The sequence below is a fragment of the Panthera onca genome, chromosome F2, assembly GCF_046562875.1.
Source record: "Panthera onca isolate mPanOnc1 chromosome F2, mPanOnc1 haplotype 2, whole genome shotgun sequence".
NCBI lineage: Eukaryota > Metazoa > Chordata > Mammalia > Carnivora > Felidae > Panthera > Panthera onca.
In genome coordinates, this window is record NC_138356.1 from 5,695,565 (window position 1) to 5,767,653 (window position 72,089).

The window sequence follows — 72,089 nt, forward strand, 5'->3', positions numbered from 1 at the left end:
TCAACAAACCTGTTAGGTCTACTGCCTCACTCATTTACTCCAACTACCCAATTATCAATAAACTTAGGAATAGCTATTCCCCTATGAGCCGGTACCGTAATCACCGGGTTTCGCCACAAAACTAAAGCGTCCCTGGCCCACTTTTCTACCACAAGGAACACCAATCCCCCTGATCCCTATGCTTGTAATTATTGAAACCATTAGCCTTTTTATCCAGCCCGTGGCTCTGGCCGTACGACTTACAGCTAACATTACTGCAGGCCACCTATTCATACACTTAATTGGAGGAGCTGCTCTGGCCCTAACAAACATTAGTACCTCTGTTGCTTTAATGACCTTTATTATCCTCATCCTACTGACAATCCTTGAATTTGCTGTGGCTCTAATCCAAGCCTACGTCTTTACCCTACTTGTAAGCCTGTGTCTACATGACAATACTTAATGACCCATCAAACCCACGCATACCATATGGTTAACCCCAGTCCATGGCCACTTACGGGAGCCCTTTCAGCCCTACTGATAACTTCAGGTCTGGCCATATGATTTCACTACAACTCAATACTATTATTGACCCTAGGTATAACCACTAACCTACTGACTATATATCAATGGTGACGAGACATTATTCGGGAAAGCACATTCCAAGGTCACCACACACCCATCGTTCAAAAAGGTCTCCGTTATGGAATAATTCTCTTTATCACCTCAGAAGCATTCTTCTTCGCAGGCCTTTTCTGGGCCTTCTACCACTCAAGTCTAGCCCCAACTCCTGAATTGGGAGGATGCTGACCACCAACAGGTATTATTCCCCTAAACCCCCTAGAAGTCCCACTACTCAATACCTCCGTACTTCTAGCTTCCGGAGTGTCAGTCACCTGAGCTCACCATAGTTTAATAGAAGGGAATCGAAAACACATACTCCAAGCACTATTTATTACAATCTCCCTAGGAGTCTACTTCACCCTCCTCCAAGCCTCCGAATACTATGAAACATCATTCACAATCTCAGACGGAGTCTACGGATCCACCTTCTTCATGGCTACAGGATTCCACGGACTACACGTAATTATCGGCTCTACCTTCCTAATTGTATGCTTCTTGCGCCAACTAGAATATCACTTCACATCGAGCCACCACTTTGGATTTGAAGCCGCTGCTTGATATTGACATTTCGTAGACGTGGTTTGACTATTCCTATACGTTTCTATTTATTGATGAGGATCCTATTCCTTTAGTATTAACAAGTACAGCTGACTTCCAATCAACCAGTTTCGGTATAATCCGAAAGGGAATAATAAACGTAATACTCGCCCTGCTCACCAATACACTTCTATCCACACTACTTGCACTCATCGCATTCTGACTACCCCAACTAAATATCTATGCAGAAAAAGCAAGTCCTTATGAATGTGGATTTGACCCCACAGGATCCGCCCGCCTGCCTTTCTCTATAAAATTTTTCTTAGTAGCGATTACATTCTTGCTATTTGACCTAGAAATTGCACTACTACTCCCTCTTCCTTGGGCCTCACAAACAAACAAATTATCAACCATACTTACCATAGCTCTTCTACTAATCTCTCTATTAGCCGCAAGCCTAGCCTACGAATGAACCCAAAAAGGACTAGAGTGAACTGAATATGATAATTAGTTTAAACTAAAACAAATGATTTCGACTCATTAGATTGTAGCTTACCCTATAATTATCAGATGTCCATAGTCTATATTAATATCTTCCTGGCTTTCATCATGTCACTTATAGGACTACTGATGTACCGATCCCACCTAATATCTTCCCTCCTATGTCTAGAAGGCATAATACTATCCCTATTTATCATGATAACCGTGGCAATTGTAAATAATCACTTCACACTAGCTAGCATGACTCCTATCATCCTGCTAGAATTTGCAGCCTGCGAGGCGGCACTGGGCTTATCCCTACTCGTAATGGTATCAAACACATATGGCACCGACTATGTACAAAACTTAAACCTCCTACAATGCTAAAAATTATTGTCCCTACTGCCATACTCATACCGATAACATGACTATCAAAACCCAACATAATCTGAATTAACTCAACTACCTATAGCCTTCTGATCAGCCTTATTAGCCTCTCCTATTTAAATCAACTAGGCGACAACAGCCTAAATCTCTCATTACTATTTTTCTCAGATTCACTCTCTGCACCTCTACTAGTATTAACCACATGACTCCTACCACTGACGCTCATGGCTAGTCAATCACACCTGTCAAAAGAGACCTTAGCCCGAAAAAAACTATACATCACAATACTTATTATCTTACAACTTCTCTTAATTATAACATTCACCGCCACAGAACTAATTATATTCTACATTCTATTTGAAGCCACATTAATCCCCACCCTCATTATTATCACTCGATGGGGTAATCAAACGGAGCGACTAAACGCTGGCCTATACTTTCTATTCTACACCTTGGTAGGCTCACTACCCCTCCTAGTCGCACTACTATACATCCAAAACACAACAGGGACTTTAAATTTCCTAATCATTCAATCATTCAACCACCTTCCTATGAATCCGAGCATCTTACCCACGATTCCGATATGACCAATTAATACACCTCTTACGAAAAAGCTTTCTACCCCTTACCCTAGCCCTATGTATATGACACGTCTCCCTACCCATCATTACAGCAAGCATTCCACCTCAAACATAAGAAACATGTCTGACAAAAGAGTTACTTTGATAGAGTAAAACTTAGAGGTTTAAACCCTCTTATTTCTAGAATTATAGGAATCGAACCTAATCCTAAGAATCCAAAAATCTTCGTGCTACCAATATTACACCACATTCTAAAGTAAGGTCAGCTAAATAAGCTATCGGGCCCATACCCCGAAAATGTTGGTTTATACCCTTCCCATACTAATCAAACCCCCTATTTTTATTATCATTATTATATCAACCGTTATTTCAGGAACTATAATCGTAATAACAGCCTCCCATTGACTTATAGTCTGAATCGGCCTCGAAATAAACCTATTAGCCATTATTCCCATCCTCATAAAAAAATATAATCCACGAGCCATAGAAGCAGCCACAAAATATTTCCTGACACAAGCAACTGCTTCAATACTCCTAATAATAGGAATCATCATCAACCTACTGCATTCAGGACAATGAACTGTATCAAAAGATCTCAACCCCATAGCATCTATCATAATAACAACCGCCTTAGCAATAAAACTAGGACTAGCCCCATTCCACTTCTGAGTGCCCGAAGTTACACAAGGAATCTCCATATCCTCAGGCCTAATCCTACTCACATGACAAAAAATTGCTCCACTATCAATCCTATACCAAATCTCACCCACCATCAATCCCAACCTACTCCTAACAATAGCCATCATATCAGTTATAGTCGGGGGCTGAGGAGGACTTAACCAAACCCAACTACGAAAAATTATAGCATATTCCTCAATTGCCCACATAGGCTGAATAGCAGCCATCATAATATATAGCCCCACAATAATAATTTTAAACCTGACCATCTACATCATCATAACACTAACCACCTTCATATTATTCATACACAACTCCACCACAACAACATCATCCCTATCACAAACATGAAACAAAACACCCCTAATCACCTCATTTATCCTAGTACTAATAATGTCTCTAGGCGGCCTTCCTCCACTCTCCGGCTTCATCCCAAAATGAATAATCATTCAGGAACTAACTAAAAACGAAATAATTATAATACCCACACTACTAGCTATAACAGCACTACTTAACCTGTACTTCTACATACGACTAACGTATACCACTGCACTGACTATATTCCCCTCAAACAACTGTATAAAAATAAAATGACGATTCGGGTGCACAGAAAAAACAATCCTTTTACCCCCCCCCCCCCCCTTAATTGTAATATCCACCATGCTACTACCACTCGCACCAATACTATCCACCCTAGATTAGAAGTTTAGGTTAAATTAGACCAAGAGCCTTCAAAGCTCTAAGTAAGCCCTAACAGACTTAACTTCTGCATACCAATTAATCCTAAGGACTGCAAGAATCTATCTTACATCAATTGATTGCAAATCAAACACTTTAATTAAGCTAAGCCCTTACTAGATTGGTGGGCCCCAACCCCACGAAATTTTAGTTAACAGCTAAATACCCTCCTAGTCCACTGGCTTCAATCTACTTCTCCCGCCGTCTAGAAAAAAAAGGCGGGAGAAGCCCCGGCAGCGTCAAGCTGCTTCTTTGAATTTGCAATTCAATATGACATTCACTGCAGGACTTGGTAAAAAGAGGACTGAACCTCTGTCTTTAGATTTACAGTCTAATGCTTACTCAGCCATTTTACCTATGTTCATAAACCGCTGACTATTTTCAACCAATCACAAAGATATTGGAACTCTTTACCTTCTATTTGGCGCCTGGGCCGGTATGGTAGGGACCGCTCTCAGTCTCTCAATCCGAGCCGAACTGGGTCAACCTGGCACGCTACTAGGGGACGACCAAATTTATAATGTAGAGTCGTCACCGCCCATGCCTTTGTAATAATCTTCTTTATAGTAATGCCTATTATGATTGGAGGATTCGGAAACTGATTGGTTCCATTAATAATTGGAGCCCCCGATATAGCATTCCCTCGAATGAATAATATGAGCTTCTGACTCCTTCCCCCGTCTTTCCTACTTTTGCTCGCATCATCTATGGTAGAGGCTGGAGCAGGGACTGGATGGACAGTATACCCACCTCTAGCCGGCAACCTAGCTCATGCAGGAGCATCCGTAGATCTAACTATTTTTTCACTACACCTAGCAGGTGTCTCCTCAATCTTAGGTGCTATTAATTTTATTACTACTATTATTAATATAAAACCCCCTGCTATATCCCAATATCAAACACCCCTATCTGTCTGATCGGTTTTAATCACTGCTGTATTGCTACTTCTATCACTACCAGTTTTAGCAGCAGGCATCACTATACTACTGACAGATCGAAATCCGAACACCACATTTTTTGACCCCGCCGGAGGAGGGGATCCTATCTTATATCAACACCTATTCTGATTTTTCGGTCACCCAGAAGTCTACATTTTAATTTTACCCGAGTTTGGAATAATTTCACGTATTGTTACCTACTACTCAGGTAAAAAAGAACCTTTTGGCTACATGGGAATAGTCTGAGCTATAATATCAATTGGCTTTCTGGGCTTTATCGTATGAGCCCATCACATGTTTACTGTGGGGATAGATGTGGACACACGAGCATACTTTACATCAGCTACTATAATATATTGCTATTCCCACTGGGGTAAAAGTATTTAGCTGACTGGCCACTCTTCATGGAGGTAATATCAAATGGTCCCCTGCTATGCTATGAGCTCTGGGATTCATTTTCCTATTCACCGTAGGAGGCTCAACAGGAATTGTACTAGCAAATTCCTCATTAGATATTGTTCTTCACGACACATACTACGTAGTAGCCCACTTCCACTATGTCTTGTCAATAGGAGCAGTATTTGCTATCATCGGAGGCTTCGTCCATTGATTCCCCCTATTCTCAGGGTATACTCTCGATAATACTTGGGCAAAAATTCATTTTACGATTATGTTCGTAGGTGTCAATATAACGTTTTTCCCTCAGCATTTTCTAGGCCTGTCCGGAATGCCTCGACGTTATTCTGACTACCCAGACGCATATACAACTTGAAACACAATCTCCTCAATAGGCTCTTTTATTTCACTAACAGCAGTAATATTAATAGTTTTTATAGTGTGAGAAGCTTTTGCATCAAAGCGAGAAGTGGCCATAGTGGAACTAACCACAACTAATCTTGAATGGCTGCATGGATGTCCCCCTCCATATCACACATTTGAAGAGCCAACGTATGTGCTGTTAAAATAAGAAAGGAAGGAATCGAACCTCCTTAGACTGGTTTCAAGCCAATACCATAACCATTATGTCTTTCTCAATCAAGAAGTATTAGTAAAACAATTACATAACTTTGTCAAGGTTAAATTATAGGTTTAAGCCCTATGTACTTCCATGGCATACCCCTTCCAACTAGGTTTTCAAGATGCTACATCCCCCATCATAGAAGAGCTCCTACACTTCCATGATCACACACTAATAATTGTATTCCTAATTAGCTCCCTAGTCCTTTATATCATCTCACTAATACTAACAACCAAACTCACGCACACAAGCACAATGGATGCCCAAGAAGTAGAAACCATCTGAACCATTTTACCAGCTATCATCTTAATTCTCATTGCCCTACCCTCCTTACGAATTCTCTATATAATAGACGAGATTAATAGCCCCTCTCTTACTGTAAAGACCATGGGACATCAATGGTATTGAAGCTCTGAATACACTGACTATGAAGACCTAAGCTTTGACTCCTATATAATTCCCACTCAAGAGCTAAAGCCCGGAGAACTCCGACTATTAGCAGTTGATAACCGAGTAGTACTACCAATAGAAGTGACCATTCGCGTGTTAATCTCATCAGAAGACGTACTACACTCATGAGCCGTCCCATCCCTGGGCCTAAAAACTGATGCTCTTCCAGGCCGACTAAACCAAACAACCCTAATGGGTACACGACCTGGACTCTATTATGGTCAGTGCTCAGAGATCTGCGGCTCAAACCACAGTTTTATGCCCATTGTTCTTGAACTAGTCCCATTATCATATTTTGAAAAATGATCTGCGTCTATACTGTAAATTCATTAAGAAGCTAAACTAGCGTTAACCTTTTAAGTGAAAAACTGGGAGTTTAAACCTCCCCTTAATGGCATGCCACAGTTAGATACATCCACCTGATTCATCACTATTATTTCAATAATTATAACACTATTTATTATATTTCAACTAAAAATCTCAAAACACCTGTATCCTTCAAGCCCGGAACCCAAATCTACAGCTGCACTAAAACAGCCTAACCCTTGAGAAAAAAAAAAAAATGAACGAAAATCTACTCACCTCTTTCACTACCCCAACAATAATAGGATTGCCTGTTGTCGTATTAATTATTATGTTCCCCAGCATTCTATTCCCCTCACCTAACCGACTAATTAATAACCGTTTAGTCTCACTTCAACAGTGATTAGTACAACTAACATCAAAACAAATACTAGCCATTCACAATCACAAAGGACAAACTTGGGCCCTAATACTCATATCTCTCATTTTATTTATTGGATCAACAAACCTGTTAGGTCTACTGCCTCACTCATTTACTCCAACTACCCAATTATCAATAAACTTAGGAATAGCTATTCCCCTATGAGCCGGTACCGTAATCACCGGGTTTCGCCACAAAACTAAAGCGTCCCTGGCCCACTTTTCTACCACAAGGAACACCAATCCCCCTGATCCCTATGCTTGTAATTATTGAAACCATTAGCCTTTTTATCCAGCCCGTGGCTCTGGCCATACGACTTACAGCTAACATTACTGCAGGCCACCTATTCATACACTTAATTGGAGGAGCTGCTCTGGCCCTAACAAACATTAGTACCTCTGTTGCTTTAATGACCTTTATTATCCTCATCCTACTGACAATCCTTGAATTTGCTGTGGCTCTAATCCAAGCCTACGTCTTTACCCTACTTGTAAGCCTGTGTCTACATGACAATACTTAATGACCCATCAAACCCACGCATACCATATGGTTAACCCCAGTCCATGGCCACTTACGGGAGCCCTTTCAGCCCTACTGATAACTTCAGGTCTGGCCATATGATTTCACTACAACTCAATACTATTATTGACCCTAGGTATAACCACTAACCTACTGACTATATATCAATGGTGACGAGACATTATTCGGGAAAGCACATTCCAAGGTCACCACACACCCATCGTTCAAAAAGGTCTCCGTTATGGAATAATTCTCTTTATCACCTCAGAAGTATTCTTCTTCGCAGGCCTTTTCTGGGCCTTCTACCACTCAAGTCTAGCCCCAACTCCTGAATTGGGAGGATGCTGACCACCAACAGGTATTATTCCCCTAAACCCCCTAGAAGTCCCACTACTCAATACCTCCGTACTTCTAGCTTCCGGAGTGTCAGTCACCTGAGCTCACCATAGTTTAATAGAAGGGAATCGAAAACACATACTCCAAGCACTATTTATTACAATCTCCCTAGGAGTCTACTTCACCCTCCTCCAAGCCTCCGAATACTATGAAACATCATTCACAATCTCAGACGGAGTCTACGGATCCACCTTCTTCATGGCTACAGGATTCCACGGACTACACGTAATTATCGGCTCTACCTTCCTAATTGTATGCTTCTTGCGCCAACTAGAATATCACTTCACATCGAGCCACCACTTTGGATTTGAAGCCGCTGCTTGATATTGACATTTCGTAGACGTGGTTTGACTATTCCTATACGTTTCTATTTATTGATGAGGATCCTATTCCTTTAGTATTAACAAGTACAGCTGACTTCCAATCAACCAGTTTCGGTATAATCCGAAAGGGAATAATAAACGTAATACTCGCCCTGCTCACCAATACACTTCTATCCACACTACTTGCACTCATCGCATTCTGACTACCCCAACTAAATATCTATGCAGAAAAAGCAAGTCCTTATGAATGTGGATTTGACCCCACAGGATCCGCCCGCCTGCCTTTCTCTATAAAATTTTTCTTAGTAGCGATTACATTCTTGCTATTTGACCTAGAAATTGCACTACTACTCCCTCTTCCTTGGGCCTCACAAACAAACAAATTATCAACCATACTTACCATAGCTCTTCTACTAATCTCTCTATTAGCCGCAAGCCTAGCCTACGAATGAACCCAAAAAGGACTAGAGTGAACTGAATATGATAATTAGTTTAAACTAAAACAAATGATTTCGACTCATTAGATTGTAGCTTACCCTATAATTATCAGATGTCCATAGTCTATATTAATATCTTCCTGGCTTTCATCATGTCACTTATAGGACTACTGATGTACCGATCCCACCTAATATCTTCCCTCCTATGTCTAGAAGGCATAATACTATCCCTATTTATCATGATAACCGTGGCAATTGTAAATAATCACTTCACACTAGCTAGCATGACTCCTATCATCCTGCTAGAATTTGCAGCCTGCGAGGCGGCACTGGGCTTATCCCTACTCGTAATGGTATCAAACACATATGGCACCGACTATGTACAAAACTTAAACCTCCTACAATGCTAAAAATTATTGTCCCTACTGCCATACTCATACCGATAACATGACTATCAAAACCCAACATAATCTGAATTAACTCAACTACCTATAGCCTTCTGATCAGCCTTATTAGCCTCTCCTATTTAAATCAACTAGGCGACAACAGCCTAAATCTCTCATTACTATTTTTCTCAGACTCACTCTCTGCACCTCTACTAGTATTAACCACATGACTCCTACCACTGATGCTCATGGCTAGTCAATCACACCTGTCAAAAGAGACCTTAGCCCGAAAAAAACTATACATCACAATACTTATTATCTTACAACTTCTCTTAATTATAACATTCACCGCCACAGAACTAATTATATTCTACATTCTATTTGAAGCCACATTAATCCCCACCCTCATTATTATCACTCGATGGGGTAATCAAACGGAGCGACTAAACGCTGGCCTATACTTTCTATTCTACACCTTGGTAGGCTCACTACCCCTCCTAGTCGCACTACTATACATCCAAAACACAACAGGGACTTTAAATTTCCTAATCATTCAATCATTCAACCACCTTCCTATGAATCCGAGCATCTTACCCACGATTCCGATATGACCAATTAATACACCTCTTACGAAAAAGCTTTCTACCCCTTACCCTAGCCCTATGTATATGACACGTCTCCCTACCCATCATTACAGCAAGCATTCCACCTCAAACATAAGAAACATGTCTGACAAAAGAGTTACTTTGATAGAGTAAAACTTAGAGGTTTAAACCCTCTTATTTCTAGAATTATAGGAATCGAACCTAATCCTAAGAATCCAAAAATCTTCGTGCTACCAATATTACACCACATTCTAAAGTAAGGTCAGCTAAATAAGCTATCGGGCCCATACCCCGAAAATGTTGGTTTATACCCTTCCCATACTAATCAAACCCCCTATTTTTATTATCATTATTATATCAACCGTTATTTCAGGAACTATAATCGTAATAACAGCCTCCCATTGACTTATAGTCTGAATCGGCCTCGAAATAAACCTATTAGCCATTATTCCCATCCTCATAAAAAAATATAATCCACGAGCCATAGAAGCAGCCACAAAATATTTCCTGACACAAGCAACTGCTTCAATACTCCTAATAATAGGAATCATCATCAACCTACTGCATTCAGGACAATGAACTGTATCAAAAGATCTCAACCCCATAGCATCTATCATAATAACAACCGCCTTAGCAATAAAACTAGGACTAGCCCCATTCCACTTCTGAGTGCCCGAAGTTACACAAGGAATCTCCATATCCTCAGGCCTAATCCTACTCACATGACAAAAAATTGCTCCACTATCAATCCTATACCAAATCTCACCCACCATCAATCCCAACCTACTCCTAACAATAGCCATCATATCAGTTATAGTCGGAGGCTGAGGAGGACTTAACCAAACCCAACTACGAAAAATTATAGCATATTCCTCAATTGCCCACATAGGCTGAATAGCAGCCATCATAATATATAGCCCCACAATAATAATTTTAAACCTGACCATCTACATCATCATAACACTAACCACCTTCATATTATTCATACACAACTCCACCACAACAACATCATCCCTATCACAAACATGAAACAAAACACCCCTAATCACCTCATTTATCCTAGTACTAATAATGTCTCTAGGCGGCCTTCCTCCACTCTCCGGCTTCATCCCAAAATGAATAATCATTCAGGAACTAACTAAAAACGAAATAATTATAATACCCACACTACTAGCTATAACAGCACTACTTAACCTGTACTTCTACATACGACTAACGTATACCACTGCACTGACTATATTCCCCTCAAACAACTGTATAAAAATAAAATGACGATTCGGGTGCACAGAAAAAACAATCCTTTTACCCCCCCCCCTTAATTGTAATATCCACCATGCTACTACCACTCGCACCAATACTATCCATCCTAGATTAGAAGTTTAGGTTAAATTAGACCAAGAGCCTTCAAAGCTCTAAGTAAGCCCTAACAGACTTAACTTCTGCATACCAATTAATCCTAAGGACTGCAAGAATCTATCTTACATCAATTGATTGCAAATCAAACACTTTAATTAAGCTAAGCCCTTACTAGATTGGTGGGCCCCAACCCCACGAAATTTTAGTTAACAGCTAAATACCCTCCTAGTCCACTGGCTTCAATCTACTTCTCCCGCCGTCTAGAAAAAAAAGGCGGGAGAAGCCCCGGCAGCGTCAAGCTGCTTCTTTGAATTTGCAATTCAATATGACATTCACTGCAGGACTTGGTAAAAAGAGGACTGAACCTCTGTCTTTAGATTTACAGTCTAATGCTTACTCAGCCATTTTACCTATGTTCATAAACCGCTGACTATTTTCAACCAATCACAAAGATATTGGAACTCTTTACCTTCTATTTGGCGCCTGGGCCGGTATGGTAGGGACCGCTCTCAGTCTCTCAATCCGAGCCGAACTGGGTCAACCTGGCACGCTACTAGGGGACGACCAAATTTATAATGTAGAGTCGTCACCGCCCATGCCTTTGTAATAATCTTCTTTATAGTAATGCCTATTATGATTGGAGGATTCGGAAACTGATTGGTTCCATTAATAATTGGAGCCCCCGATATAGCATTCCCTCGAATGAATAATATGAGCTTCTGACTCCTTCCCCCGTCTTTCCTACTTTTGCTCGCATCATCTATGGTAGAGGCTGGAGCAGGGACTGGATGGACAGTATACCCACCTCTAGCCGGCAACCTAGCTCATGCAGGAGCATCCGTAGATCTAACTATTTTTTCACTACACCTAGCAGGTGTCTCCTCAATCTTAGGTGCTATTAATTTTATTACTACTATTATTAATATAAAACCCCCTGCTATATCCCAATATCAAACACCCCTATCTGTCTGATCGGTTTTAATCACTGCTGTATTGCTACTTCTATCACTACCAGTTTTAGCAGCAGGCATCACTATACTACTGACAGATCGAAATCCGAACACCACATTTTTTGACCCCGCCGGAGGAGGGGATCCTATCTTATATCAACACCTATTCTGATTTTTCGGTCACCCAGAAGTCTACATTTTAATTTTACCCGGGTTTGGAATAATTTCACGTATTGTTACCTACTACTCAGGTAAAAAAGAACCTTTTGGCTACATGGGAATAGTCTGAGCTATAATATCAATTGGCTTTCTGGGCTTTATCGTATGAGCCCATCACATGTTTACTGTGGGGATAGATGTGGACACACGAGCATACTTTACATCAGCTACTATAATATATTGCTATTCCCACTGGGGTAAAAGTATTTAGCTGACTGGCCACTCTTCATGGAGGTAATATCAAATGGTCCCCTGCTATGCTATGAGCTCTGGGATTCATTTTCCTATTCACCGTAGGAGGCTCAACAGGAATTGTACTAGCAAATTCCTCATTAGATATTGTTCTTCACGACACATACTACGTAGTAGCCCACTTCCACTATGTCTTGTCAATAGGAGCAGTATTTGCTATCATAGGAGGCTTCGTCCATTGATTCCCCCTATTCTCAGGGTATACTCTCGATAATACTTGGGCAAAAATTCATTTTACGATTATGTTCGTAGGTGTCAATATAACGTTTTTCCCTCAGCATTTTCTAGGCCTGTCCGGAATGCCTCGACGTTATTCTGACTACCCAGACGCATATACAACTTGAAACACAATCTCCTCAATAGGCTCTTTTATTTCACTAACAGCAGTAATATTAATAGTTTTTATAGTGTGAGAAGCTTTTGCATCAAAGCGAGAAGTGGCCATAGTGGAACTAACCACAACTAATCTTGAATGGCTGCATGGATGTCCCCCTCCATATCACACATTTGAAGAGCCAACCTATGTGCTGTTAAAATAAGAAAGGAAGGAATCGAACCTCCTTAGACTGGTTTCAAGCCAATACCATAACCATTATGTCTTTCTCAATCAAGAAGTATTAGTAAAACAATTACATAACTTTGTCAAGGTTAAATTATAGGTTTAAGCCCTATGTACTTCCATGGCATACCCCTTCCAACTAGGTTTTCAAGATGCTACATCCCCCATCATAGAAGAGCTCCTACACTTCCATGATCACACACTAATAATTGTATTCCTAATTAGCTCCCTAGTCCTTTATATCATCTCACTAATACTAACAACCAAACTCACGCACACAAGCACAATGGATGCCCAAGAAGTAGAAACCATCTGAGCCATTTTACCAGCTATCATCTTAATTCTCATTGCCCTACCCTCCTTACGAATTCTCTATATAATAGACGAGATTAATAGCCCCTCTCTTACTGTAAAGACCATGGGACATCAATGGTATTGAAGCTCTGAATACACTGACTATGAAGACCTAAGCTTTGACTCCTATATAATTCCCACTCAAGAGCTAAAGCCCGGAGAACTCCGACTATTAGCAGTTGATAACCGAGTAGTACTACCAATAGAAGTGACCATTCGCGTGTTAATCTCATCAGAAGACGTACTACACTCATGAGCCGTCCCATCCCTGGGCCTAAAAACTGATGCTCTTCCAGGCCGACTAAACCAAACAACCCTAATGGGTACACGACCTGGACTCTATTATGGTCAGTGCTCAGAGATCTGCGGCTCAAACCACAGTTTTATGCCCATTGTTCTTGAACTAGTCCCATTATCATATTTTGAAAAATGATCTGCGTCTATACTGTAAATTCATTAAGAAGCTAAACTAGCGTTAACCTTTTAAGTGAAAAACTGGGAGTTTAAACCTCCCCTTAATGGCATGCCACAGTTAGATACATCCACCTGATTCATCACTATTATTTCAATAATTATAACACTATTTATTATATTTCAACTAAAAATCTCAAAACACCTGTATCCTTCAAGCCCGGAACCCAAATCTACAGCTGCACTAAAACAGCCTAACCCTTGAGAAAAAAAAAAAAATGAACGAAAATCTACTCACCTCTTTCACTACCCCAACAATAATAGGATTGCCTGTTGTCGTATTAATTATTATGTTCCCCAGCATTCTATTCCCCTCACCTAACCGACTAATTAATAACCGTTTAGTCTCACTTCAACAGTGATTAGTACAACTAACATCAAAACAAATACTAGCCATTCACAATCACAAAGGACAAACTTGGGCCCTAATACTCATATCTCTCATTTTATTTATTGGATCAACAAACCTGTTAGGTCTACTGCCTCACTCATTTACTCCAACTACCCAATTATCAATAAACTTAGGAATAGCTATTCCCCTATGAGCCGGTACCGTAATCACCGGGTTTCGCCACAAAACTAAAGCGTCCCTGGCCCACTTTTCTACCACAAGGAACACCAATCCCCCTGATCCCTATGCTTGTAATTATTGAAACCATTAGCCTTTTTATCCAGCCCGTGGCTCTGGCCATACGACTTACAGCTAACATTACTGCAGGCCACCTATTCATACACTTAATTGGAGGAGCTGCTCTGGCCCTAACAAACATTAGTACCTCTGTTGCTTTAATGACCTTTATTATCCTCATCCTACTGACAATCCTTGAATTTGCTGTGGCTCTAATCCAAGCCTACGTCTTTACCCTACTTGTAAGCCTGTGTCTACATGACAATACTTAATGACCCATCAAACCCACGCATACCATATGGTTAACCCCAGTCCATGGCCACTTACGGGAGCCCTTTCAGCCCTACTGATAACTTCAGGTCTGGCCATATGATTTCACTACAACTCAATACTATTATTGACCCTAGGTATAACCACTAACCTACTGACTATATATCAATGGTGACGAGACATTATTCGGGAAAGCACATTCCAAGGTCACCACACACCCATCGTTCAAAAAGGTCTCCGTTATGGAATAATTCTCTTTATCACCTCAGAAGTATTCTTCTTCGCAGGCCTTTTCTGGGCCTTCTACCACTCAAGTCTAGCCCCAACTCCTGAATTGGGAGGATGCTGACCACCAACAGGTATTATTCCCCTAAACCCCCTAGAAGTCCCACTACTCAATACCTCCGTACTTCTAGCTTCCGGAGTGTCAGTCACCTGAGCTCACCATAGTTTAATAGAAGGGAATCGAAAACACATACTCCAAGCACTATTTATTACAATCTCCCTAGGAGTCTACTTCACCCTCCTCCAAGCCTCCGAATACTATGAAACATCATTCACAATCTCAGACGGAGTCTACGGATCCACCTTCTTCATGGCTACAGGATTCCACGGACTACACGTAATTATCGGCTCTACCTTCCTAATTGTATGCTTCTTGCGCCAACTAGAATATCACTTCACATCGAGCCACCACTTTGGATTTGAAGCCGCTGCTTGATATTGACATTTCGTAGACGTGGTTTGACTATTCCTATACGTTTCTATTTATTGATGAGGATCCTATTCCTTTAGTATTAACAAGTACAGCTGACTTCCAATCAACCAGTTTCGGTATAATCCGAAAGGGAATAATAAACGTAATACTCGCCCTGCTCACCAATACACTTCTATCCACACTACTTGCACTCATCGCATTCTGACTACCCCAACTAAATATCTATGCAGAAAAAGCAAGTCCTTATGAATGTGGATTTGACCCCACAGGATCCGCCCGCCTGCCTTTCTCTATAAAATTTTTCTTAGTAGCGATTACATTCTTGCTATTTGACCTAGAAATTGCACTACTACTCCCTCTTCCTTGGGCCTCACAAACAAACAAATTATCAACCATACTTACCATAGCTCTTCTACTAATCTCTCTATTAGCCGCAAGCCTAGCCTACGAATGAACCCAAAAAGGACTAGAGTGAACTGAATATGATAATTAGTTTAAACTAAAACAAATGATTTCGACTCATTAGATTGTAGCTTACCCTATAATTATCAGATGTCCATAGTCTATATTAATATCTTCCTGGCTTTCATCATGTCACTTATAGGACTACTGATGTACCGATCCCACCTAATATCTTCCCTCCTATGTCTAGAAGGCATAATACTATCCCTATTTATCATGATAACCGTGGCAATTGTAAATAATCACTTCACACTAGCTAGCATGACTCCTATCATCCTGCTAGAATTTGCAGCCTGCGAGGCGGCACTGGGCTTATCCCTACTCGTAATGGTATCAAACACATATGGCACCGACTATGTACAAAACTTAAACCTCCTACAATGCTAAAAATTATTGTCCCTACTGCCATACTCATACCGATAACATGACTATCAAAACCCAACATAATCTGAATTAACTCAACTACCTATAGCCTTCTGATCAGCCTTATTAGCCTCTCCTATTTAAATCAACTAGGCGACAACAGCCTAAATCTCTCATTACTATTTTTCTCAGACTCACTCTCTGCACCTCTACTAGTATTAACCACATGACTCCTACCACTGATGCTCATGGCTAGTCAATCACACCTGTCAAAAGAGACCTTAGCCCGAAAAAAACTATACATCACAATACTTATTATCTTACAACTTCTCTTAATTATAACATTCACCGCCACAGAACTAATTATATTCTACATTCTATTTGAAGCCACATTAATCCCCACCCTCATTATTATCACTCGATGGGGTAATCAAACGGAGCGACTAAACGCTGGCCTATACTTTCTATTCTACACCTTGGTAGGCTCACTACCCCTCCTAGTCGCACTACTATACATCCAAAACACAACAGGGACTTTAAATTTCCTAATCATTCAATCATTCAACCACCTTCCTATGAATCCGAGCATCTTACCCACGATTCCGATATGACCAATTAATACACCTCTTACGAAAAAGCTTTCTACCCCTTACCCTAGCCCTATGTATATGACACGTCTCCCTACCCATCATTACAGCAAGCATTCCACCTCAAACATAAGAAACATGTCTGACAAAAGAGTTACTTTGATAGAGTAAAACTTAGAGGTTTAAACCCTCTTATTTCTAGAATTATAGGAATCGAACCTAATCCTAAGAATCCAAAAATCTTCGTGCTACCAATATTACACCACATTCTAAAGTAAGGTCAGCTAAATAAGCTATCGGGCCCATACCCCGAAAATGTTGGTTTATACCCTTCCCATACTAATCAAACCCCCTATTTTTATTATCATTATTATATCAACCGTTATTTCAGGAACTATAATCGTAATAACAGCCTCCCATTGACTTATAGTCTGAATCGGCCTCGAAATAAACCTATTAGCCATTATTCCCATCCTCATAAAAAAATATAATCCACGAGCCATAGAAGCAGCCACAAAATATTTCCTGACACAAGCAACTGCTTCAATACTCCTAATAATAGGAATCATCATCAACCTACTGCATTCAGGACAATGAACTGTATCAAAAGATCTCAACCCCATAGCATCTATCATAATAACAACCGCCTTAGCAATAAAACTAGGACTAGCCCCATTCCACTTCTGAGTGCCCGAAGTTACACAAGGAATCTCCATATCCTCAGGCCTAATCCTACTCACATGACAAAAAATTGCTCCACTATCAATCCTATACCAAATCTCACCCACCATCAATCCCAACCTACTCCTAACAATAGCCATCATATCAGTTATAGTCGGAGGCTGAGGAGGACTTAACCAAACCCAACTACGAAAAATTATAGCATATTCCTCAATTGCCCACATAGGCTGAATAGCAGCCATCATAATATATAGCCCCACAATAATAATTTTAAACCTGACCATCTACATCATCATAACACTAACCACCTTCATATTATTCATACACAACTCCACCACAACAACATCATCCCTATCACAAACATGAAACAAAACACCCCTAATCACCTCATTTATCCTAGTACTAATAATGTCTCTAGGCGGCCTTCCTCCACTCTCCGGCTTCATCCCAAAATGAATAATCATTCAGGAACTAACTAAAAACGAAATAATTATAATACCCACACTACTAGCTATAACAGCACTACTTAACCTGTACTTCTACATACGACTAACGTATACCACTGCACTGACTATATTCCCCTCAAACAACTGTATAAAAATAAAATGACGATTCGGGTGCACAGAAAAAACAATCCTTTTACCCCCCCCCCCTTAATTGTAATATCCACCATGCTACTACCACTCGCACCAATACTATCCATCCTAGATTAGAAGTTTAGGTTAAATTAGACCAAGAGCCTTCAAAGCTCTAAGTAAGCCCTAACAGACTTAACTTCTGCATACCAATTAATCCTAAGGACTGCAAGAATCTATCTTACATCAATTGATTGCAAATCAAACACTTTAATTAAGCTAAGCCCTTACTAGATTGGTGGGCCCCAACCCCACGAAATTTTAGTTAACAGCTAAATACCCTCCTAGTCCACTGGCTTCAATCTACTTCTCCCGCCGTCTAGAAAAAAAAGGCGGGAGAAGCCCCGGCAGCGTCAAGCTGCTTCTTTGAATTTGCAATTCAATATGACATTCACTGCAGGACTTGGTAAAAAGAGGACTGAACCTCTGTCTTTAGATTTACAGTCTAATGCTTACTCAGCCATTTTACCTATGTTCATAAACCGCTGACTATTTTCAACCAATCACAAAGATATTGGAACTCTTTACCTTCTATTTGGCGCCTGGGCCGGTATGGTAGGGACCGCTCTCAGTCTCTCAATCCGAGCCGAACTGGGTCAACCTGGCACGCTACTAGGGGACGACCAAATTTATAATGTAGAGTCGTCACCGCCCATGCCTTTGTAATAATCTTCTTTATAGTAATGCCTATTATGATTGGAGGATTCGGAAACTGATTGGTTCCATTAATAATTGGAGCCCCCGATATAGCATTCCCTCGAATGAATAATATGAGCTTCTGACTCCTTCCCCCGTCTTTCCTACTTTTGCTCGCATCATCTATGGTAGAGGCTGGAGCAGGGACTGGATGGACAGTATACCCACCTCTAGCCGGCAACCTAGCTCATGCAGGAGCATCCGTAGATCTAACTATTTTTTCACTACACCTAGCAGGTGTCTCCTCAATCTTAGGTGCTATTAATTTTATTACTACTATTATTAATATAAAACCCCCTGCTATATCCCAATATCAAACACCCCTATCTGTCTGATCGGTTTTAATCACTGCTGTATTGCTACTTCTATCACTACCAGTTTTAGCAGCAGGCATCACTATACTACTGACAGATCGAAATCCGAACACCACATTTTTTGACCCCGCCGGAGGAGGGGATCCTATCTTATATCAACACCTATTCTGATTTTTCGGTCACCCAGAAGTCTACATTTTAATTTTACCCGGGTTTGGAATAATTTCACGTATTGTTACCTACTACTCAGGTAAAAAAGAACCTTTTGGCTACATGGGAATAGTCTGAGCTATAATATCAATTGGCTTTCTGGGCTTTATCGTATGAGCCCATCACATGTTTACTGTGGGGATAGATGTGGACACACGAGCATACTTTACATCAGCTACTATAATATATTGCTATTCCCACTGGGGTAAAAGTATTTAGCTGACTGGCCACTCTTCATGGAGGTAATATCAAATGGTCCCCTGCTATGCTATGAGCTCTGGGATTCATTTTCCTATTCACCGTAGGAGGCTCAACAGGAATTGTACTAGCAAATTCCTCATTAGATATTGTTCTTCACGACACATACTACGTAGTAGCCCACTTCCACTATGTCTTGTCAATAGGAGCAGTATTTGCTATCATAGGAGGCTTCGTCCATTGATTCCCCCTATTCTCAGGGTATACTCTCGATAATACTTGGGCAAAAATTCATTTTACGATTATGTTCGTAGGTGTCAATATAACGTTTTTCCCTCAGCATTTTCTAGGCCTGTCCGGAATGCCTCGACGTTATTCTGACTACCCAGACGCATATACAACTTGAAACACAATCTCCTCAATAGGCTCTTTTATTTCACTAACAGCAGTAATATTAATAGTTTTTATAGTGTGAGAAGCTTTTGCATCAAAGCGAGAAGTGGCCATAGTGGAACTAACCACAACTAATCTTGAATGGCTGCATGGATGTCCCCCTCCATATCACACATTTGAAGAGCCAACGTATGTGCTGTTAAAATAAGAAAGGAAGGAATCGAACCTCCTTAGACTGGTTTCAAGCCAATACCATAACCATTATGTCTTTCTCAATCAAGAAGTATTAGTAAAACAATTACATAACTTTGTCAAGGTTAAATTATAGGTTTAAGCCCTATGTACTTCCATGGCATACCCCTTCCAACTAGGTTTTCAAGATGCTACATCCCCCATCATAGAAGAGCTCCTACACTTCCATGATCACACACTAATAATTGTATTCCTAATTAGCTCCCTAGTCCTTTATATCATCTCACTAATACTAACAACCAAACTCACGCACACAAGCACAATGGATGCCCAAGAAGTAGAAACCATCTGAGCCATTTTACCAGCTATCATCTTAATTCTCATTGCCCTACCCTCCTTACGAATTCTCTATATAATAGACGAGATTAATAGCCCCTCTCTTACTGTAAAGACCATGGGACATCAATGGTATTGAAGCTCTGAATACACTGACTATGAAGACCTAAGCTTTGACTCCTATATAATTCCCACTCAAGAGCTAAAGCCCGGAGAACTCCGACTATTAGCAGTTGATAACCGAGTAGTACTACCAATAGAAGTGACCATTCGCGTGTTAATCTCATCAGAAGACGTACTACACTCATGAGCCGTCCCATCCCTGGGCCTAAAAACTGATGCTCTTCCAGGCCGACTAAACCAAACAACCCTAATGGGTACACGACCTGGACTCTATTATGGTCAGTGCTCAGAGATCTGCGGCTCAAACCACAGTTTTATGCCCATTGTTCTTGAACTAGTCCCATTATCATATTTTGAAAAATGATCTGCGTCTATACTGTAAATCCATTAAGAAGCTAAACTAGCGTTAACCTTTTAAGTGAAAAACTGGGAGTTTAAACCTCCCCTTAATGGCATGCCACAGTTAGATACATCCACCTGATTCATCACTATTATTTCAATAATTATAACACTATTTATTATATTTCAACTAAAAATCTCAAAACACCTGTATCCTTCAAGCCCGGAACCCAAATCTACAGCTGCACTAAAACAGCCTAACCCTTGAGAAAAAAAAAAAAATGAACGAAAATCTACTCACCTCTTTCACTACCCCAACAATAATAGGATTGCCTGTTGTCGTATTAATTATTATGTTCCCCAGCATTCTATTCCCCTCACCTAACCGACTAATTAATAACCGTTTAGTCTCACTTCAACAGTGATTAGTACAACTAACATCAAAACAAATACTAGCCATTCACAATCACAAAGGACAAACTTGGGCCCTAATACTCATATCTCTCATTTTATTTATTGGATCAACAAACCTGTTAGGTCTACTGCCTCACTCATTTACTCCAACTACCCAATTATCAATAAACTTAGGAATAGCTATTCCCCTATGAGCCGGTACCGTAATCACCGGGTTTCGCCACAAAACTAAAGCGTCCCTGGCCCACTTTTCTACCACAAGGAACACCAATCCCCCTGATCCCTATGCTTGTAATTATTGAAACCATTAGCCTTTTTATCCAGCCCGTGGCTCTGGCCGTACGACTTACAGCTAACATTACTGCAGGCCACCTATTCATACACTTAATTGGAGGAGCTGCTCTGGCCCTAACAAACATTAGTACCTCTGTTGCTTTAATGACCTTTATTATCCTCATCCTACTGACAATCCTTGAATTTGCTGTGGCTCTAATCCAAGCCTACGTCTTTACCCTACTTGTAAGCCTGTGTCTACATGACAATACTTAATGACCCATCAAACCCACGCATACCATATGGTTAACCCCAGTCCATGGCCACTTACGGGAGCCCTTTCAGCCCTACTGATAACTTCAGGTCTGGCCATATGATTTCACTACAACTCAATACTATTATTGACCCTAGGTATAACCACTAACCTACTGACTATATATCAATGGTGACGAGACATTATTCGGGAAAGCACATTCCAAGGTCACCACACACCCATCGTTCAAAAAGGTCTCCGTTATGGAATAATTCTCTTTATCACCTCAGAAGCATTCTTCTTCGCAGGCCTTTTCTGGGCCTTCTACCACTCAAGTCTAGCCCCAACTCCTGAATTGGGAGGATGCTGACCACCAACAGGTATTATTCCCCTAAACCCCCCAGAAGTCCCACTACTCAATACCTCCGTACTTCTAGCTTCCGGAGTGTCAGTCACCTGAGCTCACCATAGTTTAATAGAAGGGAATCGAAAACACATACTCCAAGCACTATTTATTACAATCTCCCTAGGAGTCTACTTCACCCTCCTCCAAGCCTCCGAATACTATGAAACATCATTCACAATCTCAGACGGAGTCTACGGATCCACCTTCTTCATGGCTACAGGATTCCACGGACTACACGTAATTATCGGCTCTACCTTCCTAATTGTATGCTTCTTGCGCCAACTAGAATATCACTTCACATCGAGCCACCACTTTGGATTTGAAGCCGCTGCTTGATATTGACATTTCGTAGACGTGGTTTGACTATTCCTATACGTTTCTATTTATTGATGAGGATCCTATTCCTTTAGTATTAACAAGTACAGCTGACTTCCAATCAACCAGTTTCGGTATAATCCGAAAGGGAATAATAAACGTAATACTCGCCCTGCTCACCAATACACTTCTATCCACACTACTTGCACTCATCGCATTCTGACTACCCCAACTAAATATCTATGCAGAAAAAGCAAGTCCTTATGAATGTGGATTTGACCCCACAGGATCCGCCCGCCTGCCTTTCTCTATAAAATTTTTCTTAGTAGCGATTACATTCTTGCTATTTGACCTAGAAATTGCACTACTACTCCCTCTTCCTTGGGCCTCACAAACAAACAAATTATCAACCATACTTACCATAGCTCTTCTACTAATCTCTCTATTAGCCGCAAGCCTAGCCTACGAATGAACCCAAAAAGGACTAGAGTGAACTGAATATGATAATTAGTTTAAACTAAAACAAATGATTTCGACTCATTAGATTGTAGCTTACCCTATAATTATCAGATGTCCATAGTCTATATTAATATCTTCCTGGCTTTCATCATGTCACTTATAGGACTACTGATGTACCGATCCCACCTAATATCTTCCCTCCTATGTCTAGAAGGCATAATACTATCCCTATTTATCATGATAACCGTGGCAATTGTAAATAATCACTTCACACTAGCTAGCATGACTCCTATCATCCTGCTAGAATTTGCAGCCTGCGAGGCGGCACTGGGCTTATCCCTACTCGTAATGGTATCAAACACATATGGCACCGACTATGTACAAAACTTAAACCTCCTACAATGCTAAAAATTATTGTCCCTACTGCCATACTCATACCGATAACATGACTATCAAAACCCAACATAATCTGAATTAACTCAACTACCTATAGCCTTCTGATCAGCCTTATTAGCCTCTCCTATTTAAATCAACTAGGCGACAACAGCCTAAATCTCTCATTACTATTTTTCTCAGACTCACTCTCTGCACCTCTACTAGTATTAACCACATGACTCCTACCACTGACGCTCATGGCTAGTCAATCACACCTGTCAAAAGAGACCTTAGCCCGAAAAAAACTATACATCACAATACTTATTATCTTACAACTTCTCTTAATTATAACATTCACCGCCACAGAACTAATTATATTCTACATTCTATTTGAAGCCACATTAATCCCCACCCTCATTATTATCACTCGATGGGGTAATCAAACGGAGCGACTAAACGCTGGCCTATACTTTCTATTCTACACCTTGGTAGGCTCACTACCCCTCCTAGTCGCACTACTATACATCCAAAACACAACAGGGACTTTAAATTTCCTAATCATTCAATCATTCAACCACCTTCCTATGAATCCGAGCATCTTACCCACGATTCCGATAGGACCAATTAATACACCTCTTACGAAAAAGCTTTCTACCCCTTACCCTAGCCCTATGTATATGACACGTCTCCCTACCCATCATTACAGCAAGCATTCCACCTCAAACATAAGAAACATGTCTGACAAAAGAGTTACTTTGATAGAGTAAAACTTAGAGGTTTAAACCCTCTTATTTCTAGAATTATAGGAATCGAACCTAATCCTAAGAATCCAAAAATCTTCGTGCTACCAATATTACACCACATTCTAAAGTAAGGTCAGCTAAATAAGCTATCGGGCCCATACCCCGAAAATGTTGGTTTATACCCTTCCCATACTAATCAAACCCCCTATTTTTATTATCATTATTATATCAACCGTTATTTCAGGAACTATAATCGTAATAACAGCCTCCCATTGACTTATAGTCTGAATCGGCCTCGAAATAAACCTATTAGCCATTATTCCCATCCTCATAAAAAAATATAATCCACGAGCCATAGAAGCAGCCACAAAATATTTCCTGACACAAGCAACTGCTTCAATACTCCTAATAATAGGAATCATCATCAACCTACTGCATTCAGGACAATGAACTGTATCAAAAGATCTCAACCCCATAGCATCTATCATAATAACAACCGCCTTAGCAATAAAACTAGGACTAGCCCCATTCCACTTCTGAGTGCCCGAAGTTACACAAGGAATCTCCATATCCTCAGGCCTAATCCTACTCACATGACAAAAAATTGCTCCACTATCAATCCTATACCAAATCTCACCCACCATCAATCCCAACCTACTCCTAACAATAGCCATCATATCAGTTATAGTCGGGGGCTGAGGAGGACTTAACCAAACCCAACTACGAAAAATTATAGCATATTCCTCAATTGCCCACATAGGCTGAATAGCAGCCATCATAATATATAGCCCCACAATAATAATTTTAAACCTGACCATCTACATCATCATAACACTAACCACCTTCATATTATTCATACACAACTCCACCACAACAACATCATCCCTATCACAAACATGAAACAAAACACCCCTAATCACCTCATTTATCCTAGTACTAATAATGTCTCTAGGCGGCCTTCCTCCACTCTCCGGCTTCATCCCAAAATGAATAATCATTCAGGAACTAACTAAAAACGAAATAATTATAATACCCACACTACTAGCTATAACAGCACTACTTAACCTGTACTTCTACATACGACTAACGTATACCACTGCACTGACTATATTCCCCTCAAACAACTGTATAAAAATAAAATGACGATTCGGGTGCACAGAAAAAACAATCCTTTTACCCCCCCCCCCCCTTAATTGTAATATCCACCATGCTACTACCACTCGCACCAATACTATCCATCCTAGATTAGAAGTTTAGGTTAAATTAGACCAAGAGCCTTCAAAGCTCTAAGTAAGCCCTAACAGACTTAACTTCTGCATACCAATTAATCCTAAGGACTGCAAGAATCTATCTTACATCAATTGATTGCAAATCAAACACTTTAATTAAGCTAAGCCCTTACTAGATTGGTGGGCCCCAACCCCACGAAATTTTAGTTAACAGCTAAATACCCTCCTAGTCCACTGGCTTCAATCTACTTCTCCCGCCGTCTAGAAAAAAAAGGCGGGAGAAGCCCCGGCAGCGTCAAGCTGCTTCTTTGAATTTGCAATTCAATATGACATTCACTGCAGGACTTGGTAAAAAGAGGACTGAACCTCTGTCTTTAGATTTACAGTCTAATGCTTACTCAGCCATTTTACCTATGTTCATAAACCGCTGACTATTTTCAACCAATCACAAAGATATTGGAACTCTTTACCTTCTATTTGGCGCCTGGGCCGGTATGGTAGGGACCGCTCTCAGTCTCTCAATCCGAGCCGAACTGGGTCAACCTGGCACGCTACTAGGGGACGACCAAATTTATAATGTAGAGTCGTCACCGCCCATGCCTTTGTAATAATCTTCTTTATAGTAATGCCTATTATGATTGGAGGATTCGGAAACTGATTGGTTCCATTAATAATTGGAGCCCCCGATATAGCATTCCCTCGAATGAATAATATGAGCTTCTGACTCCTTCCCCCGTCTTTCCTACTTTTGCTCGCATCATCTATGGTAGAGGCTGGAGCAGGGACTGGATGGACAGTATACCCACCTCTAGCCGGCAACCTAGCTCATGCAGGAGCATCCGTAGATCTAACTATTTTTTCACTACACCTAGCAGGTGTCTCCTCAATCTTAGGTGCTATTAATTTTATTACTACTATTATTAATATAAAACCCCCTGCTATATCCCAATATCAAACACCCCTATCTGTCTGATCGGTTTTAATCACTGCTGTATTGCTACTTCTATCACTACCAGTTTTAGCAGCAGGCATCACTATACTACTGACAGATTGAAATCCGAACACCACATTTTTTGACCCCGCCGGAGGAGGGGATCCTATCTTATATCAACACCTATTCTGATTTTTCGGTCACCCAGAAGTCTACATTTTAATTTTACCCGGGTTTGGAATAATTTCACGTATTGTTACCTACTACTCAGGTAAAAAAGAACCTTTTGGCTACATGGGAATAGTCTGAGCTATAATATCAATTGGCTTTCTGGGCTTTATCGTATGAGCCCATCACATGTTTACTGTGGGGATAGATGTGGACACACGAGCATACTTTACATCAGCTACTATAATATATTGCTATTCCCACTGGGGTAAAAGTATTTAGCTGACTGGCCACTCTTCATGGAGGTAATATCAAATGGTCCCCTGCTATGCTATGAGCTCTGGGATTCATTTTCCTATTCACCGTAGGAGGCTCAACAGGAATTGTACTAGCAAATTCCTCATTAGATATTGTTCTTCACGACACATACTACGTAGTAGCCCACTTCCACTATGTCTTGTCAATAGGAGCAGTATTTGCTATCATAGGAGGCTTCGTCCATTGATTCCCCCTATTCTCAGGGTATACTCTCGATAATACTTGGGCAAAAATTCATTTTACGATTATGTTCGTAGGTGTCAATATAACGTTTTTCCCTCAGCATTTTCTAGGCCTGTCCGGAATGCCTCGACGTTATTCTGACTACCCAGACGCATATACAACTTGAAACACAATCTCCTCAATAGGCTCTTTTATTTCACTAACAGCAGTAATATTAATAGTTTTTATAGTGTGAGAAGCTTTTGCATCAAAGCGAGAAGTGGCCATAGTGGAACTAACCACAACTAATCTTGAATGGCTGCATGGATGTCCCCCTCCATATCACACATTTGAAGAGCCAACCTATGTGCTGTTAAAATAAGAAAGGAAGGAATCGAACCTCCTTAGACTGGTTTCAAGCCAATACCATAACCATTATGTCTTTCTCAATCAAGAAGTATTAGTAAAACAATTACATAACTTTGTCAAGGTTAAATTATAGGTTTAAGCCCTATGTACTTCCATGGCATACCCCTTCCAACTAGGTTTTCAAGATGCTACATCCCCCATCATAGAAGAGCTCCTACACTTCCATGATCACACACTAATAATTGTATTCCTAATTAGCTCCCTAGTCCTTTATATCATCTCACTAATACTAACAACCAAACTCATGCACACAAGCACAATGGATGCCCAAGAAGTAGAAACCATCTGAACCATTTTACCAGCTATCATCTTAATTCTCATTGCCCTACCCTCCTTACGAATGCTCTATATAATAGACGAGATTAATAGCCCCTCTCTTACTGTAAAGACCATGGGACATCAATGGTATTGAAGCTCTGAATACACTGACTATGAAGACCTAAGCTTTGACTCCTATATAATTCCCACTCAAGAGCTAAAGCCCGGAGAACTCCGACTATTAGCAGTTGATAACCGAGTAGTACTACCAATAGAAGTGACCATTCGCGTGTTAATCTCATCAGAAGACGTACTACACTCATGAGCCGTCCCATCCCTGGGCCTAAAAACTGATGCTATTCCAGGCCGACTAAACCAAACAACCCTAATGGGTACACGACCTGGACTCTATTATGGTCAGTGCTCAGAGATCTGCGGCTCAAACCACAGTTTTATGCCCATTGTTCTTGAACTAGTCCCATTATCATATTTTGAAAAATGATCTGCGTCTATACTGTAAATTCATTAAGAAGCTAAACTAGCGTTAACCTTTTAAGTGAAAAACTGGGAGTTTAAACCTCCCCTTAATGGCATGCCACAGTTAGATACATCCACCTGATTCATCACTATTATTTCAATAATTATAACACTATTTATTATATTTCAACTAAAAATCTCAAAACACCTGTATCCTTCAAGCCCGGAACCCAAATCTACAGCTGCACTAAAACAGCCTAACCCTTGAGAAAAAAAAAAATGAACGAAAATCTACTCACCTCTTTCACTACCCCATCAATAATAGGATTGCCTGTTGTCGTATTAATTATTATGTTCCCCAGCATTCTATTCCCCTCACCTAACCGACTAATTAATAACCGTTTAGTCTCACTTCAACAGTGATTAGTACAACTAACATCAAAACAAATACTAGCCATTCACAATCACAAAGGACAAACTTGGGCCCTAATACTCATATCTCTCATTTTATTTATTGGATCAACAAACCTGTTAGGTCTACTGCCTCACTCATTTACTCCAACTACCCAATTATCAATAAACTTAGGAATAGCTATTCCCCTATGAGCCGGTACCGTAATCACCGGGTTTCGCCACAAAACTAAAGCGTCCCTGGCCCACTTTTCTACCACAAGGAACACCAATCCCCCTGATCCCTATGCTTGTAATTATTGAAACCATTAGCCTTTTTATCCAGCCCGTGGCTCTGGCCATACGACTTACAGCTAACATTACTGCAGGCCACCTATTCATACACTTAATTGGAGGAGCTGCTCTGGCCCTAACAAACATTAGTACCTCTGTTGCTTTAATGACCTTTATTATCCTCATCCTACTGACAATCCTTGAATTTGCTGTGGCTCTAATCCAAGCCTACGTCTTTACCCTACTTGTAAGCCTGTGTCTACATGACAATACTTAATGACCCATCAAACCCACGCATACCATATGGTTAACCCCAGTCCATGGCCACTTACGGGAGCCCTTTCAGCCCTACTGATAACTTCAGGTCTGGCCATATGATTTCACTACAACTCAATACTATTATTGACCCTAGGTATAACCACTAACCTACTGACTATATATCAATGGTGACGAGACATTATTCGGGAAAGCACATTCCAAGGTCACCACACACCCATCGTTCAAAAAGGTCTCCGTTATGGAATAATTCTCTTTATCACCTCAGAAGTATTCTTCTTCGCAGGCCTTTTCTGGGCCTTCTACCACTCAAGTCTAGCCCCAACTCCTGAATTGGGAGGATGCTGACCACCAACAGGTATTATTCCCCTAAACCACCTAGAAGTCCCACTACTCAATACCTCCGTACTTCTAGCTTCCGGAGTGTCAGTCACCTGAGCTCACCATAGTTTAATAGAAGGGAATCGAAAACACATACTCCAAGCACTATTTATTACAATCTCCCTAGGAGTCTACTTCACCCTCCTCCAAGCCTCCGAATACTATGAAACATCATTCACAATCTCAGACGGAGTCTACGGATCCACCTTCTTCATGGCTACAGGATTCCACGGACTACACGTAATTATCGGCTCTACCTTCCTAATTGTACGCTTCTTGCGCCAACTAGAATATCACTTCACATCGAGCCACCACTTTGGATTTGAAGCCGCTGCTTGATATTGACATTTCGTAGACGTGGTTTGACTATTCCTATACGTTTCTATTTATTGATGAGGATCCTATTCCTTTAGTATTAACAAGTACAGCTGACTTCCAATCAACCAGTTTCGGTATAATCCGAAAGGGAATAATAAACGTAATACTCGCCCTGCTCACCAATACACTTCTATCCACACTACTTGCACTCATCGCATTCTGACTACCCCAACTAAATATCTATGCAGAAAAAGCAAGTCCTTATGAATGTGGATTTGACCCCACAGGATCCGCCCGCCTGCCTTTCTCTATAAAATTTTTCTTAGTAGCGATTACATTCTTGCTATTTGACCTAGAAATTGCACTACTACTCCCTCTTCCTTGGGCCTCACAAACAAACAAATTATCAACCATACTTACCATAGCTCTTCTACTAATCTCTCTATTAGCCGCAAGCCTAGCCTACGAATGAACCCAAAAAGGACTAGAGTGAACTGAATATGATAATTAGTTTAAACTAAAACAAATGATTTCGACTCATTAGATTGTAGCTTACCCTATAATTATCAGATGTCCATAGTCTATATTAATATCTTCCTGGCTTTCATCATGTCACTTATAGGACTACTGATGTACCGATCCCACCTAATATCTTCCCTCCTATGTCTAGAAGGCATAATACTATCCCTATTTATCATGATAACCGTGGCAATTCTAAATAATCACTTCACACTAGCTAGCATGACTCCTATCATCCTGCTAGTATTTGCAGCCTGCGAGGTGGCACTGGGCTTATCCCTACTAGTAATGGTATCAAACACATATGGCACCGACTATGTACAAAACTTAAACCTCCTACAATGCTAAAAATTATTGTCCCTACTGCCATACTCATACCGATAACATGACTATCAAAACCCAACATAATCTGAATTAACTCAACTACCTATAGCCTTCTGATCAGCCTTATTAGCCTCTCCTATTTAAATCAACTAGGCGACAACAGCCTAAATCTCTCATTACTATTTTTCTCAGACTCACTCTCTGCACCTCTACTAGTATTAACCACATGACTCCTACCACTGACGCTCATGGCTAGTCAATCACACCTGTCAAAAGAGACCTTAGCCCGAAAAAAAACTATACATCACAATACTTATTATCTTACAACTTCTCTTAATTATAACATTCACCGCCACAGAACTAATTATATTCTACATTCTATTTGAAGCCACATTAATCCCCACCCTCATTATTATCACTCGATGGGGTAATCAAACGGAGCGACTAAACGCTGGCCTATACTTTCTATTCTACACCTTGGTAGGCTCACTACCCCTCCTAGTCGCACTACTATACATCCAAAACACAACAGGGACTTTAAATTTCCTAATCATTCAATACTGAACCAAACCAATCTCAGCCACCTGATCTAATATCTTTCTCTGACTAGCATGCATAATAGCATTTATAGTAAAAATACCATTACGGAACACAAAGGTTTTGTAACGAGAATCAACTAACTGTAGCTATGGAGAGGGCTGGTTTTCCTTTTTGTAACGCCTATGCTGCCTGGTGGGAATGACTTGTGTCAGCCCCAGGATCACGCGGGCAGGGCAAGCCTGAGACTAACGTCTTGTCAGGAGTGCACGGCATTATTCTCGGGACGGGATGATGACCCTAAGACCATAAAGGTGGGCGCAATGCATACTGTAAGTCAGGGATATTTCACTTTTTTTATTTAACAATATGTGGTGCTCAGTGCGTTCTGACACTTTGCTAAGCCCTTTAAGATTAGCTGATCTGCTTCTCCGAGAGGTGGTTACTGTTTTTATCCCCAGGCAGGCCAGAAGATGGCAGCACCAGAGGTTTGGTGACTCACCCAAGGTCATACAATCTGTAATAATTCACCTGTTCAAAAAGTTAGCCAGAAAATTCGTATGACACACATGTATTACCGGTTGGATTTATTTGAATGCCTACTGTGAACCTTAATTGTTTTTCTTTTGTTCCAGAACCCATCGCCTTCCACCTCTTGCAAAGCCTGCTGTACTGACTTGTGTGCCTCTCGGTGTTGAAACAGGACCAAACCTCTCATATCTTCCCAAAAACTCCTTGGGGCTCACACTTCCCTCCAACCATGCCTTCCCTCTCGCCTCAGCCGGACGCTTCGAGCTTGGGGAACGATCGTCTACGTTCGGGGGCCTCCACTTCTGTCCCCCCATTATGCCACCACCTATTCCCCTAAAACCTTTGTCCCCAGACTCGCTGATGTTGCCAGGACTAGTCACATCTCCATTCCCCAGAGCCTGTTTCCCAGGACCTGGGTGAGGCCCTTTTTGCATCTCCTGCTGTAATGTGCTCTCAGAGGCTTCCGTTAAATCAGTGATTCTTAACTTACCACGGTGTCATGGATCGACTTCTACAATTGAATGGAAGCCGTGGACCCTTTCCTAAGGAAAATGAAGCATGGCTAATATAAAATACAAGTTATATGTGTGTGTATACACATGAGTGTGTGTGATCCGTTCACTTTCAGAAGGGATTCACAGACCACCTGGGAGCATGACGTGGGAGATTAAGAACTTGTCGTCTGAATTCTGATGACTTCCTCACAACTGCCCCTGTGCCACTCCTACCTGTACACTCCACAGGTCCTGCAACGGCCTCTGGTCCCCATGTAGTTTCCCTCCCTCCCCCAAGCCTATTTTTGTCTTCCTGTGTCCATAGGTCCAAGGACACCAAACAGCACGTAATGTCAAAGACAGATTTTCCTTGGGGCGCCTGGGTGGCTCAGTCGGTTAAGCATCCGACTTCGGCTCGGGTCATGATCTCGCGGTCTGTGAGTTCGAGCCCTGTGTCGGGCTCTGTGCTGACAGCTCAGAGCCTGGATCCTGTTTCGGATTCTGTGTCTCCCTCTCTCTCTGACCCTCCCCCGTTCATGCTCTGTCTCTCTCTGTCCCAAAAATAAATAAACGTTAAAAAAAAATTTTTTTTTTTTTTAAAAGACAGATTTTCCTCAAGGCTGAAGCCTGAGCTGAAGTCCTAGCATGTGTTCCAAGGTCACTTCATAGAACGTGGACCCGCGCCTTTGAACAGAACTTTCACTTGGCAGTCAGGGAATGTTCTAGCATTCTGGACACCTACTCATCATGACTGGGAAGCTCAAGAAGTCTTTGAAAAAGTGTTTGTTTTCCTTTTTGTTTCGTGACAGAACTGAAGAACCCTGTCTGGACACACACCCCCCGGTTCGGAGGAGGGATTAGCCCCATTGTTGAAGGTTGATCTTCCCCTTGCGTGGGCTCTGCCTCTCAGCCACAATTATTCATCAGCGCTGGTATTGGGCCTCATCACTGCTGTTGTCCCCAACCCACAAGAACGAAAAGGCAGCCACTCCATTAAACAGCGAGAGAAGGTCGCCAGGATGAAATCGCCCTGGTGCTAACTGACCACTCACTCAAGTATATTTTGAGATGTGCAATAGGGAACATTTCACTGACCAGAGGCAGACAGGTGGATAGAATAGTTTCTGTACCTCAACCTCTTCTCCCTCTCTCTCCGTCCCCCCCCCCCCCCACCTCCCTGCCTATGATGGACACAAGCCGAAGAAGCTGAAGACGTCACCTCTGTCAAGGATCAAGAGGCATCTCAGGGCACTTTGAGAGATGTGGACAGATGGTTTGCCGTGCTCAGGGCTACACAGCAGGGATCCTAGGAGACGTTTCCAGAAGCAGGGTATTAGGGGACTGCCAGGGCAAAGTCAAGGTAAAACTCAGAAACGCATCACGAAACCTCCATCGGGACCAGATTAGAAGAGGGAGCCAAGATTCTTCAAAGAGGATAAAAGGAAATCAAGCTGAAGAAACTCCCAAGTCAGAATGCCCATCAGATGTCAAAAAAATAGCAGTTCGTGAGCCAAGCAGGTCACAGACTTTTTTATTTGACTGCCATGGTGTCTTATCCTTTTTCTCATTCAATGCCAACATTTAGAAGTGGAGATATTTCACTTCGAAGTCCAGATCCCAGCCTTCTCAGGAAAATCACAAGGAGGCTGCTAACACGGCAACACCAGCCTGAGCTGAAGCCCACCACCCCCGTCAATTCCAACACCAGCCACTGTCCCCGTGGCTCATTCGCATCGTTTGCATGAGTCACCTGGCCCCACAGGCATTTGACATTCCATGCCCAGGGTTAAATGGCACTCCCAGTTTCAGTACTGTGCTCATGCCTGTAAATTGGATAAACTGAAGCAGTTATGAAGGGGAAATGAGACAGATGATTTGTCCTGTGGGGTTCGCACAAGTTTACTGCATAAGTAGGCGACCCTCTCAACAGTGTTTCATAAATCACTGTTTGCCTCTTATTACGAATTACAATATGTTCTTAATCTCGTTCGTTGCGCTATGAGATAAGCTTATTCCTTATTACATAAAGCACCTACTATGAGCCAGTCACTTTGCCAGGCTCTAGAAATACTTCGGAAGATAGGTGATCCTCCATTCGACCTTATTTATTGGGGAGAGATGGGTAAGAAACAAATACCATTACTGCATAGAGTGATAAGTGATAGGAAACAAATTAAACAGAGTAGTGTGGGGAAGGGCTGCTTCAGACAGGGCCAGATTTTCTTATCAAGTAACCATTAAACATTTTTTTTTCTTTAATCTTTATTTTTGAGAGAGAGAGACACAGAGCGTGAGTGGGGGAGGGGCAGAGAGAGAGGGAGACACAGAATCCGAAGGAGGTCCAGGCTCTAAGCTGTCAGCGCAGAGCCTGACACGGGACTCAATCCCATGAACCGTGAGATCATGACCTGAGCCGAGTGGGACGCTCAACCGACTGAGCCACCCAGGTGCCCCTCAAGTAACCATTTTCCAACATGCAGAAAAGTGATCACACACACACACACACACCCCACGCCACCTCCCCTCCCCCAACACCCCCACCCCCCAATCACACATGCATCCTGTCTTCTAGATTCTCTCAAGGGCTGGTTTTAGTAATTCCATCCTGCCTTTCAAAGCAAAGGCGATAGAAGGTGAAATGGAAGGTCAGGTCATTATGCAGATAGTTCAGAGATTCACTGGGCTGTCTGTTGAAACCCTTAGGTGACTAGGGGAGAGCAGCCAATTTAATTGACCTGGCGTTCAGTATTCTGGAGTGAACATTGTTAACCTCCCGGCTTGCTGCTCTGCACAATGAGATTACTTCTGCAATGCGGGGATGTTACTTTGTTACTAACCATGAGCATTCTCCCCTATTCATCTTTCAACCACTTACTTCCCCACGTGAGAACATTTTCTCCATAGAGACAAATTAAAATCTCTTTATTACTCTCTCAAGTTCTCCCTATTGAGTTCACTACAATGAGCAAATGAGTATCCTTCAATGAAACACACTGTTAACTGGAGATATTTTTAATCAATCCCTAGGCTTTAAATATACAGAGATAGCGTAGAATACATTTCTGAGGCACAGTAGTCATCTCTGGGAATGCTTACAATCTAACTTCATAGAACTCCATCGGAAATAATTTACCTTATAGAAGCCACACTAATCATGAAGCCTTTTTGGCCTACTCTTTTTTTTTTTTTTTTTTTTTTTTTTTCAGCCTAATATGTCTTTCCATTAAGTTCTTACCTGTCATTATTCAATAGCCTCTTCTTCACTTTTACAAAAATAGCACTCCAACTATCGGGGTGCCTGCCTGGGGGGCTCAGTCGGTTAAGTGTACAACTTCGGTTCAGGTCACGATCTCACGGTTCGTGAGTTCAAGCCCCCGCATCAGACTCTCTGCTGTCAGCACAGAGCCTGCTTCAGATCCTCGCCTCCCTTTCTCTGCCCCTCCCCCCACTCTCAAAAATAAATAAGCATTTTACAAAATAGCACTCCAGCTCTTAGAAAGTTAAGAGCCAAAGCTACTTCATTTTTCTGAATGTTGTAAATACCATAATTACTATGTTAAGTGCAATGAACTAAAAGTGTGGTATTTTCCCTGTTCTTTACTACATAGCATTATTGCAAAATTCCATTCCACCTCCTCTGTTTTTTAAGCATAATTACTTGTCTTTGCCCATAAGCCAAAATAAATAACACTGAAATTGAAAATGTAGCTTCAGAATATTCCTGAAGCCAAAGGGCATTTTTGAGCTTGTTTTTCTGATGGATAAAGGAGAACGTATGTTACGTACACAGACAGGATACACTCCGATATGGGAGAGACCAAACGTGGTGCACCATACAAGCATGGGCTAGTACAGGCATGCCTGTGTCCCTGACGCCCACACGACAGAGGACGAGCAGTGAGAGGCAATGACTGTGCTGGCTATGCCCTGGCAAACCACTCATGCTGTGTCTACTTTAGAAGGATGGGGGTTTTCTATCATTTTATTGCAGGGTTCTCATTTTTACACTGTTGCTTTTACATGAAGCTGTTTTAAAGTATCAGAATGCGATACAGGCTGGCTCAGTCAGGGGAGTGTGTGACTCTCAAACTCAGGGTCATGAGTTCCAGCTCCATAGTACATGTAGAGATTACTTAAATAAAATAAAATAAAATAAAACATCCAAACAGAGCATCCAGGCAGCCCACATATTTTCCTAACTCCATAACACATAGCTCTCCTCTTTTTATTTAGGACAGCAGTACCATACGTCCAGACTTCAAAAAGACAGGAATTTTCTCAGGAGACTAGTTAGCAGTTTAGAAAATACATATTTATCCATATATACATATGTAGTAATCACATCCCAATAGTCTAACTTCCGCAACAAATAGATTCAATTCAAAGAAAAGTAACACAGATCTTTTATATTTCAGTTTTAATAGAATTCATATTTCCAATTAGTGCAATTAAAGACAAATCTGAATGGATGTATTTAAATATTATTTAAAAGAATTGTAAAAGTGGACTTCATACAGGATTATTCAAAAAAATATATTACTTAAATCATTTCTCACCAGTACTCTGAGACATAATTTATGTAATTAAATATTTAATTCATACCTATATGGAATATTAACCATATAAGAAAATAATATAATAAAAATAAAAGAATAGCATACTTTTCAATATTCTATTTAAATTGTGTGATTTAAGCATTGTTTTAAAACATTTCAAATTACTCTATACACAAAGATAAACCAAGAAAGACTTCGTTGTACAGAAGGACACAACTAATCAATTATTTCTGTAAAATCTCAGATGAGATTTTCATCTTAATACAGCAAAAAATTAGATGCTTCCCCTCTTTGTACAGTTAGTATGATTCCAGGCACTTTTTCCTTCAAGTTGCATTTATATTCTTAAGCAATGCCTATCAGGGAGAAGAAGAAAAATGTCATTTATAATCTGGTTTTTAATGTACTTAAAAATATGTATAGTTTTAATATAGTCATATTTTATTTTATTTTGCTTAAAGAATCTGCGGGCTCAATGCATAATCTAATCCTGAGAATATAGGCTAATGTGTGTGTGGAAGGGAAAAGGGTCAATCAGTACTTTTAGATACTTTCAATTATGGCTTCCCCACTAAAGTGTTAGGATATCTAAATAAACTGAAAAATGAACTTGGCATCACCTAAATAACTTATAAATATTCCTAAAATGTAGTAATCTGTAACTCTGTGTTTCTAATACCTTGTTAAATAAATAATGAGAAACACATACTCCTATAGAGGAAATCACTAAACCTCTAAACTTTACAGTTTCCAAGGGGCGTATTTATCAGCTCTGTCTTCCATGAATCTCGTCTCAGGGGAAGTTAGCTGGTAGGCAATATTTTGTATTATAGCACAGTACTTGTTTTTTGAGAACTTTTGCAGTTAATATGTTGTTTTGGACTTTATGTTTATTTACTCATTCACATTAAATATGCTAAAACCAAGAAAGATAAATGTGGCTTGATTTAGGTAATTTCAACAGCTTAATGAATTTTCTTTATTTGTTCATGTTTTACATTATTCACAAGGTTTGAGATAGATTGAGAGTAATTAATTCAAGTACCTTGCCATTGAATGCTAAAATGATCTAGCTCATTTTATTAATCTAAAAAAGAGAATTTTTAAAATTTAGCAACTAAAAATATGCAGAATTAAGAGTGCCCATTATTATTAATTTATCATCACTATTTATTTATTTAAATGTTTATTTATTTTTCAGAGAGAGACAGAGTGTGAGAGGGGGAGGGGGAGGGAGAAAGGGAAACACAGAATCCAAAGCAGGCTCAAGACTACGAGCTGTCAGCACAGAGCCCGATGCAGGGCTCGAACTCAAGAACTGCGAGATAATGATCTGAGTCAAAGTCGGAGGCTCAACAGACTGAGCCACCCAGGAGCCCCTATAATTGCTTTTTAAAGAAGAATAAAAATAGCAATGCAAGTCAGGATTGTCTTAGTAACTGGCACAACAAACCTGTGAGATGAGTTACTTGGGGTAGATTAAGTCACATAGGCCAGATGGAGATATATATAGATACTTCTAGACTACATGTATCCCATGACTTCCATTTCTACCCTCACAAGCTATGAAACTAGTTTCTTTAAAGGGACTTGTCCGTGGTGCTGAAATACTGACCCCAGCCCCCGCCCCCTCCCCCAAACAGGTTGGCTTTGATCTGCACTGGGAAAGAATTACTGAGTAGAAAGATCTCTGCAAAAAATGAATGTCTTTCAGTCTCTTGTATACAGTCTACTTTTGTAAATATTATAATTTTCATCAGATTTATTTAGGTTATCCCAATACTTTATTACCCTAGGGCTCTTAGGGTAATTTAGCCAGAATGAAAATTCTGACTTACCATTTCAGTCTGGCAAAGTATATGCTAGAGCAGATGATGATTACATGGTTATGTTTTTGATCCCTTGCTTTTTCTTTTATTCTTCCAATACTTTCTCTCTTCTCCTTACCTATCTTGCATAAACCAAAAGTTTAGGACCCAGTGCAACTTTTATTATATCTTTTGACCAGCTGAAAAGAAAATAGAGCTTTAAATAGTTTTGTTCATCTAATGTCTACCTGCATTAAGGCTTCTGCACAAAGATAATATAACCACAAAGGTTGAAATATTTTTAAAAAATCACTCAGGGGGCACCTGGGTGGCTCAGTCGGTAAGTGTCCAACTTCAGCTTGTCATGATCTCACCGTTAATGAGTTTGAGCCCCGCGTCGGGCTCTGTGCTGACAGCTCAGAGCCTGGAGTCTGCTTCAGATTCTGAGTCTCCCTCTCTCTCTGCTCCTCCCCCACTCACACTCTGTCTCTCTCTCCAAAATAAATAAACATTAAAAAAAAAAATTTAAAATCACTCAGGACTGGTAAGGCTACCAAAAAGCTGTTTACCTTACTTAATTTAATCACTGTTGAGGGCATTTGTAATGAACTCAATAAAGCAGTCTGTGCATTTAGACCAAGCTTTAACACTAAGTAAAAAATCCACAGCTTAAGTTCATTATGTGTTGCTAACATCAGCTATCTGGCTTTTTCAATTGTTCAACATTTCTTAAGAAAGTTAGCCTGTCAAACAGAATAAGAAAAATAAATAAATACGTACTCCTAGGCCAGGTCTTGTCTGTGAGCACTGGGGACTCGCTGCCAACCTTGTAAGCAATCTAGCACATCTCTTGTAATCTAGGAAAACATTTAAAGGTCAATTATGTATATAGTTACTACAAGTGTCGGGAAAACCATGTTATTATTGTCACTGATTAATAATGAGAGCTACAATTTAATAAGCACCCAACACAACAAATGTTTAACCGGGGTCTTTTCATGAATTCTCCTCCTAACACAATCAGGGAGATGTTACTGTTGTTTCACTTAAGAGTCAAAGATGAAAACCCAGCATCCAAATGTCAAGAATCTATCTCATAACCAGCGAGCAGCCTGAGTCCAAAGAGCAAGATGTCCCCACTGTGCCGTGGGATCACTCAGTCTGCTTTGATTCCGGTGTGATTCATTTCCCCAAGTCATTGAACACAAGCAGTTTTGAAAAAAATTATAACAACTCGGACTCAACAACCTGAGTAAAATTGAATATTCCTCGAGATGGCCAATCTAGTGAAGAAGAAGCAAAATGCTTAAAATCCATTTACCTAAAAAGGGAAGTTTAGGTTCAGAAAGGAATTTAAAAACAGCTGAATTAGCTCACGTGATCATGATGTAGGCAGTTTCAATGACAGCATTTAAAATATTACGTTTGAAATGACTATTAACTTCAGTAACTTAAGTGTCCAAAAGAATTCATTAGAGCAACCCTTAAAACACTATGCTACCATTGTTGAGAACAATGGATCACTCGTTGTATAAATGATACAATATGAAACTGTTTAAAATAACTTAAGAGGAAATTCTGACTTCCCCTTCACCGTCATCCTATTTTTGTGTTTCATTTATATGACAAAGCACTTTATGCCAAGGAATTTGAAAAACGATAAAAGGTTTAAATCTCTGACAAACGTTTCATCCAGTAAGGAAATCTGGCTATTTTCAGATTTGGATCTAGTCCCAATTATGAAGTTCCGTTCCTTACGCTGTCAACGACACACACACAAACGTTACTTAAGTACTGTCAGTGTTATAAATAGCATCTCATACAATGTTTAGTCTATTTCCAGCTACAGAGAGTGGAAGTTTAAAATTACATGCATTTATTGCTGGATACAGACTTTTTCTAAAAGAAAAAAAAAAAAAAACTATCCAAACTACTTACAAGCTGGCGTTGAACAATCTCTGGTATTGTAATAGAGTCGATGGAAATGTATGCTACATTCATCTGCAAATGTGATTGGCCCTATGGGAAAAGAAAAGAACATTTATGATAAACATAGGCATGTTTTCCAAACAGATTTGCTAGCATTTATGGGTAGAGATATTACAACTGTAGCTTAACATCCTTCCATGCCCTTAAAAGAACTTGTCTGGAAGCACTTCTCCTTATCTTGGCTCTGTGGGAGGCAGTACATTGTGATCTGTGAAAAATCATCTAAATTCACTATCAATTCTCAACATTTCACGCAATGGAACCTTCAGTTTCTAAAGAACTCTTTAGAATAACTAAGAGAGAAAAGCTCTAGACAGAAAAAAAAAATCTCTAGAAAGCAAATCAAGAGGATGTGAAAAATAAAAAATAAATATCTTTGGTCCCCTCTTTCTGTTCTTCAGTTTTTTAATTTTTTTAAATACTTATTTATTTTTGAGAGAGGGAGACAGACTGTGAGCAGGGGAGGGGCAGAGAGACAGGGAGACACAGAATCTAAAGCAGGTTCCAGGCCTGAGCTGTGAGCACAGAGCCAGATGCGGGGCTCAAACTCACGGACCGGGAGATCATGACCCGAGCCAAAGTCGGATGCTTAACTGACTGAGTGCCACTCAGGCACCCCTCTTCAATTTTTTATTTAATAGGAACTAATGTTTATATGCAGAGAGCCTTATTCCATTTTCTAATTATAGTAATTTGTGTCTTATTAGTGTCAAGGACTATTGTAAAGTGAATAGGGCTTGAGACTTCCTTTTTATTGCCACAAATCCCAGACAGTCCCCACCAAAATTCACCTCTGTATCTGGAGTCTGGCGTTCTGGAAGTGGTAGAAGGACCCACAGTGGCATGAACAGAGTACCTGGACACAATACTGGGAAATTCCTTACACTTGCTGGGGCTCAGGGGGGTCTTGGCTTGATATGCAAAACCATTGTTCTGAAGTTGACTAACGAACATGGCTGCTGGCTTCGGTTAAGTGGGGAAAACTGTATCTTCCCCAGCTTATAGGCCTGAGATGTAAACCAAGGAAAGGTAGCTGGGACGATTAGGAATGGCCAGGCAAGAGGAATGGTCAGGATGGGGGTGCTTGGTTCAAAACAATTTAGTGGTTTGCTAGAAATGGAGGCACAGGATGCTTTCCAATGATCTCACAAAGTTGATATGAAGAACAAAACAATATCATGGAAGAGTATTTCATGCTTAAGGTATGGTGTACGAAAGCCCATCTTTCCCCTAGACAAAAAAACCTCTATTGCCCCCATCAGCTGGAGAGCCTGGTCTAAATTCCTTACATTCTCTTTGGGACCCTTCACAGAATGACTGTAGCCTACATTTTCAGCCATAGTTTTACCCAGTGGCCACACACGCCTTTACCTAACCATACCCCACAGTGCACCCACACCGTCTACCTGTCCTGCCCCCAAACTACCATGTTCTCAAAGAATTCCTTGTGACCAGAATGCTTCTCTCATCCAGGAAAGTACCATTCATTCCTTAGAGCCCAACGTAAATACAGTGTCGACTACAAGCCTATCCTGCTGGTTCTTGGCAAAATTACTCACTTTCTGTGTATCCCTAAAACTGTATTTACACTTCTATTGCCTACCAAGATCGGGATTATATTACCATTAATACAAGTTAATGGCATTTGTCCACTCCCTAACTGGACTGCTGAGATTCTTACAGACATTTCTCTTCAAATGCCAAGTGCCTAACACAGTAATTTGCACACAATCTTTTTATTTAATTGAGTCACTGGTAAATTTTGTGCTTACCTGTGAAATGCTTTATTAATTTGTCTTTCAAGCTCGAATCTTTTAGGAACATTTCTGCAAAGAAAAAAAAAAGTTTTAGGATTTGTGGGAGGCGTTTCCATCATGAAAAACATCCTTACAAATAGCCTATAACGACAGGCACCTGACTCATGAACTCACAGTGGGTCATGCAGCCGATTCCAAGTCTGTATCGCTAGCCCTGACGGTTCCCTGGGGGCTCCAGACCTCCCCCGGGGCTACCCGCTTGCCCCTACCACTCTATCCAGGAAACGTACAGGCCTCTCAAAAGTACACAGCCAGACCTGAACGTCTGATTTCCCTGCTGTCCCAGACTCGCATCTCCCCCACACTCCCTGGTCTCCTACCTGGCATCACTCTTTACTCTTGGCTCGGGCCAGATATCAAGAAGACATACTTGACTTTCCTCTTTCCCTATACACGATCCATTACTTGATTTCATATATTCCACCTCCAAAAATGATCTGAGACCCATACACCTGTTTCCTCTCATTACCACGAGACTGGTCCAAGCCGTCATACTTTCATGACTGTACCCGGCCAACAGCCTCCTGATGGGTCTTCTCCGTCCCCCAACCCACTCTCCCCATTACAGCTGGAACAAATGAACGGAAATGGGCTCCAGGCCAGGATATTCTCCCACTTAAAGGGCTTTGCACTTTAGTTTTTTTTTTTTTAACTTTTATTTTAGTTATTCATTTATTTATTTATTTTGAGAGTGAGAGAAAGCACGAGCACGGGAGGGGCAGAGAGACAGTCAGAATCCCAAGCAGGCTCTGTGCTGCCAGTGCAGAGCCGGATGCAGGGCTGGAGCACACGAATCACGACCTGAGCCCAAGTCGGACGCTTAACCGACTGAGCCACCCAGGCGCCCCAAGGGTTTGGCACTTTAAATAAGTGAAAATAAAAACTCAAAGTGCATCCCACCCTTCACCTTGTATTCCCTATAAATACACCGCCCAGACAACGCTATTTATAAAAACAGTTGGGGGAGTATGCGCCACTCTTCTAGAGGAAAAGAAAACCGACACGTTAAAAAATCTTGAACCTGATGTTTGTTGGCAGTGGCAGATTTAAACCTTCAATGTTCTTATAACTGAGTCCTGTGCGCGTCGAACATCAAATGAGTCTAATATCAGGGGGCGCGAATGCTTGTCACCTCCCTATAAGTGAGTCGGAACGACCACGCTGATTTGTGTGGCCTTGTTGAGACAGGCACTGTAAAACGAAGACTCGGGAATTCTAACGCCCTTTACATCCTACAGTTAATGAGGGCTGTGAGAGCCCCTCCTTGCCTGGGCGGCTCCCTGCTCCCCGCAGCCCTGTGTAAGCCCAGAACAGCATTGTCAGGGCGGTAGGCTTGCGGCTGGATTGGAGCTCCCCTCCCCCTGACAACAAACATCTACACTTTATGACCGATCCAAACTAATCCAGAAAAACAAAGCAACCCTGACGATGTAAATATCTCTTTATATAAATATCTCGGTTGTCTCATCCATTAGAGTCCAGCTTGAACATGGGTCCTTCCTCCATATCTCTCTGCAACCTCTCAGCCAATTGCTGAGCCAATTGGCTCCTGTGGTGTCAATACTCCACGTTTTATCTGGCAAAGCAGCTCCCCTGGCCCTTTCTGAAAGCTGAGCCGGCCGAATGCAGAAAGACCACTTTGGCGAAAGCGTGTTCGAAGATCAGAGTAAGTCTAGTTCCAAACGTATTTTCCACTATAATTTTAGTATTTAGACCTGGCACGATGGTGACATTTGGGTTTAAAATACATTTTAATTTTTTTTAAGTTTACTTATTTTTGAGAGAGAGAGAGACAGAGTGCCAGTGGGGGAGGGGCAGAGAGAGGGGGAGACACAGAATCCGAAGCAGGCTGCAGGCTCCGAGCTGTCGGCACGGGGCTGGAACCCACGGACCACGAGATCATGACCTGAGCCGAAGTCAGACGCTCAACCGACTGAACCACCCAGGCGCCCCGGAAAGGTACACATTTTAAATAAATTACCCCCTCTTGTACACCCCCCCTGCACAATTTCTAACTTCTATAAAGGAAATTGTCACATTCCGATTAGCATAATAGTGAACTGTGGACATGTCTGGCTCCAGGCAATATTGTGGGCTCTTATGTTTGTAAGTTTATTTATTTATTTTGAGAGAAAGACGGAGAGGGCAAGCAGGGGAGGGGCAGAGAGAGAGAGAGAGAGAATCCCAAGTAGGCTCTGCACTGTCAGCGTGGAGCCAGACGCAGGGCTCAAACCCACAAACTGTGAGATCATGACCTGAGCAGAAACCAAGAGTCAGACCCTTAAGTGACTGAACCACCCAGGCACCCCTATTTTGTACCTATGTCTAATGATATAATATATAATTATGAAAAACAATTATGAGAAGTTTAACCAATACAAATGCCTATGTCAAAAATCAATGCATTACTGGATTATGTGAAACACTGAATAAAAACTTGTGGTTGGTATATTTATTTGCAGCCCCCCACGGGCAGCACACATCAGTCTCACTAGGCCCACCTTCAAGACACTAAGTGATGTCTGTTGCCTAAACTGACCCTGTTATCAGCGCCAGTAAAGAAAAGGCCCAAAGCAAGGAAGAGGGTGGAAACCAAGAGTCAGACACTGGACCAACCCAGCCACCCATGCGCCCTCGTGGGCTTCTTAAGGAAAGGGACGATGTCTTGTTCATGTGTTATCACCTGCAGGATGTACAATAGTGCCTTGCGGACGGAACATCTAGGAAATGTTTAAGGAATTAAAAGCTGAGAGGATGACCCCTCGAGGAGGTTGCTACCTTTGGAATGAAAACAATCAATGCTTTGCTTGAGCTCAGACAGGTCACCAAGAGAAACCATACTTTTAATACACTGGAATTGTCATTTCAAAGTACAAACATAACATAGGAACACATAGCAGGTTGACTTAAAGGAAACAGAGAAGTGATCATTAAGTTGACACCCCAAGTGATAAGCGAGAGATGTCTAGGTAAGAAGCGACGGGACGAACGCCCCAGAACAACAACAAAGAAAGAAGATCTCCAGTAAGATGAAGACTGACAGGTGTCTCCTAGCTGACGAGCGGAGCCCAGGGGAGCGGTGGGCAGGAACAGAGAACGGAGGGCCAGCCAGCACCCGGGCAAAGGTGGTGAAAAAGGGGAAATCATGCCTTTCCAGTTCCTGTATTTCTGAGGCTTTAACATCTGAAGCCTTGCTGGCCCCGGAGAGATGGCCCCTCTCGGAGCTGGCCAGCGATTCCTGGAGAAAGGAAAGCCCGAGCACACCTTTCATCTGCAAACCAACCAATCCACAGCCCAGGCCCCTACTACCTGCCTCATCCAGTCCTCACACTCAAGGCCAATATTCCCCCGCCCTCATTCCCCAGGGCCAGGAACCAAACAGGTACATACCGCCCTACACTCCGGAGCCCGCCGAAATCATTTCAACTGGCCGGTCCTAAGCCAGCTCACCTTGCCCCTCCTGAAGAAACCACCCCGCTCCCGACCAAACCTGGTGCTTCCCCGTCTGACCCTAGGGGCCTGCTGTGACCCGGTTTCTAGGGAACTGTGAGCAAAACTTCTTCCTTCACGACAGTCATTTCCAGGTCTTGCCATGCCCGACTGAAAACAAATCCCGCATACATCTCAAAACACGAGCAGTGGTGGATACAGGCATACCTTGAAAATATTCCAGGTTCGGTTTCAGACCACCCCAGTAAAGCAAGCCAAGTTAATCTCTGCCTTCCCAGTGCCTACGAAGGTTATGTTTCTATTATACTGTAGTCTGTTAAGCATGCGATAGCATTACGTCTCTTTTTTTTTTTTTAAAGTACATCTTGGGGCGCCTGGGTGGCTCTGTTGGTTAAGCGTTCGACTTCGGCTCAGGTCATGATCTCACAGTCCGTGAGTTCGAGCCCCGCGTTGGGCTCTGTGCTGACAGCTCAGAGTCTGGAGCCTGCTTTGGATTCTGCATCTCCCTCCTCCCCTGCTTATGTGCACTCTCTCTCTCTCTCTCAAAAATAGATAAACATAAAACAAATTTTTTTGTAATAAATAAAAATTTAAAAAGTACATACCTTAGGGGTACCTAGGTGGCTCAGTCGATTGAGCATCTAACTCCTAGTTTCGGCTCAGGCTATGATCTCAAGGTTCTTGAGTTTGAGCCCCACCTCAGACTCTGTACTGGTGATGATGTGGGCCTGCTTAGGATTCTTTCTCTCTCCTTCTCTGCCCCTCCCCCGTGCTTGCTCTCTCTCTCTCTCTCTCTCTCTCTGTCTCTCTCTCTCAAAATAAATAAACTTTTTAAAAAAAGTACATATCTTGGGGCGCCTGGGTGGCTCAGTCGGTTAAACATCCAACTTTGGCTCAGATCATGATTTCATGGTCTGGGGGTTCGAGCCCCATGTCGGGCTCTGTGCTGACAGTTCAGAGCCTGGAGCCTGTTTCGGATTCTGTGTCTCCCTCTCTCTCTGCCCCTCCCCTGTTCATGCTCTGTCTCTCTCTGTCTCAAAAATAAGTAAACTTTTTAAAAAAGTACATATCTTGGGGCGCCTGGGTGGCTCAGTCGATTAAACATCCAACTTCAGCTCGGGTCATGATCTCACAGTTGGTGGGTTCGAGCCCGATAGTATTTTGTCCACGGCAGAACTCCTTTGAAAACTGGATTCAATTTTCTCAAATCCTGCCACTGCTCTATCAGCAAAGTGTATGTAATATTCTGAATCCGTGACTGTCAGTTCAACAGAATTCACAGCATCTTCACCAGGAGGAGTAGGTTCCGTCCTAAGAAACTACTTTTCTTGGCTCATCCGTGCAAAGCAGCTCCTGATCCATAAAAGTCTGATCGTGACGTGGCAGCAATCCCGTCACGTGTTCAGGCTCCACTTCTGGCTCTAGTTCTCGTGCTGTTTCCATCACACCTGCACTTGCTTCCTCCCTGAAGTCCGCAACCCCGTAATGTCATCCATGAGGGTTGGAAGCAACTGCTCCCAAAACGCTTGTCCCTAGTGATATTTTGACCTCTTCCCGTGCGTCACGAATGTTCTTAATGGCATCTAGAACGGTGAGTCCTTTCCAGAAAGGTTTCCGATATGCTCACCCAGATCCATCACAGGAGTCACTGTTTGGCAGCTATGGTCTTGTGAAATGTACTGCTTAAATGATAAGCCTTGAAAGTCCAAATTACTTCTTGACCCATGGGCTGCGGAACGGATGTTGTGTTAGCAGACATGCTAACGACATTAATGTCATTCTACGTCTCCATCAGAGCTCTTGGGTGACCAGGTGCATTGTCAATGAGCGGTAATATCTTGAAAGGAAATCTTTTTTCTGAGCAGTAAGGAGATCTCAGCAATGGGCTTAAAATATTCGGCAAACCAGGTTGTAAAAAGATGTGCTGTCATCCAGGCTTTGTTCCATTTGTAGAACACAGGCACAGGAGATTTAGCATAACTCTTAAGGGCCCTAGGATTTGTGGAATAGTAAATGAGCGCTGGCTTCCATTTAGAGTCACCAGCTGCATTAGCCCTAACCAGAGAATCAGCCTGTCCTTTGAAGCTCTGAAGGCAGACGTTGACTCCTCTCCAGCTATGAAAGTCCTAGATGGCATCTCCTTCCAATAGAAGGCTGTTTCATCTGTATGGAAGTTCCGTTGTTTAGTGTAGCGACTTACATTAATGATCTCAGCTACACCTCCTGGATAACTGGCCAAAGCTTCTACATCAGCCCTTGCTACTCAGCTTTGCACTTTTTTATTATGCCGACGGCTTCTCTCCTTGAGCCTCAGGAGCCAACCTCTGCCCACCTCCACCTTTTCTTCTGCGGTCTCTCAGCGTCCGTGGAATCGAAGAGAGTTCGGGACCTTGTTCCGGTTTAGGCTTTGGCTTAAGGGAATCTCGTGGCTGGTCTGATCTTCTCTCCAGGTCATTGAAACTTTCCCCATGTCAGCAATAAGGCTGTTTTGCTTTCGTATCATTTATGCGTTCGCTGGAGTAACACTTGTCATTTCCTTCAAGAACTTCTCCTTGGCATTTGCAACTTGGCTAAGTGTTTGGTGCCACAGGCCGAGCTTTGGGTCTGTCTTGCCTTCCTCACCAAGCTGAAGAGTTTCCAGCTTTTGATTGAGAGACATGTGACACTCCTTTCACTTGAACACTAAGAGGCCACGGCAGGATTATTAATTGGCCTAATTTCCAATACTGTAGTGTCTGGGGAATGGGGACACCCGAGGAGAGGGGCCAGCAGTGGTCTCATAAGCGGCCCCTCCCCACTGCTCTGGCCTCACGTAGCCTTGCCTTACTTCCGTTGTCACCACACTGTCTCCTGGCCTCCCCACCCCCCCCCCCCAGTGTCCCCCAGGGGCTGAGGTAGAGCTGGGCTGCGGAAGCGGCCAAAACAATGTTTCCCCAGAGTGGGCTCCTTCAAAACCAGTTCTGTGAGCTGCAAATAAAGAATAAATGCTAGATTTTGAAAAGAGAGAGAAAGAGAGAGAGAGAGAGAGAGAGGGCAAGAGAGCAGGGGAGGGGCAGAGAAAGAGGGAGAGAATCCCGAGCGGACTCCGAGCTGTCAGCGGCTAGCCTGAGGAGGGGCTCGATCTTACAACCACAAGATCATGACCTGAGCTCAAGTTATGAGCCAGAGGCACAACGGACTGAGCCAGTAGGCGCCCCCATCCTGGACTTCTGTACCTTGGGGACTCTCGTGACCTCTATCTGTGTTGACTAGTTTTTTCCCCCTCCTTCCTTCATTCCCTCCCTGGGCGTCTAAGTAGCCAGAGATCTGAGTTTCCAGTGCTGATTTGGGAGCCTGGCCTCGGGAAGGTGCGAGTTAACGACAGCCACCTCGGCCGGCTCAAAACTGCGTGTGCCTCAAGCATTCCCGGAGGCCAGCTAGAAGAGGGAAGCAAAGCGGGGCTCCCCGAGCCCGGTCAGGCTGTGTCTGCGTGTTCAGGCAGGGTTCTTGCTCAGTTCTCAAAGCCGGGTCAGACCCAGGAGGAGGGGCTTCCAGGGCGGGAACCGTGCGCCAGGCCCGGGTCCGCGGAGGCCGACCCGCGGGGTTTCGGCCGCTGCACCTGCCTCCGGAAAGGGCCTCCCTCGCCGGGTCACGCCGGTTCCTTCGAGAGACGGGGTTTTTTGCTACTTAAGTCTCGACAAGGCGAAGTCTAATAAACTCCTTACCTGCTTCCTTGAGAACCAGTCATGTGCAGAGACGGTCCGGTCCCTGCCCTGCTGAACTCCGGTGTCCCGGAGCGGGCAGCCCCCGAGCACCCAGGGTCAGAGCGCACGTCCGGCCGCGACGGGGACCGCTTACCTGTGCTCCGGGTGGCCCTGGCCGCGGGGAGAAACGGCCACGGCTGGGGTTCCTGGTCCGTGGCACGGGCTCCTCCGCGACCCCGGGGCCTCGCCTGGGCCCCGGGCAGGGACAACGCCAGCGCGAGCAGGAGGAGCAGGGGCAGCAGGGCGCCAGGCTTAGCGGGCCGCATGTCTGCGCGCCGGGACGTCCCGAGGGGCGGGTCCCGAGGCAGGTGTGTGCGCGCCGGGAGCCGGGGTGTCCGCGACCCTGGGCGGGGGCGGCGTCCAGCTGGGGCCGCGCGGGAACTCGGCCTGCGGGAGCCGACACCTGTGCGCCTCCGGGTCGTGGGACGGGGACGCGGGGCGGGGCGGAGGCTGGGGGGTGCGCAGGATGGTCCCAGGGGACGAGGGCGAGTCCCGGCGCACTCCGCGACAGACGCGAGCCTCGGACTCGGCTGGTCTTCGCGACCTCGGACACCGGGTCTCGGCTCACGGAACCCGCAACTTCCAGGTCGGGACGCGGCCGCCCGGGGCTGCGGGGTGCGGGGTGCACGGGGCGCCAGAGGCCGGCAGTGCCTGGAGGTGCGACCCAGCCGGTGCAGGAGGCGCGACCTGCCGGGGGCGGCCCGGCCCGGGCGCTAAGTATCCTCCGGGCGGCTGCGGGGGCGGGGCCGCCACCTGGGAGGGCGGCGCGGGGCCCGCCCACCGCCCACGCCCGGCAGCCCCGGCTCCCCGCGGGGGTTCCCCCAGGACTCCCGGCTGGAGTGTTCCCACGGACGAGGTCATCGGGGTTTACCCGCGAGCGCAAGGCCGCAGCCGGCTCGATTTTTTTTTTCTTTTTTTTTTAAGATCGAGAACTCTCCAAATGTTTCGTCCGATGCCAACAATACAGAGACGAGATTGAGTCCACCCGCTCTGATTAAAGTGGGCATCTCTGATCAAACTGTGCCGTGAAAATAATCCCAAGGGCGAGCCAACAATTTTTCTAGACCTGGTATTAACAACCCGTCCCGGGAGCTGGGGCAACATAGCAGGCTCTTCAAGAGCCCTGCAAATGGAACTTTACAGAGAAGGATGTTATACAGGTGAATCGCTTTACTATTGTTAAGCCTAAGAACCCGGTATTCCCGAAGAAAGCATAATGGCAGAGGAGAACGTCTTCCACCATGGGAGACACAGAAAAGCAACCTTGGGAAAAGTACACCGAAAGAGACTCAGATGGCCCTAGTTAGGTGGAATAAGTTCTTCCTTACAGCTTTTCCAGGTGAAACGAGAAATCACTGGGCGCTCACGGACATTGAGAAGCATTTCAAAATTTTACTATGCTAGGGAGTTAGCCACCACTATGAAAAGCAGGAAAGATACAAGGTGAAGAAACGCTAGTGGACTTGATGCAGAAATAACCGTGAGAAATGGACTCGAAATCAACTAGCAGGGAGAGGAAGAAACCAAACAAACCTGGAAGCTAGATTATTGCTCAACGTATACTAACACTACAGGAAGTCACCAGTCTGATGAACTTTTCAGAGCCTGACGCTTGGAGCTCAACTTTTTGCTCAGTCCTTAGCCCTGTGACCTCGAGCAAACTGTTTCGCCTCCATTTTCTCTCTGACAAAGTGAAGAGATTGAACTCTCAGGGGTTCTCAGACTGCAAGTAGCATGTGGAAGGAGCATCCGCTGTATGCCTGTGAAGACTGCAGTTCTGGTACCCCCAGGGCTCACGGTTCCACCTCCGAGGTGCCCAGTGAATCTGCGTTTTCAAGGACTCTGGGTAGCTTGGAAGTAATTGGTCCTCAAAACCCACTTTTATTCATTCATCGAAAATCATCTGAATGCAGACTCTAGGCCAGGCACAGTGGAAACACTGAAGCTACCTGCGTGGGCAAAATACACAACCTCGTTGTCTTTGCGAAACATCTAGCCTCATGTTTCTGGTTCCCTAAAGTAATGGTTTCATCGTAGACTATCAGGTTGTGTATAGCTAAATTAAATTATCACTTGTTTTTTCTTGAGTTTACTGTTTATCCTTGACTATTTCTTCTTACTGCCCCAGTTTATGCTACTTGCCTACCTCTTGCTAATTAGTTCGGAAGCAGCTTTAAGTGTTCATGTAGATATTATCTCAGTAACATATGGTAACTTTTTAAAAAATTTTTAATGTTTTACTTATTTTTGAGAGAGAGAGAGAGAGTGTGTGTGTGTGTGTGTGTGTGTGTGTGTGTGTGAGTGGGAGAGGGGCAGAGCGAGAGGGAGACACAGATTCCGAAGTAGACCCCAGGCTCTGAGCTGTCAGTGCAGAGCCCGACAGGGGCCTTGAACCCACGAATCGTGAGATAATGACCTGAGCCAAAGTCGGATGCTTAACCGACTGAGCCACCCAGGCGCCCCGCTGACTTATTTTTTAATAGACTTTTTAAAGAGCAGTTTCAGATTCACAGCAACATTGAGAAGATACACACACATTCCAGATCATTCTTGTCCCCTGCCCTCCCACACACACACAGCCTCCTCCATTATCAACATCTCCAACTAGGGTGGTACATTGTTATAACTGATGAACCTACATTGATAGATCATTATCACTCAGAGTGCTGGTTTTGCATTACTGTTCCCTCTTGGTGCAATATGTTCTGTGGATGGGACAAATGTATTATGACATGTTATCTACCACTATAGTATTATTATATGTAGTAGTTTCACTGCCCTAAACATCCTCTTGGTCTGTCTCTCCATCCTTCCCTCTCCCACGTCCAACCCTGGCAACCACTCATCTTTATCCTGTCACCATATTTTTGCCTTTTCCAGAATATCATATAGTTGGAATCATATAGTATATAGCATTCTCGATTCTATTCTTACCAAATTTCAATTATAGAATACGGTGTTATGATCCATATTCACTACATTATACATTAAATCCTCAGACTTCATCTTGTAGCTGAAAGTTTGTACCCTTTTTACCAACCTTTCCCTATTTCCCTCACCCCCAGTCCCTGGCAACCAATTTTCTACTGTTTCTACGAGGGACTTTTTTTTAAATCCACACATACGTGATTCCGTGCAGTATTTGTCTTTCTCTGGCTTGTTTCATCATGCCATCCATGACCATGACCATCCACGTCATCACTAACAGCAGAACTCCTCTCTTTGTCATAGATGCATAATAGTCCATTGTGTGTATCTTCTTTATCTGTTCACCTGTTGATGGATGCTTCAGATGTTCCCATATCTTGGCTTTTGGGAATAATGCTACAGTAAACATTGGAAGTGCAGATACCTCGTCGGTATCCTGTTTTCATTTCCTTTGGATACACACCCAGAAGTGAGATTGCTGGATCACGGGGTAGTTCTGTTTTCCACAGGGGCTGCACCAAGTCACATGCCCACCAACAGTGCACAAAGGCTCCCTTTTCTCCACATCCTCATCAACACTTGTTATCTCTTGTTTTTTTTGATCAGAGCCATACTGACAGGTATGAAGTGATATCTCATTGTGGTTTTGATTTGCATTTGCCTGAAGATTGGTAACTGACATTGAGCATCTTTTCAGTTGGCCATTTGTATATCTTCTTGGGAAAAAAATAATCTATTCAGTTCCTCTGCTCATTTTTTAAACGTGTTTTGTTGTGTTTTATTTTGTTACTGAATTGGGTACATTCTTTATGTATTTTGGATATTAACCCCTTATCACATGTGTGATTTGCCAATATTTTCTCCCATTCAGTAGGTTGCCTTTTCATTTTGTCGAGAGTTTCTTTTGCTGTGCAGAAGCTTTCTAGTTTGATGTGGTTCTACTTGTTTATTTTTGCTTTTGTTGCCTTTCCTTTGATGTAAATCTAAAAACTCCCTGCCAACATGGATGTCAAGGAGGCTTTTCCAATGTTTTCTTCTATGAGTTTTATGGTTTCAAGTCTTACGTTCAAGGCTTTAATCTATTTTGAGTGGATTTTTGTGTGTGGTGGGAGGTAGGCATCCGGTTTCATTCTTTTGCCTGTGGCTGTCCAGTTTTCCCAGCACCATTTGTTTGAGGAGACCGTCCTTTCCCTCCTGTAGATTCTTGGCTCCTTTGTCATAAATTGATTGACCATATATCGTTAGCGATTGTTTCTGGGCTCTCTATTCTGTTCGGTTGATCTATGTGTGTGTTTTTGTACCAATGCCGCACTGTGTTGATTACTATAGCTTTTGTAGTATAGTTTGAAGTCAGGGAGGCTGATGCCTCCAGCTTTGTTCCTCTTTCTCAAGTTTGCTTTGGCTGTTCAGGCTGTCAATCCTTTTTATTTTATTTTATTTTTTTAAAATTTTTTGAAAATGTTTTTATTTATTTTTGAGAGAGAGAGAGACAGAGCACAAGCTGGGGAGGGTCAGAGAGAGAGGGAGACACAGACTCTGAAACAGGCTCCAGGCTCTGAGCTGTCAGCACAGAGCCTGACGTGGGGCTTGAACCTGCGAACAGCGAGATCATGACCTGGGCCAATGTCGATGCTCAACCAACTAAGCCACCCAGGTGCCCCATTTAGGAAAAAAAAAATGTTTATATATTTATTTTGAGAGGAGAGAGAGAGAGAGAGAGAGAGAGAGAGAGAGAGACAATCCCAAGAAGGCTCTGCATTGTCAGTGCAGAGTCCAGTGTGGGGCTTGAACTCACGAACTGTGAGATCATGACCTGAGCAGAAATCCAGAGTCAGAAGCTTAACTGACTGAGCCACCCAGGTGCCCCCGGGTGTCCCATTTTTAAAACATAGAAATTTAAAAGGCACAAAAATTGAAAAACCCATTGCTACGCTTCCCCCAAATTATTGATAATATTAACTTAATTTTTAAGAAATCACCATCTTTATCTGTATTTTGTATCTTCTTGGCTAACAAGGTTATTTTTCTTGATTAAGGTTAATAGAAGTTCTATTTCAGGTCAGCTGAAATTATCGATCCAGGATTATCTGTTAGAAATTTAGAACCCGGGCTCCTAGGTGTTCTCTCTCTGTCTCAAAATAAATAAATAAACATTTAAAAAATTTAAAAAAATATTACAACCTCAATTCGAAGTGTGAATTTGAGGAACAGGTAAAGACAGTAACACAGAAAACCAGGAGAACATCCAAAACAATTGAACCGTGCCAACAGGGTTATGGAACCCGGCCCCTTTTTATAGTAATAAAACCTTCCAGGCCATTTCCCTCTAAAACTTGGTGTATTACATGTCACTCTTACTTTTTTTTTTTTAACCTCTTTCTTTTTAACTGTGATCTCTGACACAACTTTTATTTATTTATTTTAAAGTTTTCATTTATTTTAAGAAAGAGAGAAAGAGAGCATAAGTAGGGGAGCGGCAGAGAAAGAGGGGAAAAGAGAATCCCAAGCAGGCTTTGCACTGTCAGTGTGGAGCCCGATGAGCGACTTGAACTCACCAACCGTGAGATCATGACATGAGCTGAAGTTGGATACTTACCCAGCCGAGCCACCCAAGCATCCCGTCTTATACAACGTTTAAATAATTTCATAGCTTTTTTTTCTGCCTATATTACTGGAACATTGGGCACATACATATCCCAGGCTGCAAGATTTTACATAATAGTTTGCTGTTTGATTTGACCTAAACTTTGTTCCATACATACATGATTTGAATTGAGTAATATACAATGTGTTCTGTCAATATAAATGAAGAATCACATAATGCTTTTGCCTCCCTCTTTTGAGTAATATTAAAAATTCATAGAAATGTTCACAAAACTATATTTTTTGATGCTCAAACAACACAGGTTGGTCAGTCGGGACCCTGTAAGCCACTTCCTTTCTCTTTGACATTCCACAAATCAAGCATCCTTCCTTTTTTAGCAGCAACAAAGATATCCGAGCACATCTTGATTTCCCTGATTCCTTTCTATCAGGGACAGACACTTGACTGACTACTGTCCAGGAAGTTTCAGCAGAGATGAAGATCAGATTCCTCCACATGACAAAACATGGCAGGTGGATGATATGTCAGCAGGGTATCAAAGATCGTGTATCAAAGGTCATGAGTTCATGTGGTTGTTTCCAATTTTAACTAAAGGACTAAAGTCCTTCTTTTGAATCGTTTTTTAAATATGTTTTTAATTTTCCCTTTCTTGGCTGTCAGCTTTTCAGAGTTTTCATATGCATTTGTGATTCATAAAATTACATACAAAAGCAAAAAAAGAATGAACAAAGAAAGACAGAAATAAAGAGAAGATAGAAAACAGTAACGTCTCTTATAACTTAAATGAATACATAATAGGCATATTTATGAACTAACACTTCCTTTAACAAACTTGTTTTATGAAAACATGCAATGTCTACAAACATGTTTCAGAATTGTTTTTAATTGACAAGCTTTGGAGTTACTGCGCTACATTATGGACACTTATAGAGTGTATAGTAAAACAATCAACAACAAAATCCTCATCTCTCTACTGAATGTCAGGAAAATAAAACAAAGAATCTGCCACCTATGATAAATGTGACAGCCACTCTTATTTAAAATCATTGATTCAGACTGAGCAGACAGGTAACACAGGCTTTTTGTTTAGCACGCTGAGTGGTAAGTATTCTGTATTTCTTATCATCTTAGGAAAATATTTTACAGCTCAGCAGTTAAATAAAGAAAGATGCTCAGGTCTAATGAGATTGGAAAATTGCTTCCCTTCTGTGTAAGACTTCCTGTCCATATCTCACTTTTAATGGAGATCAGAAAGAAGAATTATAAAGTGTATTTGTACTACACATTTCTCCTTGGTGCCATAGGCTCCCTGATTCCACACTGATCTCTGCCAGAGGAGGTACCAAACTGGACTTTGTGGCATAGCTGCCTTGGGTACTTACAAACACAAGTGATAGTGATGTACAGGGTGGTCACTCCGAACACGTGGGGGGCTTTAACCGGGGATGGTACCGAGTAATATCAGAGTAAGAAATGTGATCAGAAAAAGCCTTATTCACAAGTGTTAGCACACGTCTCTCTTCCATATTTAGTCTGAGCTACCCTTACATCACTTTTATGATTCTGAATCAGCTAAGTGGCATACTTAGATGAAGTGAGAGGAAGAAGATGTCATTAATAAATATCTAACAATTGCATCATAGTGCATTCTATCCATATTTTTGAGTTGAGATTCTCAGACGCAGAGATAAGGAAACAAATGGTAATATTCTTAGATGAGTGTTCGGATCATTACAAACTTTTATAATGTTTATGTCCTGTGCTGAGTGCACATAAACACTCCAAGCGATTGGGAATAATTCAAAAAGTAAAAGACTGGAATTTGAAAGTATTTAATGTAATTTTAGACGTAGAATGCCGTACGGGGCGAAATGAGTTATGAGGCACCCCTCTGATCTTGAAGGAGACACAAAATACTAGATGTTGGACTGTGCTTAAAATAATACAAATCAGTCATAATCCATGGTGCCAGCAACTTACTGAGGCCACATTGACCAGCTCCTGCTAACTCAAGCAGAGCAGAGTATAGGCAACAGTCTAATGTTGTAAGTCCAGAAAGCGGGCTCCAAAATCAATCCAGATCCCAGCTCTGCCACTTCATAGCTGTGTGACCTTAGGAAGTATACCCATCGCTACACTGTAAACAGGAAAAATAACCCACTTTAAGTGACCGCCATGTCTAGGTCACACTTAATTTGGGGCTTCTTTAAAATAAATATAAAGATGGGGCTCCTGGGCGGCTCAGTCGGTTGAGCATCTGACTCCTGATTTTGGCTCGGATCATGATCTCTCAGTTCGTGAGTTCAAGCTCCGCATGTGGCTCTGTGCTGCAGGGCAGAGCCTGCTTGGGTCCCTCTCTCCCTCCCTCTCTGCTGCTCCCCTGCATGTGCATACTCTCTAAGATAAATAAATAAACTTTTAAAATAATAATAAAACAAAATAAATACAAAGGTAAACATTTCAGGACATCCCGTTGACCAGTTGCCAGTTGAGTCTCCATTTAGCCCTCTTAGTTAACCTCTTGCAGGTTTTGGTTCTTTGCTAGTTCTTTGGATAGATCTGGATCTTCTACTTTCGAGGAGTAGCCCCAGAAGGCTTATTTGCCCGCAAGCAGTGTCTTCTTTAAAGAAGACACCCTCTGGGGTGCCCGGGTGGCTCAGTTGGTTAAGCGGCTGACTTCGGCTCAGGTCATGATCTCGCGGTCTGTGAGTTCAAGCCCCGCGTGGGGCTCTGTGCTGACAGTTCAGAGCCTGGAGCCTGTTTCAGATTCTGTGTCTCCCTCTCTCTGACCCTCCCCTGTTCATGCTCTGTCTCTCCCTGTCTCAAAAATAAATAAAACGTTTAAAAAAAAGAAGACACCCTCCCTGCTCACTCTCTGTCTCTGTGTCTCTCTCTCAAAAATAAACATTAAAAAAATTTTTTAAAAAGAAAGATGTTCTTATTCTCATAGCATCTCATACATCTCAGAAAAGCGCATCTGGCTTAAAAATTGGGACAATTAAATAAACGTCAACCCTGTTCGTTATAAACGCCACCAGAGCCAGATGGAAAGTTCTCTTGGGTACCTTGGATCTGCGAACTTTCCTTTCAGGCCACACCTGCAGCTTGACTCTGGTTTGTGTCCTTTTGGGATGGACTTCATATCACCAACCTTCAGCCTGCGACAAGCTAAGTTAGTCCCACCAAAGTCTCTCTTCTGGAGCCTCAGATTGTACTTAGACACGTGAACAGCTAACTGTTTTGCATATATTATTCCTAAATTATATTATAAACTTTTCCAGCCTGTACACGTAGTATTTATTGTTCAGTCCACTCAGTACTTTGAACAGAGCTCAATAATGTATTTTGAGACTGGCAGATTAGGGACAGTAAGAGAAATCAGCATCATTCTTGCCAATGTATTATAAAATGCGACTTCGTGTATAGGGCAGCCTTAGAGTAAGAATCTCACTCACCAATAGGTGGCGCTGGTGGTTTAATTTCCGGGCAGATTATTAGAAAAGCAGTGAATTCCCAAGAAAGCCCGATTTCATTTTCCATCCCTGTATCGCATTTTCTACCAGCCTCCAATGTCCTCACTGTCTTTCTCAGCTCCGTCTGCCTCTGCCCTAAATAAGTGCTGCCTGAACGCTTGTAGCAGCTTCCTTAACTAGACTTCACAGTTTTCACCTCTCTTCCAAGCTACCCCAGGAATTTCTGCCAAATCACATGCGCAAAAGCTGATCTGATCATGTCAGTTCCCTGCTCAAACCTGAAGAGGCTCCCCAAGGCTTAGAGTAAATCCCAACAACCAGCCTGGTTCTCAAACCGTCATTGTTTGCAACGTTGGTAATTTTTACTCTCCCTTTGTTATCTGGCTCAGCGAGTCTTCTCAATTGTTCTTTGAAGCAAGGGTGACCAATATATATTCTTGTATTCCCACTCAGTCCCTGCAGCCTGCTCCATTGGGACTGATCTTTCTCCATTCTTTATTCCCAAAGCACTCTGTTCCTGTAAGACTTGCCTACCTCTCTAGGGCCATTTTCAAATCAGACAAGAGACATGTGCTCTCTTTCAAAATACTGTGGGCTTCCAGAGGGAAGGGATATGTGTGTATTCATGGGGGAGAGAGAGAGAGAGAGTAAAAGATTCGTGGAGAAGTTTAACAAATTGTCATTGTGTCTCAATTACAAAACTTCTTGCCAAAACATCACAAAGGAGCAAAAGCCACTCAACTAACAAAGAGTAAAAAATCTTTTTGTTCTTTAAAAAAAAAAAAAAATAGTGCTGAAGAAATTGGACACCCATATGCAGAAAAGAAAAAGAACACAGACCTCACACCTTTCACAAATATGAACTCAAAATGGATCGTAGACTTACATGTAAAGTGCAAAACTCCTACGAGAATAAATAGAAAAAAATCCAGATGTACTTGGGTTTGCTAACGAGTTTTAGAAATAGTGAGAAGTGGGAGTGTATTGAAATTAAAAACTTCTGCTCTGCAAAAGACACCGTGAAGAATGAAAAGACAAGCCACATACCGGAAGAAACTTACCTCTGATAGAGAACTTGTTTCCAAAATGCAAAAAGAGCTCTTACACGCAACAATAAGAAAACCACTGACCCAATTTAAAAAAAGACAAAATCTGTCTGAACGGCCACGACACCAAAGAAAATAATCAGATGGCAAATAAGCATATGAAAGGTGTTCAACACCGTTTGTAATTAGGGAATTGCAAACTGAAACTGTGATGAGATACCAACCCACATTTATTAGAATAGCTAAAGTTAAAACAAAACCAACCAACCAAACAAACAAAAAGCCTGACGGTATCAGTGGCTAGAGCAACAGGAATTCTTATTCATTGTTGATGGGAACGCAGAATGGTGCAGCTGCTTTGGAAGACAGTTTGGTAGGTTCTTACAAGGCTAACCATTGTCTTAACATACAGTCCAGCAACTGCACTCCTGAGTACTTACACAACCGACTTGAAAACTTATGTGCACGCATTGCACGCAAATGTTTATAGCAGCTTTGTAATAGTCCAAACCCGGGAGCAACAAGATGTCCTTCAACAGGTGAATGTGCAAACGAACAGCAGTACGTCCCTGCAGTGGAACATTCTTCAGTAATGAATACAAACATGCTATCAGGCCCCAAAAAGACATGTATGAATGTAAAATGCATATTGCCAGTTAAACCGAAAGAACCCAATATGAAGAGGCTACCTACTACATGATTCCGATCATAAGACATTTTGGAAAACGACAATGTTAGTAGAAAGACCAGTGGTTACCAGTGGTTCCGGTGAAGAGGGAGAATGGACTATGTGACACATGGGGGATGTTTTTAGGGTCGGGTATACAAAATTTTACATATTCATTCAGAAGGTTGTGGGGTCCCCGGATAGAACACCAAATGTAACAAAATAATCTATATTGCAGAAGTATGAAACAGCCGTAGTAAAGGAAGGGTGAGAGGGTGGGAAATGTGCTGAAACTGGGTAAATCAGTGGAATCTCTAAGACTAAATGCAAAAGAACCTGTCCATAAGCGCTGTACTCCGTTCGATAATGTCGCTTCTCGTGGGATTAGGGGTTCACAGTTTGACACTACTGCATACACTTTAAAATTGGATGATTCAGTGCTGCCTTGGTGGCTCAGTCGGTTAAGCATCTGACCCTTGGTTTCAGCTCAGGTCATGATCTCACGGTTTTGTGAGTTCGAGCCCCAGGCTGGGCTCTGTGCTGACAGTGCGGAGCCTGCTTGGGATTCTCTGTCTCCCTCTCTCTCTGCTCTCCTCCACTTGCACGGTCTCTGTCTCTCCCAAAATAAATAAACAAACTTAAAAAAATAAAAACAAACAAATAAAAAAGAGAATTGAACAATTCAGTAAATCGGTGGTGGATGGCAGGAGCCAGGTTTTTCGCTGTTGGAGTGGAAGTTCAGAAATAAACAAGGGAAGGAGGCTAGGATGATCCGCGGGATAATGGATTATAGTTGAACACTTCAGTATGAACTCACGTTTGGCTTAGTACAGATACAGACGGTTACACACAGAAATATTTGTAGGTGTGTGTGTATATAGTGCTCAGTATACACATGCACTTCCTCGCTCTGTCAGCTTAGAAGGCCCGGAAGCAATGACATCTAGGAGCAACAAGCACACCTACAGTGGACGTCTTGGTTTCCAGTGCTATTCGCTGGTGGAAGCATCCAGGACTCATCGGAGAAATGGACCATTTCAGGACTGGGGCAGGAAGTGGGCGAGATGAGCCTGAAGTACCTTGTAGTGCCCAGAGTAAGGAACCGCCCCCCCCCACACACACACACAGTGATGGGGGTCTGTCAAAGGCACAGAGGGGCCAACTCCGAGTTCTCAATTGCCAAAGCTGGCATACTTTAATCAACAAAATAAACACTGTAGTGTTAGATTATAAGCTAAGGTGTAAAATACATAAATCCATAAATCCATAATGGTATACGCACACACACACATGTACGCACATATGTATGTACATGCATATGTACAGACACATACGTACGCATACATGCATACGTACACATACATACACGCAAATGCACGTACGCACACAATACGTACACACATACATACACGTATGTACATACGTATGCACACACATATGTACAGATACGTACACACGCATACATGCATACATTCATACACATACACACACGCAAATGCACGTGCATACATAATACGTACGCACACGTACACGTACGTACATGTGTGTGCACACGTATGTACACGCACAAGCACATACATATGTACATACACGCGTGCATACAGGCACGCATGCATGCGTATACGTATGTGCACACATGTCCATACATGCATGCACACACACACAACACACACATACATATGTAATACATGCGTGCACATGCGTATATACATGTATGCACATATGTACATACATACATACACACGTAGGAGAGAAGAGACAAACCTCCTATACAAAGGAATTCTAAATAACTCATGCAGATACTCCACCCTCAAGGAAGAGAAAACTCCTTCCAGAGCATAATGTCTTCCTTCCAGAGAGTTCAGTGGGGAGATGGAAAAAAGTAACTTCTCGGTGGAGACACCTGACAGTCCTACCACAGCCGGGTGGCTGAGATCAACATAGTCCTAAGTCATATCGACAGTGCATACCTTTGATAGGATGGGATGAAAGGGCACCTTGTCCTATAAATCCATTATCCAACCATGAGCAAAACATCAGAATGTCCCTAGTTGAGGGACATTCTACAAAACACCTGAACAGAACTGCCAAGGTCACCAAAAACAAAGTCTGAGAAACTGTCACAGCCAAGAGGAGATTAAGGAGACATGACAGTGAATCGAAATGCGGTTCCTTGAATGGGATCCTGGAACAGAAAAGACGCTTTAGGTAAAAACCAAGGAAATCTGAAAAAAGTATGGACTTTGACGAAAAACAATTTTTAATTTTTTTTTTCAACGTTTTTTATTTATTTTGGGATAGAGAGAGACAGAGCATGAACGGGGGAGGGTCAGAGAGAGAGGGAGACACAGAATCGGAAACAGGCTCCAGGCTCCGAGCCATCAGCCCAGAGCCTGATGCGGGGCTCGAACTCACGGACCGCGAGATCGTGACCTGGCTGAAGTCGGACGCTTAACCGACTGCGCCACCCAGGCGCCCCGACGAAAAACAATTTTTAATATTGGTTTATTAGTTATAACAACTGTTCCATATTAATGTAAGGGGTTCATAATATGGGAATGTATGGAATGTATGTGCTGATGTATGGAATTCTATACTATCTTCATAGTTTTTTTGTAAGTCTAAAACTGTTTGAAAATAAAAAGTTAATTTAAGCAAAAGCCTAGGTTACACATAATTCGTTTTTTCCCGACTTTATGGAGATACAATTGGCATATAACATTGAGGAAGTTTAAGATGTGCGACATGCTGATTGGATACATGTATATTGCAAAATGATTACCAAAATTGTTAGTTAATGTCTCTACTATCTCATATAATTACCTTATGCATGTGCCTATGGTGGGAATATCTAAGATTTACTGTCTTAGCAACTTTCGAGTATGTCAACACCATACTGTTAACTGTAGTCACCATGCAATACATTAGATGCCCAGAACTTACTCATCTTATAACCGGCAGGTTGTGCCCTTCGACCAACATCTCCCTATTTCCCCTCACCCACCCCACCCCTCCCCACTGGTTGCCACCATTTATTTTACCTTCTGTTTCGATGAGTTTGGACTTTTTAGATTCACGTATAAATGAGATCATACAGTATTTGTCTTTCTCCCTCTGATGTATTTCACTTAGCATATTGCCCTCAAGTCCATTCATGTTGTTGCAAATGACAGAATTTCCTTCTTTTTCACGGCTGAATAGTATTCCATTGTGTGTGTGTGTGTGTGTGTGTGTGTGTGTGTGTGTATACCACATCTTCTTTATCCACTCATCTGAGGACACTTAGGTTGTTTCCCTAGGTTATGTATAATCCTAATCACTTGTATAGGGGACGAACTTCCCATACAACAAAAAAGTAAGGATCTAAAGCGTTATCCTTAATTTTATAACTTTTTTTAAAAAAAACTACTGACCAGGGCACCTGGGTGGCTCAGTTGGTTGAATGTCCGACTTTTGGTTTCAGCTCAGGTCATGATCTCACGGTTCATGAGTTCGAGCCCCATGTTGGGCTCTGTGCTGAGAGCACAGAGCCTGCTTGGGATTCTCTCGCTCTCTCTCTCTCTCTCAAAATAAATAAATAAACTTAAAACAATTTTTTAAACAAAAAAATAAGTAAAAACGTCTGACCGTACTGGTACTACGATATATATTAATGTTATCTGTCACAGCATTTTGATGGACTTTCACCGGTTCATACGGGGGTCATACGATCTCTCCAGAGGGCCCTGAGAAATATGTCAGCGAGATTGAATTGACATGTTGCTTGGGAGTTGTCACTGACATTTTGTGCCTGGAAGCAGGGATATCAAAAGTCCTATAAATCGAGGGTAAGTCCCGTACACTGGATAATTCCCTTGCCCCAAATAGCAATGGGCACTTCACTGAGAAACCCTTGAGATAGAATTAGGCATCACTTCCAATTTCTGAGGACATAAACTATCAGATAGTGGGACTAAATTTTACTATTACTTCCACCATCTTGATTTGTCATAGCTTTTTATATGACTGAGATGACTCTCTTATGTTATTGTCACTTTCTGCAATAAAGTTCTGTGAAGTAGCTAGAGCAGTCACCTTGATGTGATAAGTCAGTAACTTGGCGAGCACAGATGTTTTGTGGTACCCCCATGTGAATCAGTAGCTGACCTCGTCGCCGTCTTCTGCTTGTCTTTTCATGATGAACACGGGGGGAATCTACGTTTCTCAGTCTGGAGAAATGTCTGAAATGAGGAGCTACATTTCACACACTGACCGTCCCCATTAACTCTCAGGTGAAAGAGACACTTGGGCTGATCATTTACATTAATTACATCGTTCTTCCTCCCACCCATCGTAAAGAATGTGCGGTTTTATTGTCACAAGATAGATTTCCGTTGATTTCAAGTTAACTATATTCTAAGGGCAGATGTCATTAACTTGTTAATCTTCATTTATAAACTAATTCTTTCACCCTACATTCTACAGCCGCCACCTTCTACACAGATGAGGTGACAGTTGAGGGGTGTATTTTGAATTTTTAAATATGTGTACCGTAAGCTTTATTTAGGAAAACTTTGGAAGTTACTTTCCAAATTAATAGCATCAACGGTACATACATGCATGCACACGTACATACATATGTAAAAACAGTTAACTTCATGATGAAAAAATTATATTTTTGTAACCATTTCAGTAAAGAAATTCCTGATTAATTTAATTTTGTGGTTAACTTAAGGTTCACCATCTACTACATTTTCTTTCAAAATCTCTTTTGGGGAGAGCCCGGGGGGCTCCGTTGGTTAAGTGTCTGACTTCATCTCAGGTCATGATCTCGCGGGTTTGTGAGTTCGAGCCCCACGTCGGGCTCTGTGCTGACAGCTCAGAGCCTGGAGCCTGCTTCGGATTCTGTGTCTCCCTCCCTCTCTCTCTGCCCTCCCCTGCTTGCACTCTACTTCTCTCTCTCTCTCTCTCTCTCTCTCTCAAAAATAAACATTAAAAAATTTAAAAATAAAATTATCAAGAAAAATCTCTTTTGGAAGTACAATCGAAACCACAGCAATATATTTGGCAGGATAACAGGGACAGAACATGTTGCCTGCAGCACTCCCCCCTGGCCGGTAGAAGCACACAGAAGACAAAACCTCACCTGATAAAAATGGACTTTAGAGGAAAAAAGTTAAATATCGCTTAAGGACTATTTCCATGAAGCTATTTCTCCACCCTTGGGATATTTAAAACAAGAGGGGAATCTACCTAGTAAAAGACAAATGTCAAATGGTTTTGCTTGAATTTTCTTTTTAATCTGTCACCGGAAGCACCATTGCTTTGTGAAAGGTGTCCTACAGCCTTACCACGTTGTTTGTATCAGTCTGTGATCGGCTTGTATGGTCTTGGTTGACATCCTGACCTCTGACAGAGACTCGGAAATCTCCCTAATTTCCTTAACTTGACACTTCACAATGATTGATATATGTGGCTAGACTAACCCATTATAACCTGCAATCCAGAAGATAAACTTTCTGACTTTCTCAAATGTTCTTTTTGGCAGCTTAATATAGGAGTTCCTATATTAAGGATATATATATTCCTATATTAAGGATATATATTTGGATATTCCTATATTAAGGATATATATATTAAGGATATATATATTCCTATATTAAGGATATATATTTGGCAGCTTAATACAGGAGTTCCTATATTCGAGTTTAATATATTCTATATTAAACTCGAGTGTTCTTAAGAACCACTCAGGGATTTTGCGAAAACGCAGTTTCTTGGGTTTCATTGGAAGAAATTCTGGTTTGTATGGCGTGGAGTCTAATGGTGTGGAGTCTAATGACCTGCATTGTTAATAAGCAACCCTCTCCCTTTAAAAAAAAAAAAAAATCTGCACAGGGAGTCTATAAATCACACTTTTTAAATGTTTTTAATTTTTATATGTTTTATGTTGAAACCGTTGTAGACTTACAAAAAAAAAAACTGCAAAAATTATAATACAGAGTTCCCATATACTGCTTCCCTGGCTTCCCTAATATTAACATCTAACATAACCACAGTACAGAGTACATAACCAAACCCAGAAAATTAACATCCATACGATCCTATTAGCTCATCTACAGACTGGGGTCGCTGTTCATTAACTGCCCTGCTGACATCTTTCCTAGCCCAGGGATTGGATTGCAGGATTCTGCCTTGCACTTCGAACTTGGGTCTCCATAGTCTCTTCCGACGCGGGACAGCTCCTCAGTCTTGTCTTCCATGACCTTGACACTTTTCAGGAGTCCTGACCAGTTAGTTTGCGGAATAAACCTCAGCTTTAGTTTTCCGATGTCCCTACAAAACCAAATTCGGCCCGTGCATCATGGCAAGAACCCCACATAAGTGACGGTGTAGCCTTCTCAGGGCATCTTACCAGGAGGCACGTGACATCACTGTGTCTCAGGACTGCTGTTCTCTTGGGTCGCTTGCCTGCTAGATAGCTCCAAGTAAATGTATTAGTTTTCCCTCTGTAATTAATGGGTATCTTGCGAAGAGATACTTCTTGACCACGTATCTTGCCTCCCATCATAGTTTCACGCACTGATTTTAGCATCCATTGACGATGTTTCCTGCAACAATTGTTGCATGTGTTTGCTAAAGGGTAATTTTCCATTTTTATCAGTGTTTTACATTTATTAATTGGAAGTATATTTAAGGAAGAACGGTCCCTTCTGCCTCGTGTATTTACATACTTAGTTATATTTATCCAACTCCTTGTTTGTATTTGAGAAACTCATTCTAGTTCGTGTTCACCCAACACTTAGTGAGTTTCTATGATCAGTGAGGTTGTACTCTAAACTCTGGGACACCTAAATGAGTAGGACATTGTCCTTGCTCTTGAGAACATTCTAGGGTATTAATAAGATCCAGGTGAGTTTGATTAATATAACTTAACTTCCCCAAGCCTCCTTTGTTAGACTGAGTCTACAACTGAACTTCTGGTATCCACCAGGGGCTCTCAGCATGAGAGCATGAGCCTGAGAATTACTTAGGCAACTCGTGAAGCAGGCAGACCCATGCCAAAGAGACTGGCTCAGTATAGCCAGGAGGAGGCCTGGAACTCTGCATTTGTTGCTATGTGTCCTCAGTGATTGAGGTACAGGTGATCAAGAATCCCACCTGAGAACTCCTGCGCCAGATACGAGGCCTTCCCATGCGCTTTGATGTGGTTTTAATTACAACATGTCTTTTCACTTCTTCAAAAGATTCTCTCCTCCACGGCACTGGGAGGATTGTTTTCTTTAGGGCCATCACTTTCCCCGGAAGCACCAACCTCTCTGCCCAATGGAGGACAACATTTGTGGGGGATGAAAGAGACACTGGTTTTCATTCAAGAGTGTATCACCAGGACTTGTTAGCGGTATTGAAAAAGGGTAGTTTTGCTTAATCCTGGTCTCTTGAGGCTCTGGTTGTCCAGAGGCTTGTTCTACAAGCTTCCTGAAGAGCAGTAGAAAAACTGATAAAACACATTATTATAATTCAAGATGTTGTAAAAAGTTAATATGGGTTTTTTAAGTTTATTTACTTTGAGATAGAGTGCAAGCAGGGAAGGGGCAGGGACAGAGGGAGAGAGAGAATCTCAAGCAGGCTCTGCCCAATCAGTGCAGAGCCCGACACAGGGCTCAAACTCGTGAACCGTGAGATCATGGCTTGAGCCAAAATCAGGAGTCGGACGCTTAACCAACTGGGCCCCCCAGAGACCCCCCCAAAAGTTAATATGTTTAAGTCTACTCAATAGCAGTTTTATATTAGAATATTGGGGCAAATGGCTTTTCTACCTCAATGGGCTATCGATGTACTTGGTGTTCCTAGTTTTATCTTATCCCTTCAGCAGCAGAAAGCTTATTTATAATAAATTTTGAGAAATATCAGTTTGAGGGATATAGACAGAAATATTATTTAGTGCTTTTAGAAACGAAATATTGTTTATTGCCTTAAATAAACCATTCGCATGATGGTTATTTCTTATCAATGGACTTGGGGCCACAAGCTCAATTAATGAATTTTTTCTGCGTGAGAGAAATGGTTGAACTGCGAAAACTGAGGGAGAGAGTCTCCCTACCGTGCTGCTCAGCATGTTCAGCTTACTGCAAAGTGTGTTTACATTTCTAGCTACCTTCTTCAACGGTCTTACACATAAAACAAATTCAAACCCTTTAAGGGAAAAACTTACCTTGCGTATCTGCTAATCTCCTCGTAAATCTCCTGATGGTGTTTAATAGGATGACTTAAACCTAACCGTCCAAGGGGGACTTTTGACAGTTTTACAAGGGAGTTGGTTACTTTTGGTTTGGGTCTTTTGCCTCTCAGTTGTTCAGCGTCTTTCTGAGCCACCTCGGGGCTGCTCCTACACACCCAGCCAGAGCCTGGCCTCCATCTTTTCTCCCATGTCTTCAACTCAGCCTGGCCTCTGTCACAAGTCAATCCTAGGGTCATTCCCGGAACATCTCTCCCGAGAAGAGTTTCCTTCCATGCTCCCTCTCTCACCTGCAATCCTCTTTTGGGTGATGTGAAAATATGTTGGAGGCTGGGGGAGTACGTGCTGAGGGACCACACGGGAGGAGAATGCTTAAGGACGGGTACATGCCAGAGTCCTAGGTGCGGAGCAGATAAGGATGTTTTGCCCCAAGGGTGTACTTAAGAGTGTGGTTAAACAAAAGGAGACACTAGGGGTGGGAGCTGTGCTCTAGAAGATTCACGTCACAGAACGGTCTTCATGATCAATTTGTCCAAGATGGCTTTGGTCTGGTTCACCCAAAGCAGGATAAGAACTGCTCTGTTTGTCTCCAAGAACCGAAGGGTTGGTGTTACAAAGAGGATATCTAAGAATCAGAGATCACACAAAGATAAAATGAACTACCCTGGACAGTAGCAACTTTTTTCATCTCTGGAGCAATTCCAACATCACCTGGTATCCCTAGGGAATTCATATGTATTGCAGACAAGATTTAAACATTGCTTAGGTTTGGGTGATGATGATGGTCTTTATGGTTTCTGATATTTTATGATTTTATATGACTCTGTTGGTGATTTAGGATAGGTTCGAATTCTAGAACACCGAAGCCAAGGTAAATGTTTGAATTCATGCTTTGTACCTAAATCACAAAGGAAAAGATCATACGCCAAAGAAATCGTCTATTAAATTGTGATTTTCCTGAGAAGTTGCCTACTAATTAAGAGAGTAGATTTTAAGTCATTAATTGCAGGAAGACTCCATCAAATATTTACCGTATGAATAAAATCTGGATAATTACACATGTACAAAAATTACATGTTTGTATTAGATGTTTCACTCATTATTCCTCAGCTTACAGAGAGGTTTGAGCTGGCCCTATGATAAAGAGGCTTGCTGCACTCTGCATGCGAATATTAGCCAATTTTAAGAAAACAAGGTTAATTTCATACGCTCTTTTGGTGCCCAATTATTAAAGCAATTGCCACTTTTATAACCGGTACTCATAGATGTCAAGTATAAGAGAGGAAATAGAATATCATAAACTTGATTACCAATAATTGAAACACCACACTTACTTTAGCAAGATAATTATTGTGGTTTTCAGTGGGACCATACTCTGACGATTGTCAGGTTTTGCCTAGTGTCACCTTCTGCCACTAGGAAACACGTCCAGGCATATTTTAGAGGAGCAGATGGGCAGTAATAATGCGTGTTTCCTAAGTAGACCACTCAAAATCTAAATGCTCGTTTACTTATTTATTTGCTTATTATACTTTAGAGGAGTTTAGGCTACTTGGGTATTCTGGATAGCTCTCTAAATTACCTTTATTTAAGGCATCGCTTACTCATTGTTTCGGTGGCTAGCAGGTGAACAATTTTTTTCTGACTATCTCTGGCAACCGGTGTTGAGACTTCCGTTGTACCTAACATACTTTGGAATGTATATTTCAGGCCTTTTGGCAAATTGGTCCTCAGGTTTCATAAGGAATGAAAGGAATACGGTCTTCGCCCAAAAGGTAACTTGGCGTGAAAATATCTTGCAGTCGTGACCGATCCCCGTAAACAGGGCGTTTTGTCATGACGACTGGCAAAGTAATTTTATTCAAGGATCATGTTTAAATTAAAAGAAAGCTTTAATAGAACCTTTGAGTATGTCTGTGAACACCAGCTTGGGAAACACTGGTTTATAATATGTATTTTCGAACATCTTTAGGATCATAAAGTACATATTTTGATGAATAAATGGCTGTTGCTCGGATCACGTCTAACACAAACTGTTGTCAATGTTAAGTTTGATGAGGCAAAGCTGAACCTTTAGGGCCATTTTCCATTGATTCTGAGTCACACCTGCTATTGCATCATATTTGGAAAGTAATTGGTACTCACCAGTAAAAAAATTACTAATACACCACTAAGAGGATGGAGCCACTAATGCAGTGTATGAATGCAGAGTAATTTTACTAAAATATATCACAGTTTACTCCCTCCATTGTTAACATATATGAGTTTGGGGGTGATGTGTGTTAATTATAATGAAGATGAAGACATACCAAAATAGGGACCCTGTGCCTACATAAAGGAGGCACACGTAGCCATACGGTGATGGTGGCTGGCCACGTACCCCACAGACGATGCCAGCACCTTCCAAGCACTATGCATATAACAACTTTATAAGCATGCTGTGAATTGTTGACACAACTCTCCCCATTTTCATGGTACAGAAGGAGAAAGCGAATCATGGACAAGGTCACTGGTCCAAGGTCAGAGCTTATACTTGGCAGAGGCAGGACTTGAACTGGGCAGTCTGTTCCAGACTTCATGTTCTCGGCTCTCAGCTGAAACCATGTTAGTTTCTTCATTTGGCATTAATTTATCTACCGAACACAATCATCTAAACCAAATCAAATTTCACCGGTTTTGCACGTCAGCAGGCTTCTTTTCCTGACATGTTATGGGATGGTACTTGGGAGATTGGTATTAATTTGGCTTTCCTGTCTACAGACTGTACATTTGCATCTCTGCAAAATTAGCAATTAGTTCCTTGGCGTGGCTGCAAGCATTTTTACATAACTGCTAAGATAATAAAGAACTCCTACTTTTCCATAAGCAGAGTTATCTGCTGGAATGCAACAGACACAGAAGGGCCAAAATGTTGAATGGCCAATGCTCATCTAAGAAGCAGTATTGGCCAGCAAGAGCCCTCCCCCACATCCTGCAGGCAGGCTCTCGGCGGTCACTGTGCACAGCCCCTGCCCCACCGGGGCACAGGGAGCCCCTTCCGCTGAAAGCCAGCCGGCTCGCCGGGCTGCTGGGCAATCACACCGGACGGAAGAGTTTACGTGAGTTGTCTCCGTTACGTTTGCTCCTGTCCTGAAGAGGCTTACAAGGCGGCATTTACTTGTGGCATGATTTCCTCATTTAAGGCACTGTCTCAAAACTTCAGTCCTCAGTACATGCTAATTTCAAGATTGTTCAGGGGGACCTGGGTGACTAGTGGGTCAGGCATCTGACTCTTGATTTGGGCTCAGGTCATGATCTCACAAGTCCGTGTGAGATCGAGCCCCAAGTGTGGCTCTGCGGTGACAGTGCAGAACCTGCTTAGGATTCTCCCTCTCCCTCTATCTCTGCCCCTCCTCTGCTTGTGTGCCTG

General features: G+C 42.1%; 1 protein-coding gene across 1 annotated transcript; it reads right to left on the minus strand.

Moving 5' to 3' along the window:
- Positions 1 to 36,858: 36,858 nt before the first annotated feature.
- Positions 36,859 to 50,604, minus strand: ALKAL1 (ALK and LTK ligand 1). Its single transcript, XM_060611751.3, has 6 exons — positions 50,497 to 50,604; positions 49,838 to 50,456; positions 42,506 to 42,559; positions 40,683 to 40,763; positions 39,525 to 39,601; positions 36,859 to 37,292 (listed from the first exon to the last, which is right to left on the minus strand). Exons 1-6 carry the CDS (start codon positions 50,602 to 50,604, stop codon positions 37,263 to 37,265), a joined length of 969 nt encoding a protein of 322 aa, XP_060467734.2. The 3' UTR covers positions 36,859 to 37,262.
- Between the last annotated feature and the right edge of the window lie 21,485 nt (positions 50,605 to 72,089).

What these genes read in the sequence shown, in the direction of transcription:
- ALKAL1 (XM_060611751.3), bottom strand. Translation starts at nt 50,604, where the DNA reads ATGACCTCGTCCGTGGGAACACTCCAGCCGGGAGTCCTGGGGGAACCC. An exon ending in AGATTGTTCAACGCCAGCTT is followed by an intron (nt 39,602 to 40,682) that starts GTAAGTAGTTTG and finishes ATGTTTTCCTAG; the next exon opens with ATTACAAGAGATGTGCTAGA. An exon ending in AGACAAGACCTGGCCTAGGA is followed by an intron (nt 37,293 to 39,524) that starts GTACGTATTTAT and finishes TCTCCCTGATAG; the next exon opens with GCATTGCTTAAGAATATAAA.